The sequence below is a fragment of the Myiozetetes cayanensis genome, unplaced genomic scaffold (assembly GCF_022539395.1).
Source record: "Myiozetetes cayanensis isolate MyiCay16 unplaced genomic scaffold, myiCay2020 scf6-25, whole genome shotgun sequence".
NCBI classification, from domain to species: domain Eukaryota; kingdom Metazoa; phylum Chordata; class Aves; order Passeriformes; family Tyrannidae; genus Myiozetetes; species Myiozetetes cayanensis.
The window spans coordinates 22,416,057-22,488,145 of record NW_026087853.1 but is presented as its reverse complement, the minus strand read 5'-3'; positions in this window follow the sequence as shown (position 1 = coordinate 22,488,145).

The window sequence follows — 72,089 nt, the reverse complement described above, 5'->3', positions numbered from 1 at the left end:
TGTCAAAGGAGGCTGGACTAGGTGACCTCTGGAGGCCTCAATAAATCTATTACTAATAATAATCAGTCCTTGTCCAAACACTGATAAAGACAGAATTTTCACTTTACACAACAGTTAGAGGCCTCAGCCAAGAACACAGCCTGACTCAGATATCTGCTATACATAGAGAGTGACCTCACTAGAAACATCTTGCTGTCTAAGTACTGCAGCACCGGCCCCACAAAACCAAAGTCAGTACAGGCACAACTACAACATGTATTAGACCTCCAAACTTTCAAAACACAGATAAATTGACTAATCTGGTAATTTGCCTTTAGACATCCCATAAGCAAAAGAATTAGAAGTGAAGAATTCTGTTACCCCATCAAATTGCTAAATGTATTAGGAACCCGTTTCAAATTATTTCTGAATTAGCCTCAACTGTAATATAATTTCAAATATCATAACCTTTTAAAATATAGAAATCTGTGAACTGTAAAATATTATTTCATTTTAGCAATATTTCACTTTCACTTTCACTTCGATTGCATGGAAATTTTCATTGACAAAACTTCCATTTTAGGTGCCTTTAATTGGTAAAAAACAGTATCTGTCCCTTTGGGGGAAAAGAAAAGTATTAAAGTAGTTCATACTGTTGTCTCTGTCTTCCTTTAAAGCAATACATACACATATAAAAAGGAAGAGAAAGAAAGCAGAAAAATAAAAGATGCAACATTTTCTCTTCTGCAAATTATCATGTGTAGGTAACCACACTGCTGGAGAAACTTAGATCTATCACAACCTCTCCATGCTGGGCAAGTCTTATCACTCCCAGAAAAAGAAAAACATTCTAAGGTTCCTCTACTACCACCCTGACTGCAAGTGCAAACTGTGCTGTAGTGCCCAACGCTAGAACTCGCCACAAGCACCTTCTACACTTCTACTTTCTCTTTTGCCTGTCCAGATATCCTGGTTGTTCTGAACCTCTGTACTAATTCTCATTACCAAAAATCTCAGTGATTAAGCCCATGACTTTGTCTGGGACAATGTGACTATCCACAGCCTTCCTGTAGATACCCAAAACTAACAAGGCAGCAACTCCTCTCTTCTGTTATGCAGTTTTAATGCCTTGCTGTCCCTTGTCATTGTTAATCCCTTATTTACTCAGCCTTTTGTTGGGGTTTAGTATCTCAGGTGGGCCATAGCTATTACTCCATAGTTAAATATTTCTTTCTATGGGGAATCTTCGTTCTCAAAGCCTAGCCATGACCTTAAAGGCAGTCATTCAGTAAGTTTTCTAGGAGAACTCTGTCACTTCAAAGACAAGTTGCCAGTGATATGAGAACTACCTGTTGAGATTTGGCAGTGAGATTTGTCAGTATCACTCTGGGGTTTCTCACATAATCCCTAAAAATTGGCTTTTGTCATTAGCCAATGAAAATTAGAAAAAGTGTCAAGATCCCCATCCTTTTGCACAAAAAAGGCTTATGGAATAGATATCCAAAACACCAATAGTGCCATTGATCACAGTTTACTAGAGCACTGAACATGTCAGGTAAGCACAACCTCAATGTTACCGTTAGAATATCATTTGACGTAGGGCTTGGAGCCAATGTGATTTGAATGCACAGCCTGAGTGCCCAAAAATGATCTGTCATTGCAGAATCTTGTAGGTTGTCTGTGTGAACGGGAACACAGTTCCCACCATGGCCTCCAAATGATCTATCCCCTAAGCAGAAAAGGGCAGCCATTTCATGACTTTTCTTGAAAGAAAAACATTAAGCCAACTGTGACATCCAGGTTCCCTCTCTAACCTTCTACATTGGTTTACTGACCTGAACATGGCAGGAAGGGTGCATTTTCACATTCTGGGTCAGTTACAGCCAAAATATAAAAGCAACATTTCATTAAATCCTAAAACAAACACTAGAATACATGTACATCTTCCCTACATTTCATTATCATAAAACATTCTTATCTAATGCCTCACAGTATTCGCTCTAAGAAAATGAATGCATTAATTGTAATAGATATAGAATATAGCAATCTGTCCTTGACATTCAAGGTCATTTCTGATGACTTCTATTAAAACAGTTCGTATTCTATTTAATATTTTCATTTCATTTTACTTGCCAAGAAATTAAACTGCCTTCTTTAGAAATATCAGTATGATTTAAAGGAAGTTACTTGGGTAAATAAATTCAGATAGCTATTATTAATTAGAAAATTTACCTTTGCTTCTACAGGCTTTACGTTTAAAGAAATAATTAAGAAGCTGAAAAATTAATTTCTGAACTTAATGAGACAATTATGGATTTAAAAAAAAAAATTCTGTGCATCAGTAATTTCATTCCTAAGAAAGAAATACAGGAGTATAATACTTCTCAGTGGGTATAAGGCAAGATTAAAGAAGGCAGGAGCTCTGGTTTTAGGAGGGCAAAGAGCTTTCCTTTTTTAAACATTTCTGTCTCTTGTTGTCAGCAACACTGATATACAGCATCCTCTCAAAAATCTTTTAATAGCTGTTCAGATATTGAAGTATGACCTTTTTACATTTTAATAACCTGGAAATTGCTTTTTTATCCACAGATTGTATACTATCAGATAACAGTCAAATTCTCCCTGCCAGGCACAATTGTTTAAACAAAAGCTGCTCCCATTACCTAATTTCAGACTGAGGTCATTATTACTTCTTCTTTAAAAGTATCTAAAGGATTGTAGCCAAAATCTATTTGATGAGTAAATGTTGATAAATCTCCACTGCATTATCAGAATTGAATTGTCAGGCTAGCTAAGGATACAAGTATGGTTTTTTTCACTTCAGTTTGTGTCCAATTTTTAAATATGTATCAAAGTACCCAGTAAGACCTACTGAAAGTAAAAGAAATGTATAAGAGCCACACTTCATAATTTACACACACTATTCAGCATAGGTATGGCAAAGGTCCCAGAACACAGTGTGCATTTCTCAAGGCCAAAACAAGAGCTAACCATAATGAGGTAGCAAATAATTTTTTCCTTATGGGATCATGCAAAGATTCTCGAAGGTCAGATGATGGAAACGTTATTAATGCAAATGTGAAATATAAAATATTTTTAATTACAGTCAGTGTTTTGTCAGATCGTATTGCTGACCGCTACAATTCTGCATTCTACTTTGATTCCAGCTTCAGCAACTTGATTTTTATCTGGATATTTTAGGGTTTTTTAACTTTTAATTATATAGTATATTTTCACAGGAGGCCTTGGAGGTGATATTTCTCTAGCAGAACTATTACTTGAAACTGAATCTACAATGCTCACTGTCATTCTGACTACTGCCTATTATTAAAATTGCCTCATTTTTGAATATGATAGCATATGGTAATAGAAGCTTAAGAATTCTGATTCTTTTTATACATCAGTATTAGAGCTTTAGAAGGGCATAGTATTTACCCAGATGTTCCACTGAAATGAATGGCAAAGTGCCCACTGGCTTCAACTGGGTAAAGATCTGCCACCAATGAGGGCTTTCATAAATTCTTCCTTTGAGCATAAGACACAGTGCACATCTGTTGAGTAAGTGCCAGTTGGAGCCTTTTTCTACCTTATTGTATATTCAAGAATGATAAGACATGGTAATGTTATGTGAATTTGAAGCCATAAATCCTCTGAGTGGCAAGTTAGATTTATAAACTAAAGATTCATTCTGCTAATGCTTACAAGCCTAGTTATCTTTACACACATAGGCAAAGCCTGTGACTGAGGGTATGTGTAGGATTGCTTTTAATTTCAGGGTCTGGAGTTTTCTTGAGGGTTTTTTTGTTTGCTTGTTTTACAAGCCAGCAGACAGATATAACATTTGATGTGTCATAGTTCCATGAAAAATGGAATTTTTATCCATTCCATGGATTTGTCCTATTGTCTCAGACTGCTGCAATTATTTTTTGAAACTGGAAGAACTCAAAAGTGTACCCAGAAGGGAATGAAAAAGAAATAAATTCTGAAAGGCTCATATTGTGCTAAGTGGCACAATATAAAACTCTCTACATGAGCAACCAGTTGTGCCATGTTTGTGTGTTATGTCATTAGCTGATGTGATCAATACCTACTCGGCCATTATACATTATTTATTTTAACATCTTTCTCTAAGTTTTGTTTTTTTGCTTTTGTCTTTTGTGAAGCTTTTGCAAGGCTTGAGTGGGATTTTTTCTGTAGAATGTGTTATATTAAGAAAGAAAAATCTTATTTTTACCTTTTTTTAATTATTATTTCTTTTACTGAGTGATAGGAAGTAATATGTCTGGGGTTTACTATCTAAAAATTAGTACACCAGTGTACTAATTGCTCCTCCCAACCACATCTGTGGAAGGGCCATTAGCCTAGCCCATTTTCTCTTGAAGAGTTTAACACACAGCATACTTTCACTCTCACACTCAGCAGTCATGTTACAGTACCTTTGCAATGTCATTTGGTCTGTTATGCTGCTGAAACTGAGAAATATAGGACTAGTAAAGCAAATACTTTATATGACTGTTCATCTTAGCTTTTGTAAATGTAAACTGAGATTTCCTCTGAGAAACCAGAAGTTTTTGTAATTTTATGTACTATATACAAAAGTGTAAAACTGTATAATTATCAATTTGGAGAATAAAGCTGAAAGATTTCAATATGTAGGAAGACTAATCAAATGAATCAAAATCCTTCTGAAGGTGCCTAAGCTTTCAGATAACAATATCGTTGAAGAAGAATTGGTTTCAAGATGTTGCATGAGAAAAAATATGTTCTCATTTTCAATATTTTGAATACATTTGCAGATTTCTTATCAAATAATTTATTAGGGAAATCTATAAACATGTATAAAACACATTAGTCAACTTTGTTCTAATAACTGAACTTCCAAAACTGAATTATATTCTATCTTTTTTCAGTGAGGCTTCTTGGGAAAAATGAACTTTTCCCTAGGCTGTGAAAAACAAATTTCCTAGGCTTAGAAGCAGCATCTCATGCAGTATGGCATACAAATAAACACAAGACATACAGCATTGAAAAACTTACGATTTTAGCTATCTTTAATGTATTTATTTACTCAATAAAAGATAGCCTGGTTCAAGAGATACTAACTACTAATCAGATGTATAGCAATGCTTCCTCAAATTACCTATGCAAATTCCTTATCATTTATAGTTTTCCTTCGTTCTGTACAGCTTAGTGATTTAAAAGCTGCATCATAATATTTGTTTAGAAGGGGAAAAAGCCACTTTTAAATCATACTAAAGAGGAACAGAATAGTTTTAGTATTCTTGATCTCAGCAAAATTCACCTTCTGCCTTTTGGTTTTATGCAAATAATGTGAGTGGCCAGCAATGATTACAGTGGGTATAGTGAGCATCTATGAAATTGTGAGTTCTCAAACATCCCCAGAAGAATCTAAACTCATAAAAGGACCTATGTTTGATTGTTTTACAAATTCTATTTCATCCATCTCCAATGTATGCCCAAGGTATGATGATGCCAGCCTTCTGAGAAAATATTTCTTTGGGATGGCTATCAGTTATTTCTATAAAGAGAGCAAAGAAAATGAGTGCTCCATATACCTTCAGGCCAACATTTTCAAAAGACTTGTCTCCATTCTATGAATGTAACATAGTCTGTTTTTCTGTGCCTGTGCTATCTAGGCAAAGAAAATTTTAAGACTGAAATTGTACCAAACTCTATTATAAGTGAAATCATAAATGTTGTAGAAGTTTTTGCAGCAAGGCTTGTGATCTAGAAAATTATAATACTATTCTCTTCTCAACAGTGTTAAAATCCTTAAAGACTTAAAGATACAAGAAAATACAAATCTGGTGTTCCCTTTTAAGTGCTGTCAAAAGTCCAGCTGAAAACAGAGAACTGATTTTTTTAAAGAATATGAAGGCCAAAATATTACTCAACTTTCTGGTTTATCTTCCAAGGAATAATGCTAAGAGCTTTCAGGAAAATCAAAAATTTCCTATGTAATTTGATGAATCTGTGTGAGGTATTACAAACAGAAAATGGAAGAAAATTAAGGACTGGTTCATGCAAGCAAATCTGCATGAAGTTTACTATTGTAGACAACAAAAGTCATCACTTGTAAGATATATGCAGTGCATACAGTTCAAAAATAAATTACAAAGCAGAAAATCCAACAAAAACAATGTAGGAGAATTTGTGGTTGCAGTTATGTTCTAAAAACAACCTACAGAAGCAGTCACTTGACCAAAAAAACCAAAAAAATTAAAAAGAAAGGAGATTATTACAAAACTGTATTTTACCTCATTTAGTAGGATAATTTTGGCAATCTAAAATAAGTAGTTCTAGCATTGCCATCCTATCTCAGAAACTGTAATAAATATGCAGGGTCAAAGCCCCATGGCAGCTAAGCTCAACCTGCATTTCATTTACACTGTGAAAACCACATCATTGGGAGTCTGATTACCCTTTCCTCCCAGTCTTATACTAGGATCCAGCCTCTCCACTGCTCCCAGGTCTCAGTGGAGGTCAGCAGCTAAGGCAATATTCATCTCAGAGTTTAGATATCTCAGTCACCTGTTGTCATGTAAAAAGGGGCAAAAAAGAAGAATTTTCTGTCCTACCTGTATTAATTTATTTTTTGTCTATCAGTGTGTCCCCCTCAAGAGATCAAAGCCTTTTAATGCCCAAAACAGTCTATTAGTGTCTCATTAAGAGGAGACCCTTCACTTAACAGATTCACTGACACGGACAGGACATTTGATACCGCTATACAGGGACTGCACTTAATAGCAACAGGAAAACCCCTCAGCAAGTTTCTCCTATGAGTCATTTTGCCATCAACAAAACTGTCAGCACCTCAAAAACAGACTCACTCTAACAGTTCACGAAATAACACATTTATTAATACTAATTTGTAACAATTTATGGGCTTTGTTGTGTCTGGAGTAGGGTCTAACTACACAAATTAGCCCTAAATGATCTAGTAATAATAATAAAGCAAGACTTAAGCACACACTCTAAAGCAAAGCACTAAAAACACTATGAAGAAACATAAGCAAAAGACTTTAAAGTAAAGCAATGTGATAAAGAATATTATGAAGCAAAAGTAAGCTCTAGTTATTTAAAAGCAAGTAGTTAGCATGCATAAGATACGTCTCACCTTCCAGGTGTCCCTAGAAGTGGAAGGAGAAAAGGCAGCCCATCATCTTCCTCCACAGAGCTGATGGAACTTCTCCTCAGTTTTTGCTTATGTCCCATCTCTTTTTATACCTTTTACCTAGGCAGTTTGAGTGGCTATAGTCAATAAACTAATTTTGGATGACAGATAGATGAAATGGGCCCAAGGGTTATTCTGTGTTCCCATCTGGCAGGATGCTTTTGAAAAAAGGCAATGTTATCTTCACATCACTCCTTTCTACTGTTTATTCCTCTTATTAATTTCTGTGAATGTCTTCCCAGGTGCCGGGATTTTCCCAGAAAACCATCAGCAGTTTTTTCTCCTTTCGTGTAGCCTTTCTATCTCCTTACACCTATTGATAATATAGTGTTTGCCTTGCCCCAAAAGGCTTTCCCCATCAGGTCTTCATGTGGGGATTTTCAGCTGTGTAACTCAACATGGCATCTGCTCTGTGATCCCTTCTGGAAGACACCTCACACCTACCACGAGTGAATCATAGTCTCTGCATTAATCTCTGCTCACAGAGTATGGACAAAGATTTCTTAAGAAAAAGCCAGTAAAAATGTTGTGTCCCATTCCTACATGGAAGGGAGCACCCAAGCCTCTTAGGTGCCCATGGTCAACAAAGAATGGCAAAAGCCAAAAGGGTCCGAAAAAAAAGTCTCGCATAGTTTATTAGCAAACTACACTCTTGGCATGGAAAAAAAAAAAAAAAAAGAAATAAAACAAACCATATTTAGTGCTTTTTGAGGTTTTTGGTTTTGCTTTTCACTTCTTTTAATCATTACAGAAATGCAGAAAGATACAGAATCACTCAGGTTGGAAGGGACCCCTGGAGGTCATCCAGTCCAATTCCAAGATCAAAGCAGGTCATCTAGAGCAAGTTGCTTTCCAAGAACGTTAGCTCCAGAGCCTCTCTGGACAACCTGTTCCAGTGTTAATTACCCCTACAGTAAAAAAATGTTGTTTCTTCTCTTTGAAGGGAATATGTTCTGGTTTTTTCCCCTTTACCTCTTGTCCTTCAACTGGATAACACTGAGGAGACTCTGTCTCTGTTTACTTTGCTTTCCCCCATCAGGTATTTATATAAATTTATAAGATCCCCTCTGAGTTTCAAGACTAAACAATCCCAGCTCTCTCAGAGAGTTGTAGAATATGTCAAGCTGAAAGGGACCCACAGGGATCATCGATTTCAACTTCTGGCCCTTCACAGGACCATCCCCAAGAGTCACACTATGTGCCTGAGTGTATCGGTGAAAAATCTTTTCCTAATGTCTAACCTAAACCTCCCCTGACAAAATTTCAGGCCATTTCCTTGGGTTCTGTCACTGAACACCACAGAGATTAGTGCCTGCCACTCCTCTTCCTCTCATGAAGAACTTGTAGACTGCAATGAGTTCTCCCCTCAATCTCCTCTTCTCCAGGCTGAACAGACCAAGTGACCTCAGTCACTCCTCATACGGCTTCCCCTCAAGGCCTTCACCATCTTCATTTCCCCTTTGTATGCTCTCTAAGAGCTTAGTATCTTTTTTATATTATGGAGTCCAAAACTGCACACAACATTCAAGGTGAATTCACCAGTGTAGAGCAGAACAGGACAATCCACTCACTTGACCAGCTGGCAATGCTTTGCCTGATGCCCCCATCACACAGTTGGCCCTCCTGGCTTCCAGGGCACTGCTGACTAATATTCAACTTGCTATCAACCTCCCCCTCAAATATGAGATGCTCCAATCTCTTAGTCATCAGGTCAGAAATAATCAAAACAGAAGCAGCTGACATAAGTTTCTGAATTGAGAGTAACAGAGAAATGAGAGCAGGAATCCCTATATTGCCACCCACACCACATAGCACAACCGTTTTGTTTTGTTCCTCAGTGTCAGCTTTGAAGAAAACAAACACAGAGAGCAGCCACAGGACTAGTCATTTTTTGAGTGGCCTTAATATGAATGAACCAGTCTGACAAATTTAGAAACTTCACAGCTAGCAGCATTCTGCCCTAAACTAAAATACATTGTGGAGAAATTAATTTAATGACAGTCAAGTGGAGTTGGAAATCAACAATGCAAGAATGAACGTCAGCTAAGAGTCAGTGGGGACAGAAGTATCTTATGTTTGCTGTGAGAGAGGCACAGTCAGAGAATGGTTGTGACAATCAGAGAATGGTTGTAAATGAGTGATCTGAGCAATAACTTTCTGAGTAGATGGGAGAGAACTAAGTCATATTTGTCAAACCTCGGAAGAGACACTGCAATAATCAGAACATAAATATTTTGGACAAGAATTTTAGGATGGACAGAATAAAAGCTTAAATATCTCTGTTGAACTATCTCAGAGGTAAAAGAATTACACTTCAGGTGAGCAAAGGGACCAAGAAAGGAAACACTCTCAAATAACGCATCTTCATGACAAGTATAGTATTGTTATTAATAGTGAGTGAGGAAGAAGGAAATAGAGAGGGCTTAAGGAAGACATTTGAGAGTTCTGGTTTAGAATATTCTGTGTTTATGGCTACACATCTACAACAGACCTCTGTCTGACAATCAGCCCAGTTTTCTGTTTAATTTGCATTACATTGAATGAGTCTGGAGTAGAGTGGTAGATCTGTTCAAGTAATCAATGTAGAGACTGGCACTAAAACTTCCAAAGCATTTCACAGATAATGGAAGCTGTACCCTACAATCCTTATGTAACCATAATTTTGGTAGGAGTTTTATCCAGTTAAAGACTTCTGGGATCATATATTCGTTTCATATAAGTCTCGATAAAAATACAGAAGTGTCTAGCACTGACAAGTAGCTAAATAAAGAAATCAAAATACCTATTTAAAAAGTAAATTATGTTTCAAGGAAAAACCTAAAATAGGGCTTGTACGTATGTATCTTCTCTGGACATATAATATAACCTGCATTGACACTCCGCACAAGCCAATCCAGGAGGATTCTTCCTGTTCAAGTGTTGCTAAGCAACATCACTACTCAGCAGCAGGGATGCAGTATGAAGCACTGCCTGGTTTTATAATCACTTATCATCTAATCCATAAGTGATTTTCTGAAAAATAAACCAGAATATTTCAATACTATTAAATATTTTTTGCAGATTTTTGGGGTTGCTAGTTGGTTTTGTGGTTTTGCTTTAGAAAGAAACTATCAGATATTATTTGGATTCTCTGTTGGCCAAAGAGCCTCCCTCTTATATAATTTGCTTTTAAAACTGTCTTCTGTTGATCATTTCATAGTAAAGACTTTCAGTATCTTCCATTAAAATTATATATTATACAATTAATTCTCCATTCTATTAAACAAATCCTGTTTGCCTATTTTGTAAGAGGAATGTTGGATAGGAAGTAAATATGGTAAATAAGGTAACTGACCTTTTTCACTAACACAGTACTTTGTACATTTCAGGTGATGTCACACAGAAATTATGAGGACTATAAGACACATGAAGAATCTTAGTCCCAAACAAACTACCTTGCTAAGCTTTGTAATCTATTGCATCCTATTTACTTTCCCAAGTGTGAAAGTATGTTTGCTTCACTGAACTGCATAACTTTTAAGCAAATTAAAATTCCTAAAATAATTCACATAAGGAAAATCAGAGTTGCAGCCTGGGGCAATTTTATTAGACTGGTGCAGAAAGGAACAGAAGGAGATGGACTTCAGTGCCTCAGTTCCAGGAAGATGTGTATGCCAAAAGGTGCACACACTTCGTGTTTCACATACACTCTATACTTACATGGCAAACTGACAAGCAGTGTACTCAGAATAGACCTTCAGTGCCTACTGAACACAAAGAACGTTTTGTGAGGGCAGGTCATCATCACTCAGTCCATTTCATAAGTTCATTCTGTTCCAGATGTACAGCACGTACTCTATTTGATCTGCAGGTGAGCGGCAGCTGCCAGATGTATTCCTGGCATCAGGAACACTGAAAAGAACTATTGTCCTTGTTCTGATCACATGGTTCATGTCTACTTGCTGTGCCTGTGCTGCAGTTTTACATGCAATCATTTCCTGCAGGGCCAGAAGCCACTTGCCTGTCTTTTTTCCTGGAGACCATTTGACTGTATAAGTAGTGCTTCAAATTATATTTATATGTGCATATACATATATATAATTACTAACAATCAGCCTTTTCCCTGAGATAACTTTTTTTTACATTGAAATAAATATTTTTGTTTCTTGTTTTTTGATACTTACAGCCATCATCCAAAAAGAAGATCACATATATTGAAACCAAAACTACTGTATTTTTATCTGAGAGTGAAAAAGATTCTCGCTACATAGCACCATTATGTAAGTGATATCATCCTATGGCTTTTGCTTGGGGCCCTTGTACTGGATACAAAGGTGATCTCTCTATAGGTAAGCCTTGCTTTTCATGATCCCACGTACAAGGATGTGTCATGTGTTGTTCATGCCTCAGTTTCATCCCTATGTGTCCACTCTGCAAGCCACATATATCTCTTGCTTATCTTTGTCTCATCTAAATTTTGACAGAAACAAATTCAGGTATGTCAGTTATTTCAACGTTTTGTGCCAATCAGTGTCTTGGAATTTCAGAACAATAAAGTTTCAAGAAATAGAGCAGGGTTTGTCCCACTACAGTCCAAGATCTTCCAGATGCAGCAGCCCTAAGTTCTCCGTTTCTCTGTTGTTCCCGGCAGTAGCGAGTGCTACCCTGAATACTGTATCTGTTCTGCAGCTCTGATGTATGAAAATGCCCCTCTTTTCCCTAGCATCAGTGTCCTAGGCAACAATATTATACCAGTTCTCTCTCTCAACACGTACCCCACAAGAACAACTTCAGCTTGAGGGCTACTGTGCTGTCTCACAGCTGAACAGCACAACTCGGTTACCCTGCCAAACCAGACTCTGCTCTTTCGATCATTTTTTAGGGGTTTTAAAATCTAATATGTAAAAGCACAGAAGACAGAAACAGTACTGAAGGGGGGGGAGGATGGAGAAAGCAACACAAATTTAGCCAATAAACACAGAGGAAAATACACTACTTCTGTCAATCTACAGAATACATTGCAAATTACACTGAATGTCCAACAAAACAAACAAAAAGGGTAGAACAATTGACTATTTCCCTACCATATGCATTAATGCTATATTACACTATAAAATATGTGAAATAAATAAACAGATGTTATAGGTTTATGTGTGGATGAAAGCAATATACTGGTAGCATTTCTGTAATAACACAGAAATTGTCCCAGGCTACTTCAGCAGTCAACCTTACTGACCAAATGGCTGTGTTAGCAACTTGCCACTTACTGATACCAGACTGAGCCTTGTTCCCAAGAAACAAGATTCTCATTGGTTGCTTACATGTAGCTGCAACCTTTGTTTCATGCTATGAGGATTTCAGGTTTGAGGAATTCTGTACTCAGCATACCTGCACTTATTTTCTATGCAGAGATTGCTTTATTATGCTAAGCATTCAAAGTTAATAGATGTATCAGTTCCATGTTTGCAAATGCTATATCAACACAGAGTTGACATGAAAGAAGAAAGTGGCCATGCAAAAGAGTTTGTCCACATAATTAAAATCTGACTTCAGACAACAGTGATTCAGTAGAAATTCTGTTAGCTATAACTGTTAGGGAAAGATCATATTGCACCAGCATGCCAAATTTAACATTATCATATGTGTTGAGTAATACCAAACTCCTTAGAGACAGATAAAAAATCTTTTTCCCCAAAGGTGGACCCCAGAGAGTTGATGTTCAATTGCTGACAGAGATACTGCTTCAGAGACCATCAATAATAAGCCAGTTTCCCGAGGTGGAAGAGCCTTGTGCAATGTCTATTTTGAAAAGGCCCTGTTCAGATAAAACTTTGACACACATTAGTTCCAGGGTTCCTCCTCCCTTACTGTGTTGTCCATCCCCTTCTCCCCCTTTATGTGTCTGGCAGCACGCTATCCCACCTGGGGAACAGCTTAGTTCTGCAAGCAGACCCACAAAGGAATCCCCAGCCGCCCTTGTTTTTGGGGCATGCCTGGAAGAGCCCTGCTGTTTCTACAAGTGTCAGGAATAAATATGACAGCAAAAACACTAAGTCTTGTGCAGATGACATTTAGGGATTTCCAAAGAGGATTTCTGAACACGTGTTCCCATGTGTGCCACCAGTTGCTTATTTAAGAAGATATGCAGGTGATGGATGCCACAGCCCAGGCCAGTATGGTATCTAGGCACATCTTCAGAGTTGGCAGAATGTATTCTTGAACGTGGCTTAACATGAAGAAGTTGTTACCTCTTACTTCCCAAAGTTACATCAGGACTTTGCTCAGACTACAGCTGGATTTAGCCGTGTTTCACAGAGGTACACAGAACACAGTCAGACAGAATGAGGTACAAGGAAGCTTCACAGATCCCCTAGGTTACCAGGTATAAACCTAGCCATGAGCTACATTCCCACCTGCTATCCATAAATGTCCTGTCTCCATATTTATACAACTGATCAAGGTGTTCTTGATGACAAGTTAAACTTCCAGCTCTGCCTGCCATTTTCTCACAGTCTAGGTCTTAACACTTCAGTGGACCACACTGTAGATGTGGTGTGAAATCTGTGAAGTGTTTCTCAGATTATGTTGTCCAGATTAAGCTGCTCCCATCAGGATGATGGGATAAGTACAGTCACCTTCATATTTGCAGTCAACCTCATAATGGCCATTTTATCGCATGCAGAGCAAGTTCCCGTGCTGCAAACAGAACTGGTTGGAATAGCAGAATGTCACTGCCTGCTGGGCACACAGGAAAAGCTTTTTATCATTACATAAAATGGAGAATATAAGATTATGTCTGCTCACTCTCTCTAACCCACTTCTACTTGTGAAGGAAAGGTTACTTCCCTTGGGGAAGGGTTTTCTTTGAGATGGGAGGCACACTTTTTTTTTTTTTCAGCTTTTTTCCTTTTGAGTACTAACTCAATACTAACTAGCATCAATCAATTAGAGAAAACTTAGCAACAAATTGCAAATCACTTATGGAATCTTTCAGTTGATCCTCACTACTAATAGGCAAGAATCATGCATAATGTAGCAGCTATTGTTAATTGCACAGGTACCTGATTATTTAAATAAGGTTTGCAGATATTTAAAATCTATGACAGGACAGTACAACACGCTGAATATTTATCAACACTCTCTCTAAAGTGAATATGTTATGAGGCACTGCAGATTCTTTTTGGCAATGCATCAAAAAAATTCAGAACCTTATTATATCCATTCTATTTTAAGAATGTATTATATAACATGCCATTTATAATGGATAAAATGGAGAATCTTTTAAAGTGTGATATATAACCCAGAAGAAGTATTATTAGAAAAGATCACAGGAAAAACAAATGGGTTTTTCTTCCCATTTTTTTCTCCTCCAGTTTGTTATCTCTACATTTGACAGTACTGCAGGTGATCAACTTAATTATTTTCTCTTCTGTAGAGAGTCAGTTTGCCAGTTCCCATTCTTGTTTCAAAGGTTATAGCAGCAAAGGAGGGTGGGGGCGAAAGGAAGGAAATTAAATAGGGCAAACCCAAAATCTGGCAGAACTCTCAAAGGCACTTATGAATTTACACCTAGATTCGTATTTCTATTGGCAAACACCCCACAAGTGTCAAGAAATATAAACCAGAATACACTATTTTTTCCTTATTTTGACATGCTGTAATACCATAAGCATATATAAATTAGTAGTAGAAACTAATTATTTTTCAAACCCTATGCTAATGAGGAATGGACCTAGGTGGCAACGTGTTAGTCAAATTACAGGATGAATTAGATCTCACCCTTTATGTTGCATCAAATTCTAGCTGATTCAATAATTCTTTTGAATTTCTTGTCTTGCTTTGGACAAAACAAAGACAAACGCTGAAAGATGAGCTGTTTTCATAGGTTTCTTGGACATTAGGCTCTATTTCATGAGAAGACCATTAAGTCACTACTTGGAGTATATTCAAATAAGAGCATGATCACTTGGTTGGAACCTCACTATAGATGAACCAATTGTCTCATCAATACAGAAAAAGGAAAGTTGTTACAAATAGAACTTAGAAGAGCAAATTACCTAATTCCCATTGAAAAAGTCATTGATGTTTTAGCATTTCAGGCTACTTTCAAGCACCTTTTCAAGAACTTCATTCCTTTTACAGCTCAAAAGAGACCAAGCTTTGGATGGTTCACAGATGTTCATTCTTTAAATTATTGAACGCTTCTATTACATACTCAGGAGACCCATCAAGATAAAGTAAACAAATTCCATCTTTTTAATATTATACATGTGTTGGATGGAAATGTAATGTTGGCTACATATTTATTTGAATGGTACTACATTCAGAACCTTATTCCTTTAAATGAACACGATTATTTGCAGTGAAGACACTGCTACAAAATTAACACAAATCTAACCATCATAACAATAACTATAGACAAATAAAGCATAAAGTGTGACAGCTGACTTCTTGATGGGAAACAGGCAGATGGAGTATTAGTCAAGAATAACTAAATGCACAAAGGTTTAGTGTAATCCCTACAAAAGAAGATAATGAAAAAGAAACTGTAGCATAGTAACTCAAAACAAATAAATGAAACAGGAATAATAGGTAATGAACTTCTAAAGAAAAAAACCCAACAAGTAATACAATTTACCACAATGCACATTTTTCATAAAAATTGTAAGATTTTCTGAATACATTAGAACAAGACACCTGCTCTTTGTGCCTTCATACTCTGAATCAAGGAACATGGGAACACGTATAATTCATTGAGTCAGTGGGCTGGTTTGTGCTGGGAAAAGAATTAATTTTACTCATAGTAGCTGGTATAGGGCTACTTTTTCGATCTGTGCTGAAAAAAGTGTTGATGATACAGAGTTGTTTAGTTAGTGCTGAGCAGTGCTTACACAGAGTCAAGCCCTTTTTACCTTCTCACACCACCTCACCGATGGGCAGACTGGTGGTATCCAAGAAGTTGGACGGGGCATAGCCAAACCAGCTGATCTCAGTTGACCAGTGGGATATTCCATACCACATGGAGATGTGCTCAGCATATAAAGCTGGGTGAAGAAGGAGGAAGAGGTGGTGTTCAGAGTTCTGGACTTTGTCTTCCCAAGTAACCACTACTTGTGATGGAACCCTGCTTTACTGAGGATGACTGAACACATGCATACCCAGGGGAAGTGGTGAATGAATTCTTCGTTTTGTTGTGCTTGCATGTGTGGGTTTTGCTTTACCTATTAAGTTGTCAATCTTCAAATTCTCTCACTTTCACCTTTAGGATTCTCTCTCCCATCCCACTAGGGAGGAAGTGAGCAAGCAGCTGTGTTGTACTTAATTGCCAACTGGAGTTAAACCATGACAGTCAGTTTTCAAAAACAGAATTTTCTGTTCAATATGAAAAAGCAGCTATAAGCATGTCACTTTACATCAGTTTAAGGTTTTTCTAAATGCTGCCAGATACCACAGTCCTGCTGCTAAGGTGCATTCAAATACTTAAAATAATTATAATATCTTATATTTTTATGATAGCCTCCTTACTTTTCTAGGATATTAGCCCTTTTACTGAAAAACAGAGATTTAGCTTCATCTACTAGAGATGAAAAAATTTGTATTTAAAATTCTCATTCTTTAAATTTATTTTTTTCCCCTCAAAATGAATACGGCCCCAGAACACAACCAACCCAACCACATTTTAGCATGACTGAAGATTCCTAAACTACAAAGGGCTTGTTTAGCAGAATTGCTGTGCTTACTGAAGTACTATCTACTGAGATTTGGGAGGACACTTTCTTTCTAGAACACAGGGCTACCTCTGGCTATGGTAAATGAAGGCAATGATCCTTAAACTAATAGTTACTTTACTTTATAGAAGCTGAGGACTTTGAAGACTTTAGGAAGTATACTTCCAAATGACAGGCATTGTACAAGTGTTTCTCAGGACAACACATGATTTTTTCTCTGACGTTCTGTTTATTTCCTTAGTCAAGACGCCTTTTGCATCGCAAAGTACTTAAAGAAAAGGATTGTCACGGATGACTCAGTGTAGCAGAGAAAATTGAGCCAGAAATGCCACATGGAGGTGGTACTGGAAGGCAGGCTTTCATCAAAGCTACAAGCAACTCTCTTCTGCTTACATGAACAACCTCACCTTTATATTAGTCATTTAATGCTTAACGCTATAGTCAATCAGCCAGAATATCATTTTTAACCTAAAAATTGTGTCCTTTTAAAGACAGAAATTATGCAATGTCAGAAAACACAATAGAAACAAGAAAAATATATTCTCATAGTAAATCGTATATGATCAATGCCTAGGTTGTCCGAGCTAGCTTAGGCACTCCCACTGATACAAGCTTACCTAAACAAAAGGCAAGGGACCAAAGACAGTACAGTGGCAACATCACTGAAGTCATGGCAGAGTTACCAGTTTCTTATAACCTCTTTCACAAAGTAATTAAACACCACCTGTAGAAAGAACTATGACTGCATGAGCAAATAATCGTTCTTCCTTCAGCCACAGAAATCTTGACATTGTTTGCCATCTCCAGGCAAGTATGAAACAGTGAAAGATCAGATGCAAAATTAACTCCTCTTGAAAGATGGAAGTTTTAAGGGTTTATCAACTTTATTTCTCAGATACTCTGCCAGCCCTATTTCTGTAAATGCATTATTTTTATTAGTGAGAGGAAAATGGTTAGCACTGGCAAGTTCAATAGCACTTAAGCTGGTCTGGATGTCCCTGTAGCAGTGCAACAGTGTTGACAATAAATCTGCCAAAATAGGCCTAATCAACAACGTTTCCAGAAACCTGTCTGCATAATTTTCAGACCGAAATACTTAATGCAGTTTTCCAATACCATGAAACAGAGAGATTGGATATTATCTAGTTTGGTTTGTGTAAGGAAATAAAGGAGATTAATTGTTTAGTGTAACTTCCATAGCACCAGAAGGTAGATGATGCCTCAGAATGCAAGTTGTGAACTTTCACCTAGATACTCTGAGCTTTTTATTTACTTGAGTAAAAGAAGGCCCTGGAGCCAACTGATCCTGGAAGATAAGGAATCAAAAAAGGCCACTACCCTTGTCAACAAAAGCTGCAGCCTTAGGGGCAAGAGAAGAAACAGCTCATGTAGAGACAACAAAGAAAACCAATGGAGAAAAAGAAGACCCCAGACACTATTATGGCATCAAACTGTCGCATGAAGGGCAGGAAACTTGAATTGTAAGGGCATAATTGCCTAGGGGGTTCTTTTCTGGCGGTCCTTTTCCAGAGTCACACAGCTCACTCTACCACTGTGCCACTCAATTACCTTACTAGACTTAAGGCCTGAGACTCTGGCACAGGTTATCTAGGGTAGAGAAGTGTCATTAACAGTTTACTTGTTTTAAAGATGAAGAGGCTTAGTGCAGTCACAGTCTTGGCATACATGAAGAACAAAAATGGCTTCAAATTAAAATGAAAAGTAATCTGGATAACATTGGTTATGTTTGTTCAAACAAACTCAATCAATTCCTCTTCCATTTTATTCCCTAGCTTATTTATACAAGATATTAAAGACAGGATATCACTTACCATCATCATCATCATGGCTAGGCTTCACAAATAAAGATTTGAGAAGGGCTCTACCCACGCTTGCTACAAGCGCGCTGATGGCTAAAAAGGCCAATGTGAGATAGACAAGTCCGGTTGCAGAAGGCGCAGCAGAAAGACTCCCCAGGTGATACAGACGAGACGCAATTCTTTCTGCGTTGTCTTTTCTCCTCGAGAGTGATCCTGCGTGTGTTCTCAAAAGCAGCAGCAGCATTATAGATGGTGTGTCTCCAGGCCTCCTCTTCAGGGCTCTTCTCTTGCGGCAGCCAGTGGCAGGTTCCCCACAGAGCACGATCTTAGGGAGGCGGTAGTCCTGCATCCTGGAGACGTGCCCTGCCCAGCGCAGCTGTGTTCTCAGCAGCATGGCCTCAATGCTCGTGACTGCTGCCTGTTCAAGGACAGACGTGTTGGTCACATAGTCAGTCCAGTGGATGTTTAGGATTGTACAGAGGCAGAGCTGATGAAAGCGTTCTAAGAGACGCAAGTGGTGCCGGTAAATGACCCATGATTCAGATCCATATAAAAGAGTAGACACACAAAGGCTCTGTAAACGCTGATCTTTGTACTTTTCTTCAGGTGTTTGTTTTACCACACTCTTTTATGGAGTTTACCAAAAGCTCTGTACGCCTTTGCTAACCTGTTGTCTATTTCTGCATCAATCTTACTCTCTGAGGGCATGATGCTTCCCAGGTAATTAAACTGCTGGACTGATTTGAGCTCTGTTTCACCAATGGTGATATGGGGATGATGGAAGACTTCCTGAGGTGCAGGCTGATAGAAAACTTGTTTTCTTCAAGCTGACTTCCAGTCCAAAAAGCTCAGCAGCCTTTGCAAAGCAGGATGTTAGATGCTGCAGAGCTACTTCTGTGTGGGCAACGACGGCGGCATCATCAGCGTAAAGCAGCTCACGGATAAGATGATTTAAGGTCTTAGTGTGGGCCTTCAGTTGCCTTAGGTTGAATAGGCTCCCATCGGTACGATATCGAATGTAGACACCATCGAATGTAGACACCGTTTTCATCATCGAGGTCTGCCGTGGCCCTTCGGAGCATCATGCTGAAGAAGACTGTGAATAAAGTTGGTGCGAGAATGCAGCCTTGCTTCACACCTTTGGCTATTGGAAAGGGCTCAGAAAGTGCGTCGCCATATCTGACTTGACTGCGCTGGTCCTCATGAAGCGAGATGATCATTTTGATGCCCCATATATGCAATGGAAGCATAAACGCTGCTTGCTCAAGTGTTAAGAGAGTCATTCTGGAAGTCCTGAACAGCTAAAACCTGTGTACTTAAGCAATTTAAAAGTGTTGCCACAAGTGTACAGGATAATGGAGGAAAGAAAATAAAGCAATTGCACAGGAGAGTGTTGAGAAGTGAAACTGTTAATTCTTCTTCCATCTTCTTCGCAGTGTTCCTCTTCTGTTCCTTTTTCCAGCTGTCTTTATCTATCCTTTCTCCTCACTTCCTCACTCTATAGTGATTTCATGCTCTTTGCAAGCTTATTTTATTTTGTTTCAGCCAACCATTTAGTGTCCATCTGTGTGAAAAGGAGCAAATGAAAACGTGAACAGCAACCCATTCCACATTCAATGGCAGTACATGTTTTCTGCTAGTGGTCTGGACAGTCTCAATCCAGCTTTGAATTGAGAGATTATCTATCAATTCCCACTCTTCAAGAGTTCCTTGATTCTAATACCACGGCACCACAATCACTATATTTCCTTCCCCAAGGCAGCAATTGGCCTCATGTTTTGACCACAAAACCAGTCCAGAGAGAAAAACAAAGCTGTAGAGCTAGAGTGACCAATTCCACACGTCAGTGAGAGAAATAATACTGAACAGCAGATGCAGCCAATAAACTGTTCACAGAGATTGAGATTTGTTCTTATGATACATCCAATCAATAATTGATAACAAACAAATTAATGAGACCCAAGGTCTATTTGCAAAGCACAAACAAAATGACAAGACTGAAACTGCTCACATTAATTATTTGAAGCTAGGAGTTTCACTACATTTAGCAGTGATTGATTTGAGAAGAGCTTACTACAAATGCACAGATCTCTGCTCCTCCAAGGCTGAAGGAAGTAGAACAACTCCTGAACTACATCTTAAGCAAGTGTCTTAACCACGGACTCGCCCAATATTCAGGGTTGTGTATCTCCAGCTAGCTTTTGTTATGGGAGAAATGTCAAAAGTTTCAACTGAAAAAAGGAAAATTTAAATCACATAAAACAGCAACCTATTTTCAATCAATTTTTTAAAATTATCTTTACAATTCTTTGTACAGTGCTTTGAGATCTGTGGATGAAACATTCCAAGTTAGAGTGAAATATGATTATTAGTACTTCCTGAGGAAAGAGAAGTCTTTTAATAAGTTTTTTTAATGGTGAGTGGAATGACTGTCTTCCCATTCAGACTATAAATTCTAGGTATTTCAACACAGGAGTATTAAATTTTAAAAAATGTTAATTATGTTTTAAATAATACTATATATTATATATAATAGAGCATTCTTTCACTGAGTCTCACTTTCCTACTACTTTCACATTAATATATTGGTAGGAACTTATTAGGAAAAGACCCAGTGATCACAAGAGATTCTCAAGTGTAGGTGCAGTATCAATAGCTCTTGCATCAAAGCCAAAGGGTAGTAATTTCACTGATATATGATATGGTTAGAGTTAGCCATAGAGGACTAAATAAAGTACCCTTCTCTATAGAGAACAGTGATTTCTGATATACAGATACACCATTAAATAACACCTTGAGACAACACAAATTATTTTTTTACCTGAGCTGCATATATAAATAATAAAGAATGCTTAAATGTATCCTTCCTCTTATTTTTCTGTGCTAGCCTAGGTGATATAGACATAGCATCAAACATGTTACATTACAGAGCTCTGGTAGAAGCACTTTATGCTGGTTAAATCCAGAGATGACTCTTATATTCCAGAGATGAGCCATCCTCTTATGTCCTGTAATGTGCAGATTCACCTCACTCACCCCTCTAAATTGCTTAGTTTATTGAGGAAAAATTACTAATATAGCTACTTGAGATGCCTCATAACAAAATCAAGGAGGGCATCACAAAACACCCTTCAATTACAGGCATGCTCTGCCACTCAAATTCACACTCAAATTAGGGGTAGCTCAGCTACAACAGATGGAACAGATTAGCTTAGAGGGCTGTGAAAACAGATCCTAAAAATCCACAGATCCTATAAAGTGTTGTCATAGTTCCTTCACAATACAACTATAATACTCTTGAATCTAGATCACCTCTCTCTAATGACTACTTAATGGGTCAGTAAATGCTGGAAGGAGCTACCTAGGGAGGTGGAATCTGCTCAAGATATGACCACATTGTTCATGCATGAAAGCCATTGACCTTCATATCAGATCAGTACAATTCTGAGTGGTGGAAGCTTGTAGACTGTTGCCTACCCAAAACTACCACCCAGATAAAAGAGATTAAGCATCATCTCAACCCTAAAGACATGAAGTACTGTATAATAAATTACACCTTCAGAAACCACCAGGAACCTTTACTTGGAGGGATAGGTATAAGGCCAGGGAATTCAGTATGACGATGAGGTTAAGCCTTTACATGAAAATATTAAGATGGTGACTGGAAAAATGGAGACTTGTTATAAGCTATCCAGAACTGGCTAATTTGTGATCTAAGCTGTCTGGTTCATTGGTCATGTCTTGTTTAATTGCTTTACTGCACTTGAAGACTGAGAATTTTGCTGAGTCAATATTATGAGAGTTGTGCCAAGTGAAATTGTTAAACTTCATAAACAATGTGCAAGCTATGTTATTATACTTACAAAAAATAATAGGTATACTATTAATAGGAAAATACGTTCAATTAACTTTAGCTTCAGAAGTGTTCCTTGCAGCTCTCTTGGTAGGCTTTCACATTCAAAATTCTATTTTTACCAACAATTATGCTAGGGCTTATATTTTATATTGTCATTTTTCCCTGTTACCATAATGCCAACCTATTAAAATTATTTCAGAGTAGCATGTATCTGTGCAAGGGATAGTCTGTCATCTTCTAGCTTTATATGCACTATGAATCAAAAGCATATAGAAAAGAAAAATTATAAAGAAGAGCAAATACCTTAGGCACAGTGATAAATCTGTCTGTTTCTATGTAAGATAGCTATTAATTTCACTTCAAGCACTAAGATGAATCGTGTAGAACTGTCATCCATTACAGTGCTGGGAAACTCAGAATTTTCAGACCAGCCAGCTTCATGGAAACACACTGTATGTTTTTATGTACGTATATTCAGACACCCTCAATCAATTAGACAAACTAAAACACTAAGTAAAACCAACTAAAACAAGGTCAAATCTAGCAAAAATACTGTGCTTTCAATGAGCTTTGAACCCCAAATATAATTTAACTCAAATTCACCTATCTTGACTCACTCTGTATAGCCTGATCCACACCACAATATATGACTGTAGGCTGGGAATTGTTCTCAGTGAGCTGGAAACCATTATAAAACAAGTCCTGGCTGTGTAAGTTGACAGTGAGGTTAAATTGATCTACTGTGTAAACAAAAATTGGCAGTGATTTTTTCTGTCTTCACTATGGTTACATGATATCAAACACTTTGTATCTAGATTACATACAGAGGTCTAATTACTAGATTAGACAGGACACATAATCTAAACATGAGCATCTCTGAAAATCACACCCTTTCAAAGAGTCTTAAGATAATATCTCTAGTTTAGGATGCTTGAAATCACTAATAATCTTTGAAAATGTTTTTTATTCAACAAGGTTACAGGGAAAGCTTACTACAATGAGAAGCTCAAGTTTAAAATATCCTTCACTGCGTGATTCTAGATATAACAATAACCATATATTTTCAGGTAGCATTAGAATGCTAACAAATCCTGTCCATCACTGTTTGTGAATTGCTAATGCATTCTTAATATCTGATAAACCAGAACCTTAGAGTGCAAGGTTCTATTAAAATGCTAATGCATTTTGTCCTTGCTTGCTTTAGAATTAGAAAGAGTAGGTGTTAGCCAATACAAGACCATTTTTCATTTTTTTAAAGCCATTAACACTGAGAAAAGAGATAGAGATGCTGTCTGCCAATCAACATTTGTTATCAGTTAAGAACTAAATATAACAAAAATACTGCCTGTAAAGCACTACAGAGAAAATTCAAACTACCATGGCACCTAACTAACTGGTTTTAGAAGCCCCATGAATTATTTGTATTCAACATGTGCATCCAGAAATCTGGCAGCTGGCTCTATGTTACATGGCCCAAAGATCTCAATTATTCTGAGATTCTTATAAATTCAGTATGATGAATTTAAAAAAGGAGTAATGGTATATCTCAGTTCCAAATTCAGAACATTCCTTAGCAAATGTTAGTTCACCCACAAAATTTACTTTGAATACAATATCATAGCTCTTCTTCAATTTTCTGGAAGATAAAAAGGACTCTTCTACTCATTTGCAACTGAGTTACTCCCTGAAATGAGTGAAGTTACAGTGGTTCAAAAGCAAGATCTATTCTATATAAAATCAGGCCACTGATGAAGGAGGCAGTTGCTCAGATCCCATGTTTTCAAGTACTTTACTGGGGGAAAAAAGTGTCAACACCTTGCTCCATACACACAAGAGGGAAGGCAAAGGAAGAGTAGCATCAGAAGTCTGCACTGACTTACAGATTTGGCTCAACACCTTTGTGAAGGGAAATAGGGCAACAGCAGCACTCTGCACCAGCTGCCATGTTAATTAAGGGTCATGATACTGTGAGTATTCTCAATGAGCACTGAAAAGCTGTCTGATTTTGGTGATGCAATACAGCAAAGAGGTAATACTTATGGGGCTATTGATGAAATACTTATGGAGCCTTGATGAAAGTATTTTATATATTAAGTAATGATTATAATATTCTCTTCTCATATGACACATCTGTTGTCCTAGTCTTCAATAGAAAACCACTGAAGAATGGTTTGATGGCTTGAGTTATGAATTAGCATATAGCATAAACTAGAAGGACACTTTCAGTCAAATGTACACAAATGCAAAATTCCTTTTAATTTCTGTTTGTGACCCTCTTGTGAACAGTTGCTCAAGAGCAGTTGAGTGCTGTAGTATTATCAGTACTTTTGCCATTCAAATTTTCTTGGCTTCAAAACTAAAATCCAGAAATACCTACTAAACTTATATTTTGCACTTTTTATTTGCAGAATTTTTACCTTTCACAGAACTGTTTAGTTACCTGGGTCATCAAATAAGAGAAACATGCATACAGATACTATGTTCACTTACACTGGTCAAGAATAGACTAGTCATTTAAAAATCCACAGATTGGATAAAATTAACCAGTGAAATCAGTAATAGGCTAGTGGATAATTCATAGACAGAGAAGGTGACATTGAAATCAATTATTCATTGGAAATTATTTGCTTCACTGTACAGCAGTCAAATTTCTACTCAGCTCTAGAATGAAATCATTATGCATTCATTCTTGTTTGCATCCTAATTACTTTTTAAACCTAGTTTAGCAATGCAATATGCCACTACATCGTTTGGTTTGGTGTACCTTAACAGAGGTCTGAAAGACAATTTGACGTCTTGAGATCATGACAAAAGCTGCAATAGTATGATCTTGGTATATATAGAGATAGTGAGCAAAAGAGAACTGGAAATGTACAAGATATAGAGGGAAGAAATACATGTCTCCTTTTAAACAGAAAATAGAATCATAGAATCATAGAATTAACTGGATTGGAGGAGACCTCCGAGATCACCAAGTCCAACCCTTGATCCAACCCCACTGTGATTAGTAGATCATGGCACTCAGTGTCACATCCAGCCTCATCTTAAAATCCTCCAGGGACAGTCAACCTATCACCTCTCTGGGCAGGCCATTCCAATACCTGATCACTCTCTCTGTAAAGAACTTCTTTCTAATATCCAACCTAAACCTCCCCTGGCAGAGCTTAAGCCCATGTCCTCTTGTCCTACTGCTGATCGCCTGGGAGAAGGGACCGATCCCCACCTGGCTACAACCTCCTTTCAGGTAGTTGCAGAGAGTGATGAGGTCAGCCCTGAGCCTCCTCTTCTCTAGGCTAAACAATCCCAGCTCCCTCAGCCTCTCCTCAAAGGACTTGTGCTCGAGTCCCTTCACCAGCCTGGTTGCTCTTCTCTGGACCTGCTCCAGCACCTCAATATCCTTCCTGAACTGAGGGGCCCAGAGCTGAACACAATACTCAAGGCGTGGCCTCACCAGCGCTGAGTACAGGGGAAGGATCACTTCCCTGCTCCTGCTGGCCATGCTGTTCCTGATCCAGGCCAGGATGCCATTGGCCTTCTTGGCCACCTGGGCACACTGCTGGCTCATGTTCAGCTTCCTGTTGATCAGCATCCCCAGATCCCTTTCCACCTGGTTGCTCTCCAGCCACTCTGTCCCCAGCCTGTAGCACTGTAGGGTGTTGTTGTGGCCAAAGTGCAGGACCCAGCACTTGGCCTTGTTGAACTGCATCCCATTGGAATCAACCCAACTCTCCAGTCTATCCAGGTCCCTCTGCAGAGCCCTCCTGCCTTCCAGCAGATCAACACGCCCCCCCCAACTTGGTGTCATCTGCAAATTTGCCAATGATTGACTCAATCCCCTCATCTAAACCATCAATAAAGATGTTAAACAGGACTGGGCCCAGCACTGACCCCTGGGGGACACCACTGCTGGATGCAGCCCCGTTCACCAGCACTCTCTGGGCCCAGCCCTCCAGCTAGTTCTTAACCCAGCAGAGAGTGCCCCTGTCCAAGCCATGGGCTGTCAGCTTTTCCAGGAGTATATTATGGGAGACAGTGTCAAAGGATTTGCTAAAGTCCAGGTAGACACATCTGCAGCCTTCCCTTCATCCACCAGGCAGGTCACCTGATCATAAAAGGAGATCAGGTTGGTCGGACAGGACCTGCCCCTCCTAAAGCCATGCTGGCTGGCTCTGATCCCTTGTCCATCCTGTAAGTGCTGTGTGATTGCACTCAGGATGATGTGCTCTATAACCTTTCCAGGCACTGACATAGATTCTAACACCTGTGATCCAGTCATTGAACCTTATGAGTTCTAAAATTACTAGACAGGGCAATACCTATTCTCAGGTTTGCATTTGCTTCCTCCACAAATAAGCAAGGAGCACAGACTCAAGCACACTTGATCTGTGTTATTAGACAGGGGAAAATTTTCAAGTTATTGTATCATTACAAAGCCTGAAACTTATACATGCGTGTCTTGCATATTCAAGTGAATGAGAGAGTCAACAGCAAAAAACACTATGAATAAAATGTAACAGAATATGTATATTATTTGTAGAGTGGTACATGTTCCTAGCCATTTGTCATACAGTGCAAACTGCATGCCTGACCTTCTGTACAGAGGTTTTCCACTGTTGCTAATTCTTATTGTCTTATTGTGAGTTTCATAGACCTGGCACTTGTCCTGAGAGTCTTAATCACTAGAGATTTGTGATAATGTGGGAGGCTCAAGTGAGAGAAAAATACATATGTTTTGTAGTTGAAGAGAAGAACTTGAAAATAAGTATTTTAAAAAGCTCAGACAACAGCAGGCAAATAATAAAAAAACCAGCATATTGTTTTAAATATCACATTAATATATTTTAAACTAAACGCTTCACCCACAATTGCGCAGACCTGGAAATGCCAGGAGTTTCTAAAGTGTAGTTCCAGGGTTCTGAGATGATGCTAGAGCCCCGTTTCATCCCACTGCCACACCTCTCTTCCATACATCCTACAGAGCAATACTTTATAAGAGCTTCAAGACAGGAAAAAGTTATACATACATGCTGTGCTGCATAACTGCTGTGTCTATAAGTAAAATTACAGCTAATTTTACCAATGGATGATAGCAAAAATATAGTCCATGAAGCACATGTAAGACCAAGTCCTTCAGTCATCAAAATCAGAGACCCAGCCAAGGTCAGCAGTAAATCTCCTATAGGCCCTGGCCTTGGATTTCCTTACATAGAAACGAGGGCAGGAGTGGATGACACCTGCGTCTCACCCCAGCTCAGAATCAAGATGCAAGTGGGGCATCTGCCTGGACAAGGGAAGTTGAGGCTTCTCCGGAAACTCACAGTTTGGAAACATCTTACTGAACCCATAGAATCTTTTGGCTTAATGCTGTGTTAGGGTCTGTGGTGAGGAATCTAAATTTTGACCTTCCCTGTTTTTAATATCTGATTGTACATTGATTGTACACATTGAGGTAGATATACACACATACAAAATCTAAAACAAAACCAACTTTTTCTTGCCTTCTTCATATCCTATATTATCTCCAGATTTCATATGAACCCAAAGCAAAATAAGTATTCTTGCCTGTGGAATGATACTACATTCTCATTTTCTAAATTATTACTGGGTTTCTATGCTTACTCCTTTCTGTTGCTAAACATCTCTCATTTAGATGGGATTTTAAAATTTTCTTGTTTACCTCATTCTTACATGTGAATTTTTTTCAGTAACAATTAAATTGCAGAACATTTTGTGTTTTTGATGAAGATTTAAACACTCATTAGCCTATTTTTTTAATCAAAAGAGTAATTTCAAATAAATTAAGGTACTTTGTTCATTGTTTCATTTTGCAATTAATTTATTTTCATATTATGCATACATCCTGAGGAAAGATCAACAAGCACGTACCATGTATACACTAGGGTAGAGGGTAAACATTTCTCCTTCAAATTAATATACTGAAATATTAATATAAATAAAGCAGGAATGGTTGTAAGACATTTTCAGTAAGGTATTATAATGTTGTCTGAGTGACTCAGAAATCATTGCATAATGCAGGCAGAATATCAGCTCTTAAAATCCAGGGAAGTGGACTGGAAATCTTTCTTACATAAGCAATACAGTTATTTACCTTTTAAGTCCAATTTTGTGATATAGTTTTGTTCAATTTTCCAATACTATTACATTGTTTCTGGTAAAAGATGAAAATCCTTGCATTTTCAAATACTTTCTTTCCAAAACATATTCAGTTGCTGCAGCCATGGTTTCTGTTTTATTCCTTCAATATTCCCTTGTGATATTGATGACACTATCGAAAGATATGATGGTCGAAACTTAAATGTTCTCTAACTTTGCTTTCAGTAACCACAGTAAGGAAGTTGTTTAGAACGGGACACATGAAGCAGAATTTTTTTATCAATTCAGTGGCTTCAGACCCAGTCTTGAAAAAGAAAACTCATAAAAACAGGACTAGAGAAGTCAGATCAGAACTTAAATGCCCATTCATCTTCCAATTATGAACTGAAATAATAGGAAAACATCGGCTGAGTTGTAGCTGTCGTATTCAAGAATACAAGCCAGATCAACTGAACTTCTTAAGTAAGAGCTGATCCTGTCAGCTGTTAGGAGTTACAGGAAGAAGAGAACTGAGCTACAAGATTCCTAGCAATTTTTAATTTTTCCTAATGGTTATAGAGTTTGATGATTGTGTAGTTTATATATTATAAAATACTCTAACTGCATATTCATGCCAAGACTTTGATCACATTCCCATATGTCTTTGAGCTTCTGATCTGAAATGCTGTTCTATGCTTAAAAAGAATACATTTGCAGGAAAGGATCTAATTTAAGTACCATGATTCAGTTTATGGCAAAGAAACCTAAGTATCCTTTTTATTTTATTGAGAGTTTAACTCTCATTAAACTACTATCTTCCAAGGTTTACTGAAAGCTGATTCTGAATTGTCCTCTGTGCCTAATAACACAAACCCTCTGAAGTTTAATTCTCTAGACTCAGGCTTTGATAAAGAAATACCAGACACATTTGCACTGTCATCTGCTAAAGGCATTCATTTTCTCTCCTGTTCTAATTATCCCTGTCAAGGGTGGAGTTCATTCCTATTTCAAGTAATACATTAGCAGTCATAAGGTTAAACACTCTTCACATAAAGATATGTGTTACATCCCCTTCAAAAATAGTTTTCAACAGATGTGAAGGAAAATGGTAAAACCAATTTTTTCTTACTTCCTCTTTCATATATGATATTACTAGAGTTATTACTAGTAGAAGCTGCTTTAAGCCTTCATCATCTCTTGACACTTGTTGTGACAGATCACAACATTCTGAATTCATTTAAGCACAAGCTGGACTAAATGGCCATACCAGATAGGTATAATCAATTTTTTCACATAAGTGTACAGTATACAACATCTAAATAAACTGACAAACAGTAGAAAGAACACTGGAAGCAAAAAGCTTAGGATTTGTTTCGAGCACTTTGAACAAAACCATAAGAATGATGATATACAGGTCACTGGCTTCAGAGGATGCAGGGAATGTTCGTTCTACAATTGCCAAAAGAAGAGCATTTATAGCCACAAATGTCTATGAACTAGATCATAACTTTACACAGAAAGGGCAGTCATTTTCAAAATGTCCAAACCTAAAATATTCATGGACTTTAGTGTCCATTAATAAACTAGGGCAAGATATCTCATATATTTTCAGAACTAAATAATATCTTTTGTTCTTAGATTCTCAGGCTTAAAGGTCTTCCACTGAAAGGCCTAACAATTGTTTTCTGTTTTGGCTCTAGAAAAAAAGAGCAAGTCATACTCTGGATCAGCATAAACTCCATTTCTTGTCAAAGTCAGGTTTCTACTATTTTAAGAGGTATTGTTGGCATGCAGAAAGGACAGAGAGAAATCTGGAGAAGTTTTCTAAATGGAAGCAAGAACAAATACCAGCAAATATAATTTTGCTCATTCTTATATCTCCCACTAATATTTATTTGATCTTTAGTCTATCTCCTCAGGAAATACTATGCACCCAGCCCACAGCCTTTGTCCTCATTTGGGGAAGTAAAATGTAGTTACTGATTTGATATTACTGGTTACTCACTGGTTCAAGCTCATTCAGTGTATCTTGGAGCGAAATGATTTCCATATAGAGTGGTAGGCACTGGACTGGTATGATCAGAGAGAAGGAAGAAGAAATATGTCATACAGGTTACTTTAATACCTGAAAATTAAGGTAACCAGACTGTTTTAAAGTCCTGTGCAATGTTCTTCATTGCTGTGGCTGTGGCTGTGGCTACCTGGAGGGAGAAGTGGATTTCAGAGCTGAAGACAGGAAACTAAGAAAAGCAAAAATTGTCATGACTGATAAAAGTATTCAGGATAAAAATATACAGCTACTGAAAAGAAGCATGCTCTGTCTGTTCAGAGGATTTTAAAACCTCAAGAAGTGATACACCTGTTCACTGCCACAGAAATTATGTCCATGCTCATGGAAGGAAATTATAGTCCCTACGAGTGTTTGAAATACGATTTTTTCCCAATAAAATTTATTTTTAATATGTAATTTTTACAGTACCAAAAAAATTTGTCTTCTTCTATAAACTACTACAAATGATGAGAGCACACTTTATAGTTTTTTTCTGCTGAAGTGCCTGCTTTTTCCCAAGAAAATGTGTTAATCAACTGTAGTGCCTTATCAGGCTTATCAACTGCAGTAACTGAAGCAGAAGTAACCATGCAGCTCAGCATAGTTCATATTTTCTGATATTTGTTCTTTTACAAGGGAATGTTTTTAACTAAAAACCCACAAAACAAAACAAAACAAACAAACAAACACAAAACAGGTTTTTCAAAGTTATTTTCATTTATTTCTACAGTATTTTTCTCTATACAAAACAAGAAATAAGCCAATAGTAGCAGGTAAACAGACGTGATAGGGTATGAAAGGACCAGACAACTCCCAATTAAATAGGGGAAGTTATTATGAAGCACCAAAATACTTTAAGTTTTGTTTCTATTATATATCTCACTTCAAGGGGCTGAAAGGAAGGAGAGAAGAGGAAACTGCTTAGATGATTTCCTATAAAAAGACAGCTGTCCAAGGCTATAGTGTAGATACCATATACACTGACTTTAAGGGGGCCTTTGACATGGGTTTGTATAAGGCAGCAGGGCATAAATGGAATTCCTAGGAGACACATGCAAAGCAATAGTTACCAACAGAGCACTCTCAAATCGGAAAGACTCAAACACACCTGTCTTTTCTGGTTTTAGAAGAAGTCAAGTATTTTGTTAGTAACTAGCTGGATGAAACAAAGTACGTGTTTAGCAGATGACATCAAAAAGAATGCACCTGGAAAAGTCAAGGGCTGTAGTTAAGAGAAACTGTAAAAAACAGAAGAAATTTAGGGAAAAGCAACATACAGTTAAGTATTCTGTGGAACAAGATCTGAGTTATGACTTCATGTTGGAATGCACAAAACAATTATTCTGTCAGTATGTTATGAAAATAATCTTTCCACTCTTCAGGCTCCAGCAAGTAAATTCTGTTGAATTGTTACCACTGCAACCTAGAAAGATGTAAATGACTAGACAGAGGCCAGAAGAATTCAAGGAGACAATGATCAGATCAGGAGATTTAAACTGTAGAAATTTAGGAAACTTAAATCATTAGGAAATATATAAATGGTAGGATAACTTTTCTCGTTCAGAAGAAGCTAAATGGCAATGTGATATGTCCAGGTATGTAAAAGATGCATGGAGACAACTTCTCTAACTAAGGGAGTGAAACGTTCTCTTTATCTGCTCTAGATTAGCAACAAAGAGCAAAATTTTCAGGATTATTTAATTACCAGGATAATCTTTGTGGTAGTAAGAATAACAAAAAAATGCTAGAACAGATTGCTTAGGGGAAGCCGTACAATCTCTGTACTAGAAGACTTTTTAAAGAATAAAAACCTATTCCTTTTCTATGCAGGACCTGGAAACCATCGGTTATATGCACAGTCTTCAGTAATATGCTTGTACAGTCTTACAAAAAGTAGCCTCATTTGCAGAAAAAATTGCAGCTACTCCTTCAATAAAGGTAACACTAATGGATGTCAAGGGTAAAACAAGGCACGTGACTAGGGAGCATGTACAAGCTGAACAGCAGACGTCTCGTGACAGTTTAGTTTAATAAGTGATTTCACATCACTGAGAAATATGAAACCACCTGTGTCTCTCTGGTAATTTACGGATTAAGTGGATGATGTACTTCTCCAATTGCTTAAGGATTACAATAAGAAAAGGCCATTTTGGGGAATTCAGCAACATACATCAGTGAGAGAAAGTAAGATGTCTGTTCTTTTCCTGAGATAACACTCCAGTAAATGAGGAGAGGCTGAGGGAGCTGGGGTTGTTTATCCTAGAGAAGAGGGTGCTCAGGGGTGACCTCATCACTCTCTACAACTACCTGAGAGGAGGTTGTAGCCAGGTGGGGCTCGGTCTCTTCTCCCAGGCAATCAGCAGTAGGACAAGAGGACACAGGCTTAAGCTCTGCCAGGGGAGGCTTAGTTTGGATATTAGAAAGTTCTTTACAGAGAGAGTAATCAGGCATTGGAATGGCCTGCCCAGAGAGGTAGTGGGTTAACTGTCCCTGGAGGTTTTAAGAGGAGGCTGGATGTGGCACTGAGTGAGTCTAGTAATCACATTGGGGTTGGATCAAGGGTTGGACTTGATGATCTTGGAGGTCTCTTCCAACTCATTAATTCTATGGTTCTATGATTCTATGATTCTGTAATAGGCTTGAAATCACTGTTGGTTCTCAGAAAAGAGATGCTTTTAGGGAACAGAGATTTTTCATAAGTCCATCCAGTATAACATTTTTAAACCAGAAGTAAAGTGGTAGGAAAATGCGTAGTCCACTAATCTGCTAGGTAGGTCTCAAAAATTTGAGCTGTTCTCTATCCAATCACTTCTTCTTTCTTCCTCAAAAAAAAGTCTCAAATTTGGGATCTTTCCTACTCACCCCCTTGTCCATTTCCTCATTTACTCCACTAACTGTACAATGCACTGAGTCACTTGAATTGTGGGAAGCTACTTGCACAATATGACATTCAGTTACAATTTGTTTAACTGTATTAGTCATAAAAACCAAGGCAAGTCATGCTTTCAGAAGACATACTAGAGTCAAATGAGAAGATTCTGGGTTGAATGCTAGTATTATTAGGAGAAATATCAAAATCTGCTTCAGAGAAAGAGTCAGATCAATTAATTGTGAAAGTCCCTCCTGGTCTCTCCCTGTTAATTCTTTTGAGCAGCTGTTGCACTCACGACCCCAACTGTTATATCCCAGAAGCAAAATCAGAAGTAGTTGAAATCAGTTTTTTGCTTTATTTCTTTTCACAGCAGTACTGTCTTTTCTACCATCGACCTTTTTATGGAATATGCTAAATGATTTTCTGGGCCATTGACTTCCCATTACACAGGTCAGAGTGGCATGCTGGTAGTTTAATGCCATATGCAAATCTCCTGTTCCATTGTTTCTTCTACTAACCATCATACTAACATGCTATGAAACATCAAAGGGGGTGTCTAGTTTGGAAAACAGCATGGCAGAAAGCAGTAAAATATATAAAGTTTAAAACAAAATGTAATCCAGCTCTACCTCTATACATACAGAAATAACTCTTCTGATTTTTATCCCATTCCCTTGTAGTGTAGAATCACAGAAAGATTTGGGTTGGAAGGGACCTTTCAAGGCTATCAAATCCAATCCCCTGCAGTCAGCAGGGACATCTTCAGCTAGATCAGATTGCTTAAAGCCCCATCCAACCTGACTGAGTGTTTCCAGGGACAGGGTATCTACCATCTCTCTGAGCAACCTGTTCCAGTATTTTACCACCCTCATTGTAAAAAATTTCTTACTTATATCTGGCTGAATCTGTAAAACCAGGATGAATGAGTTTAATGGAAATAAACCTGTCCCAATTTGGCTAATTAAAAGAGAATTATGCCCTTAATAGAAAAGACCATGGTATCTTTTCAGTTTGAGAAATCAGGGTCAATTTGTAGTTGCTAGAAATGAAGCTTGGTCATCCCCTTTTTATTATGCTATTTACTATGACTAAGTAATGCTAATAAACTTTCCATCTCCTGAAAATATTTTCTAGATTTTGAATCTCTATCTTTTGTTACTAATGAATAGAAAAAGATCTTCCTTTCAAGATTCTTATAGCAGAAACTTTGCTTTGCTTCCTGCAAAGGAAGTGAAAGCACTTCATGACACTGAAAGCTATAAGATTATCACAGCTTGCTTACAGATGGTGTTTCACAACTAATTCTATTCTCCCAAAAGGACTTCTATCTGCAGGTATTTTAAAATCCTAAAAGAAAGCCTATAAACCCATTTCTGAAGGCTCTTCTGCTACCTTCTGAAAGTGAAAACACATGAAATGAGGGACCTTCTGAGAGGAAAAAAAGTAGTATAAAAAAGATGAGAAGATAAGTTCCTAATATCACACACAAAATCAATATAAAACTAGTTCACAAGCCAAGCACATTTAGTGGCTTGCATGCTAAGAGATATTAATGAAAAGGTAGTTTATAAAGAAGATAAAGAAGGAATTTAGAGATAGCCAAAGATTACAACACAGATAGTCAGGATGACAAACCTAGATTTCCAAACATACTTAAAAGCTGGAAGTTTTTCATCAAAAGTAGCAGTGAAGGGTCCTCTGAGAGTATCTTTCCTTAAGAAAATTTGAGATATGTTCCTCTGATACAGGGGTGATAAATTTAGAAAGCACTGCAGGGGTTTTATTTTGCAACTGTATAAAAAATCTAATTTGATGGTCAATTGTCTTGGACTGTAGCAGGAGAAGGAAAATAAATAGAAAATCTGTGACTCACTGTAAGGCATTGGATTACTTTTTTCTGAGGTGACAACTTGCAGGCACACAAATGAGTAACTCATAAAAAGGTTAAGGTAGCAAGGGCAAAGTAACAGCATGCACATCTCATTACAAACACAGTAAACCTGAATAGACAATACAACACTTTGGAAAGCTTAAATAGAAACTTAGGTTTGAAAGACCAGCCACCACTCCTCTTTAGGAGTATTTTTAGAGGGCATAGTCTGAGTTTAGATCTCAAAATCCAAGAACTCCCATCCTTAAGGGCACAGATGAAAGAGGAGACATTTTAAACCCTGAACTTTAATAAGAAGTGCAGCTAGTTCTGTGATTTTTCTCTAGCTCTCTTTTCAGCTTCTAAAACTGAAAAGAAACCAGCTATTAAATGAGTGTATCGTAGCAACCAATTATTGGTTGTTAAAGACAGAACACACCTTTCTTCCCTGGTCTGTTGTCTTTCTACAAGATATTTGACTAACTAAAGGCTACAGGCTTGTTCTAACCAGAGTTATAATTTAAAAATATTTAAGAGTTGAAAGTCCCATTTTTAAAAAAGGAAACACAAACTTTCACGAAGTCACTAATCTTCCTTTACAAACATTTTAGCACGGTAGGAAAAGGACATTTAAACAACATAAATGATATTTTGATAGCTGAGCAAAGTCAATATTATCGCTCAATTTCCTTACTTTAAACAAAAATTGACTGTGGAGCTAATGAAAGCACTTGTGTTGTGCAGGTGAGTTCAACAGGAGTTTTATGCTGATTAAAATCCTTTCATTCCCTTCTTTATGTCAACTGCTCTTTGACCAAGAACTGAAAAAGGCAAGAATCTAGCACTAAATTGAACAATTATTATTATATGTTATTTTATTTGTGAAAAAAAGAATGTTAAGAGTAAACTAATGGATTCTAGTGCACTCAATTCTGATGACCTTTGTAATATACTTTTGGTTCTGAAGAACTAGTATATTTTAGCTGTTGTGACCATTTCTTATTTATCTAATTGCCTTTAGTTATTGTTGTTTCAGGGCTCTTTACCAGAGAAAGTTTTTTGCTAATGGTTAAAATATATTTATAATTATTAGCAGTATTGATCCAGTAGATCAGAGAGTTCCTGCTTCCACACATTTGAAAGAATAAAAAAAGGCTATATAAGCTCAGAAAAGTGGTTATTCTCACAACTGCTCTGTCAAATTATCCATAACTCAGAGAGGCTGCAGACTTTGCTGCATACATAACTTTTAATGAACTCTCTTATACCTGTACTGGTTCCTGTTTGGTAAATAAAAAGTCATATAGAAGCCAGGAGTGTTCACAGGGGAAGGTGAGGTTTAAGAAAGGAGTTAGACAACTTCTGTTAACTCTGCACAGTCAAATCAATTTCTAGAAGAAAGCTGTAAGAAAAAGGGGAGACTTTCCATGCATTTCATCAGAGGCTGGGCATCAGCCTGATTAAAAACAGATCTAAAGAGCCTCTCTTTTAGGCTCAGATGTGAGGAACTGGAATTTTTTAATTGCCTTAAAACATTGCTACTGTAATAAGCTGCCCAAAGAAGCCATTACCAGGAGATTGAAGATGAGGCTGAGGGGAAGAGGCCATAGCCCACAAGCTATTAGATTTGTGAAGTGCTAGGAGTAAAGCCTTGGGTGTATGGTGCTTCTTTAGATGTGTGATATTTATTTACAGGAGGCCAGTGGCACTGTCTAGGCATGTGATGCTTATCCCCTGTAAGCCAGGCTGTGTCAAAAGTGGCCCCATATGCACACGCCCATCACTACCCTGGAGAAGGCCCCTTAGCAGGTGGCACACCTCCCCAAGCATAAATGACTTTGCATAAACCAGTGCTTCCAGCTTCCTCAAAAACAGCCCCCCCCCCAACACACACACACACCCAGAAGGGTTTCTAAGGGCATGGAAACCCACCAAACTTCATGTTTCACAGGTGTCTCACCTCCACCACTCCTCAACAGGCCAATGACGACAACAGCCAAGTTCATCAAAGACCTCTAAAAGTGGTGACTGTAAACACTTTTTCTCCCTCTTTCCTTCTCTCTTTTTTCCTTTAACTTTCTCTCTCTTTCTCTTTCCCCTCACACATTTTCTTGGCTGGCTATATTAAAACCAAAATGGCTAAATACCTGTTTTCCTTTATGCCTTTATATTGCCATGTTACTATAGATAATAACAATCAAAACAGCTACATGCCTGTTTTCCTTTGCAACCAAATTGTTCTAAAATAAATCCTACCTGCAAACGCTGATCATTTAGCATTGATTTATTTTCATTCACTCCAAAGGATTTAATAATAAAACAAAGTTATTCCTGCCTGGTAGGGTGGGTATTAACTCTTAGGAAACAAGGGCGTGCTATTAAGCATGATCTCCTGTAGTAGCCCTGCTGGTGGCCCTATTCCAGGTTAAATCACAATAGGGAGTATATTAACTCTTTTCTTTCTATGGATAGAGAAGTTGTATTATCTTTCAGAGAGCAGAAAAATATCCAACACATTTCCTCTTAGAAATCTCAAGAATTGTCTAATAAACACTTGAGAGCAGTCATTAAGAAAAATACAACCACATTTGACTTTCTTTTTGTGCCGAGAGACATCTTGTTTGTAACAACTGAAACCAACCTCTTCTGCTTAATTCATGAAATAGCTTAAACAGCATCTGCCATCTGGACTGAAATTGGATCCCTATGGAAATGGCACATTATAATCTTAAATCATTATTTCTGTGCTATTTAAGGAGAATGTTGCCATACTTTTTGCCTGTAGTAACATTACTAGGATCATTAGAGTAGGTACAAAGGCAACTTAAAAGTTTCTAAAGGACAATCACTGTACAAGCAAGACAAAATACGAGTAGAATGTCTTCTTGTATACCAGCAAAGTTTTAAAGGATAGAATTTCACTGACAGTCAAAGAAATGAAATTGTATTTTTACCAACTGTAAAGTTTCAGCTAAGGAATTTCTATTAATATGTTAAGTCGGGAACTCAAAGTAGATTCTGTTTGAGATGGCTGCTTACTTTTTTTTTCTTTCTTTTTTTTTCTCTGACTTTGTAGTACAGATCTTGTAAGGTAATATCAAACACTGGCCTTGTCTCACTGAGCTCTATTCTCCATTCAGCATGCATTTTCTCATAGTAAAATAACTCAGACAAAACTCACACTAGAGTCCATGATCTGCTCTTGTTCAGAGGAATATCACAGTTTACTGGAGAATTGACTTACTAATAAGTGTCTGTACATGTCTGTATTGCCAGTGGCAAATAAAAATAGTATGGCTGTATATAAACACAGGTGTAAACAAAGCATGAAAATAATCCATCCTTGCTTATACATTCAAATTTATTATACCATACATATGCTGTATTTACAGATGCATTACTGTAAATATTCCCATTACATGCCTCTAGATATTGTTTCATTTGTTAGAAAATAGAAATGTTAAACAATTTCCTTTGTTAGAAAATAGAAACGGTAAACAATTCAGTAAGTTCTGAAATTAATAATTCAGAGAAAGAAGGAAAGAAGGAAAGAAAGAAGGAAAGAAGGAAAGAAACAAAGAAATAAAGAAAAATAATCCTTCATAAATGCTTATTCATTTCACTTACACTCAATCCTTGCACTTGCAGTTTCTCTGAGTGATGCAAGATAGGAGCAGAAACCAAGGTAAACACACCCAATCCTATTCAGGCACAATTGACATAGTGAGGAGAGGTGAGCTAGTGGGAGAATTGTAGAGATTGTGTTGTTTAGGTTAGTGAGTAATATTGCCATCTCATTTATTGTTAAAGCAGAATGAAAGCTAATCTTTACCACAGCAAACAGGATTTTTACAGTTTAAGGTAGTACCAACACATCTAAAACGTCTCCCAAATCAAGTGCCTTAGGAAAAAGATTAGATATTATAAGGCTTTAATAGCAAGTGCAGAGGTCATAAGGAGAGTTCAAAAATCCTTGCCAGTCTTTTCTGTAAAAGATGAAAATATCTGGCATAAATAAAAAGGACAAACTCAGAGAATCTGACACAGAAGAAACATGATGGATCAAGTTGCAGAAAGATGCAAAAAGGGTTGAAAGTATCTTTCTGTCAAATTGCATGTGAAAAAGGACAATGTAGTAGACTTACCAGAGAGGGTTTGCAGAAACGTTGGGCATGAACACAGAGAAATAACTTCTTTATCTCCCAGCTCATAAAAGATAGCCTAGGAATTATTCAGATACAAATGGTTTTTTGACCTTGCAATGGAGTTCTGAAAATACTAGAGTCTAATTGGAAACCTGGTGTAGAAGTGGTATAACAGAAAGGAAGGACTGAGTGATCGAACACAAGATAATATAAAGCATGTACTTTCTGTAATGCCTTGTTTCATAATACAAACTTCCAAACTCCTTCCCAAACTCCATGACAGCTCACCTTCTGGATTAAGCACTGTCTTATTCTTGCTCCAAAATTCACACCTGATATTCATAAAGATTTAAAAGTTATATGATACCTTTTCACCACCTTTTCAGTGATGGATGGAAGTATCTCCATTTCAGCAGCCTAAAACGTTACATAACTGCGTATTTAGGTTACAATGAAAACAGCTACTTTCTATCTTTATAACAACCTGCTTACTGAAATTACTTTAGATATTCAGTGTCCTGTCCCTTTCCTGAAGAAATTGGACAACAAATGACAAGACAGAAAAACTTAATGTAATATTTAAATTTTATCATTTTAATGCAATAAAAAATAAGTGACTATAAAAAAACCCACACAACCCTTTGAAACACTATGAAAAAAATCATATAAGGAATTGAGTTTTTCCCCTCTGCTGACCATATGTAGAGAGGATTACTGTGGAGCTACTTTCAGCCTCTGGGTCTTCAGCAAAGCTTTTCATCCAAGGCCTTAAAATAGAAAGCATTTTGACTTGCTGTGGGATATAAACATTGAATTCTCAGTATGACATACTTACATACTTAATTTCAGTATAAGGCTTAATACATCAGTGTTTTTCACATTATGTTTTCTTCCTCTAGAAGAAATTGCTCCTATTTTGGGATTAGGTGAAACTCAGTGAAAACCTACTTAAGACAGCCATTTTTCACTTACCAAAGACATAAGCAGCAGTTTTTGATTTTAGTAGGAACAACTGATTATAACACAAACACCACACAAATTGTACGTAAGGACAGGTATCTCTGGTGCAGATTACGAATGCAGGTGCATGGGTGTTTGTTTCTGTGGCAAGGGAATTACTGAAAATGGGGACAGGAAGAAAGCCATTAGAAGGTTTTGGCCGCTGTGCTAAATGACAAAAGGTTTAGACCTGCAAGTAAAAAAACTGACTACAGATGCATTCATAGAATCATAAAATCATAGAATCAGATGGGTTGGAAAGGACCTCTGAGATCATCAAGTCAAACCCTTGATCCACTACCACCACAGTTACTAGGCCATGGCACTTAGTGCCACATCCAGTCTCTTCTTAAATACCTCCAGGGACAGAGAATCCATCACCTTCCTTACACTTGTCTATGAAAATCACAGGCAATAATTGCAGAGTAGGAGAAGCTGTTCATGACCAATTATTTCCGTGTAAAAGTAAAAAAAAAAAAAAGAAAAACCACTGAAGACTTCAATTGGCCACTGATTTCTCTTAGGTAACAAGATATACAGAATATGAAGCAAGGAGTGATTATGAACATCCAGCACCTGCAAGCAAAGCAATGCCAGAAATAAAAGAAAGTAGGTATAAGAATCCAATGGTAAAACACAGAAGAGCTGTACAATCTTTCTGCTCTCCACAATCCATAGATTTTCATTTCTTCACCCCTTTCTAACCAACATTTTCCTCACTTTAGGTAGGAACCTACCTTAATTATTAAAAGAGAGTTTTCTAAGAGTGAGACTGGAAAAAAGGACCATCTGTGTCAAACACAGAGCATGCAGAAAGTCCCTCTCCCACAACATAAATATGTTCACTTTCACACAAATGTAGTGTGCTTTCATTTAAAAACTGGGAATGTTGAGAAAAACATTGTGAAAACCACTCTTCCAACTATGGCAATGCATAAATGTGTCATGGAAAAATGTGTGCGTGTACAATAAATTTTGTATGTGTGATATGTTTAATATGCATTCCTCATTTAGTAGGTAAACAATACTGCATTTTAAGTCCTTCTTATCACAAAAGTACATGATTAGCATATATCAACTAAAAATAAATATAAACTGTATCAGAGTATTGATTATGATTTCCATGTTTTAGAATTCTTATTCATTTTTGCAATGATTTTCTTTCTTGGTACATCAGCATAATCAACTGTTGCCCAGAGATTTTTACTAATCTGTTAAGTTTATTTAACAAGCCCTCATAAAGCTTTCTAAATTAATAAATTAAAAGCAGATCTATGCTAATACCTAACTGAAGCATTTTAAGAATTTTAGCAAATCTGAACTTGTGTGCCTTAGTATTCTGTATCATTTATTTAATAGATCTAAATAAAGGGGAAATAGAAAATAACGGGAATTAAGTTTCTACCTTGAATATCAATAATTTAAAAACTCACCTGGCTTATTGTCGCTGAATAGCCTATCTGAAGACTGGATATTTTTTATTCACAATAAGATGAAAGAACATTAAATCTTTCATTAACATCCTTTTCTATCAGCTCTTCTTCAAGAAGTTCAGCCAAACTACAAAGTAAGCAATTTTATCACATACATTTTAACAATCTAAAACAAACAAAAAAAAAACAACCACAAGCTTAGTTCTATTGCAGCTGATATCAGAATTATTAATACATTCATTTTCCCTGGCTGTCTCCAGAATCATCCTTGAAAACAGTGTATTTCAGACCTACATTTATTTTCATATGTAAGTGAACTTCATGGTAAGTTTAGTTCTCTTATTTCATGACTCTACACCTCTACATGTCATTGTGTTTAATTCTATTGATCATTAACAGAAAGATTGAAGGAAATATCTACTTCTCAGGCTATTTCTTCAGAACCAAAAAAGAATTCAAGGACCTTCTCTGAGGACTGCAGAAACCTTTGGAAAAGCGATTTTTAAAGCAATAATATTTTTAAGGCAGTATGGGAAAATCAATTTCTAAAATGATAATATTTCTCTTAAGGAAAGAATACAAAATTAGTAAACTGGTGTTGCCTCAGAAAGTGGGCTCAAAACACTTTTAGGATTTTCACTCCTTACATTTATTAATCTTATGAAGTTAATGTGTTTGCACTGAGACTTCTACAGAACCTGAATTTAATTCACTTTGAATCAATGTATTTTATTTGATGCAAATTAACTCATTAAAATGTTCTCCTTTTAATGTTTAAGAAATCTGTTCTCCCCCAGTTTCCAACAGCCATGCCAATGGTAAAGAAACATCATGAATAGGCCAGCACTGACAATAAGCACAGAAACAAGTTAAATGACATTAGTTACTTTTTCCACTCTGCCACCAGGCCTGCTTATGACACAAACAGTGGTATATTGATGTCAGTAAACTAACCATGATGGGTGAATAAGGTGGAGTCACATATGTTTGGTTAGACAGGCTCTCATCTGTGTCATCATTTGAAAATCTGCTGTTAAAGTCAGTCCAACAATCAACTCTAATGGTAGCCCACACCTTCCTTTTTCTGCCTTAGTATAATTCTTATTTAGAGTGATTCCCTCCTTTGGAGAATCTGCCATTTCACTCCAGTGACATCCTTTATACAGTATATATATTTATGCCTCATTCTTTGATATTACACAAGTTTAGGATGAGGTTGAATCCCCTCTACAGAAACTCAAGGTATGACATCCGACTGGTCACAAATTATATATGTAACAAAACTGACAAAACAGTAAGGCAAAACTATTTACAGTTGTATTAAAAATGCAAATACATTTCCTAGATGTAGGTTGTTTCCAAGTATGTTGCTTCTCAACATACTTGGAGCCACATGGGCTTTGAGTTTATCTCAGCCCAGGGTTGGATTAAGCCAATTTGTATGATTTTAACAAGCTGAAATTAACTGCAGAGAAAAAAAATCTTGGCCTATAACTAGAGACTGTGGAACTTATGTTTTAATTATATTTTTAATGAAGTTTCTAGAGACTGCATTGGCAGAATTTATTAATTCAAATGCACCTAAAATCATCATAATGGCAGATTGAGTCTGAAGAAGCCTGGATCATCGATCAGAAATTTTTAAATTGTTGGTTGCCTTAGCTCTGTTCAGTCTAAGTGATGACAGCTATAACACCACCACCTTAATGCCACCAGAGACCATTCACCAAATAACAGGCAAGAGGGGAAGCAGCATATCACTTTGTCATTTTGAAAGGTTTAGTTATAGCTGGAACATACGGAAAAATACCAGTACACTGCATACACTCTGACCTCTGTGCAGAATGGACCTGAATTCACTGTAATTTTCAGAACTAAGTACTGTTAGCACAATATTTTACACCAGATATCACTGCAATATAAGTATCTTCATTTCTGGAATAGACTCTTTCTAAAGAAAATTAGTTCATCTTCTTTTAGAAGGTATTTGGTATACTCCAAACTCAGATTATAGTATGGTCATTCCAGCATTTCAGTAGGATTTTCTATTACCTCCATTTTGCTCTAATATTTGGGGTTATCAATGCCACATGAGGCAAAAAGTCCAGGAAATTATTCAAAAAATCAAATAAGACAGAATAGAAATCATCAGCACACAATAATATTCCTTAAACTTTTGGCAAGAAAGAAAAGTTCTGTTCACAAGAAAAATTTGGACAGTAATACGTTTCATAAGGAATGTTCATAAACTTCTCTGAAACCTCAAGAGACAGAACTAACCTAATATTCACCTTCTGCAGAGAGTTTGGCAGTGACAGCCCTATTAGCAAACTAATCAGCAATCCATTATACATGGCTAAATTAATTTTCATGGCTTAATTATAAACCCTTTATGAACCTAAAACTTTCAGATGCTCCATTTTTAATAAGACAGGTTACATTATAACTCATCACTATGAACCACTAATTTAAATGACTAGAGTGATACTTTAAAATATATTAACTATCATATTATCATATTCCTTTTAAATAATAAAATACCAACTAAATGCATCTTCACTGCTTTTATGTTACAGTAAAAATACAACTATATTTTAATACAGGTATGCAATTAAATTTTTGTGAGTACACATTGATCTGGAATCTGCTTGCAATAAGATATGACTGGATTGTCAGGATATTGCTTTCAGTGGTGTGAACATATTGTTCATTTGGCACAGTCTCATGAGGGATATGTCCAGCTAGAAAATAATACAGACAAGTCACTGTGGAACTGTAACGCCAAATAGTTAAGGATCAGGATTTAATGTCCATACTATATTCATTCCAGTGTTGGGGGAGAGGGGGTTGCTTTTTTAACTTTGGGCTAACTCCAGCCTTACGTGACTGAATGACAATTTACATCTTAAGCTGCCTCTGGAGCACATCTCCCAGCTCAGTTTCATCCAAAAGAAAGCCAAAAAGTGTTGGAGGTATCCAGGACGAGGAAGAGGATTTTAGAAGGTGGAAAGAGACAACTTCTGGTGATATGGGCCAGACGGCATAAAGAAAAACAGACTTTGTCTGTTAGATTGTAAGCTCTCTCTCAAAGGGGAGAGCAGGTTTCTTCTGATTGGCCAATGTCCAGTCGGAGACAGTTAGCTTTTCCAATTAAGTACTTAGTAGTTATCTAAAGATTCATGTATCTCCCCTCTTTATGAATGTCAATCCCAAATCGTAACCAATGCCTTGTCCAAGTTTATGCATACCTTTCCCCTTTTTCCAGAATCTTCCTTATCTGCCTATAAAAACCTTCCATTTTGTAAAATAAATTAGGTCAGCTCTTAGCCCCCAAAAGCTGCTGTCTCTGTGCTAATTGTCTCCTGAGCTCGGCCGATACCTAACATCTGGATGAGACAAAATATGATCCTACCAGGCACTCTAATATCAACTGCAGCTCAGCTGAAGGACCCGCTGGTCTGATGTGACCCCGACATCCCAAACCGTGATAAAAAAGGATACTGAAAGGGTCAATTGAAACTGCTCCAAAATGAGAACCAAAGCAGAAATAGGGAATAAGTAGATTCACCTCAAACCAAGCTCACATACCCCTGAGATCAACAACTTGACATTTTGTCCAGAGACTTTTTGTTGAAATCTGATAATAAAATGGAAATTTCACAACTGTTACTGCTGAAACCAAAATCTCTGAGCATACCAATTGCTCTGTAGAGTTAAACAATCTAATCATTCTGATCCATAACATTTCATCTGGAGAAGAAAATTGTTTGACTTTAAATGAGGGGGGAAAAAAACCCAACAGACAGACCCCTCAACCACTTATAGGTTCTTAAAACCAAGAAGTAAGAATAGGCTCCCTCCCAAGACAAATTCCAATAGTATGGGAAATATCCACTGGAATTTCCTCTTGTATATCACTACCATCATCTGAGAAAAAATTTTCTCTATTATGGTCTTCCCTACTCCACTCTAAGAGAACATGGACCTTCATAATTGGCAGTGGAGAATTTAGATGGTAAGGCATAGGTCATACTGTCTGGAAGAAGGAAGCAAGAAGATGCACTGAAATAACACCATGAAATCACAAAAGGCACAAGAAAGTGAAAAGAAAATAGATCGTGAAACACTTTGGTAGTTGTCCAATTGGTCAAAGATAAAGACAGATTTTACCTTGGTGCTGGTCCAGTCCTTCCTTCAGTATTCCACATTGATTCAACAATAATAGTCCTGAAATTTTCCATTTCTCTTACTACCAGCTTGGAACCAGATCCTCTTCCTTGGACCACCTCTCACAGTCAAAACAGGGGGCTCTATCTACAGCGTCTTCTGGGCTGTCTGCACCTTCCCTCTGGGAGGCCAACTGGGTTCTTCCAAAAGAACTCATATCAATGCTGAGAGACTATTTCATTCTTACAGACAATATGGTTAGAACATTGGCAAATTTGATAGCCACCACCACAGAGTTCTTCACTGTTAAACCAATAAGCCTGATTCCCTAAAAGTCTTTGGAAAACTTGGGGAGTTGTATCTTTCAAAGGCTCTTTCAGCATTTCCTTCCCTGAAGCTGTTGGCTAGACTGCCAACACAGTTCAGAAGACCCAGCCAGGTAAGAGTCATTGTTTCCCTACATGTGTCTAGGAACGTATTGAGAAAGACATTGTCCCATACTCTTAAAGGAAATATATAAATGCAATAGGTCCCCCTTTCTCAGCTCAAATAACAGCTTGATACTGGCTGAAGGGTACTTCCTTAGGGCAACCAGCTGTTGTCACCAGTGCAGAGTAAGACATGCTCTCGTAGCAAGCCCAGGCATTCACAGACAACCACATGTGTGTATATCCCATTCCTCACCCCAAACAGCACAATACAGTTGTCCACTCTTAGATCAGGACAGCATTCCTCTGCCCCACTCAGAACCATCATCCCCTTTCAGTGAGCCTATTTTACAGTCACTGGAAGAAAAGGTTTTTTCTTCCTTCTATTTCTAAGCTGAAAAAATGGCCAGTTGTTTGCAGGTACATAGAGAAAAAAATTGCTTACAAATTTCAGTTGATAATCGCATGAAATCAGCAAAAGAGTTTGAAGATGTCAAAACCTGCTGCCTGTGAACTATGTGTAAGAAAAATTTGATTTTGTAATCTCAGTCCTCAAAAGTTGTGTGTTGGAAAAATGAGCATAGAGTACAACTCTTCTTTCTCACTCGAAAAATACAGATTTTCCTTCTTTCAGTCAGCTTCTTCAGTCAGAAATCAGCTAAACATGAATTTGCACATATGAATGTTTCAAGATTAATGTTTCTCTTTTGGTTTTCCACCTCCTAATTTATAACTTAGAGAAAGCTAGAATTATGGAGTTACTTACTAATTTCTTACCAGTACAATGTTTCAATCAGTTTTACATTATTTAGCAGCCAATAAAAATGCAAAATAGTTTACTGTGCCTGAAAGGTAACTTTCATATTTCAGATAGTTAGATTTACATTTTAGTAAACTATAATTATTCACATACCTTGAAAATCTTGACAAAATGGATCTTTGCAAATGGATATAGGCTTTCTTATTGAGTGACCTCTAGATTTCTCTCTCACTGGGTTAAGACAAGTGAGAGAAGTCAGTGACATGCATATTGATGAGCCTGAAATGCAAAGTTAAGAGATAGATTTAAACTCTGTCCCAACCAAGTTTTCCCACATTGTTGTGAAGAACATGGAAGAAGTTTTAATAGAGACCAGTAAAAAAGCAGAAATGTCAATAATAAAATTAACTTTGACACAAATTTGTATCCTTGCTATTTTTCATCATGTTGCAATATATAAAAGTTTAAAACTTTCTAGACAAAAACTGAAAAACTGATCTGAAAATACTGGCAGAGTCTTAAGGCTGCTATGAATACATGGCTGTGGCAATGGTGTGGCAATTTCTTTCCTGATGAACAAGCAATATAAATATATCTGTTATTTACAAGTATGTTATTTCATCCATCAAGGCTGCACTGAACAGACTGCACTTAGTAGGTAAGTGAAGCGTGGCAGAAAGTGATAAAAACGAAAAATTACTCCCACTTCAGCTATGCTAATTCTGAGCCATGTTTACAATGTTTACAGCCCCTTTTAAGGTAATGCCTCCAAGAATACAGCTTTAATAAAATTGCTTCAGAATGTTCAAATTAAAGTATTCCTTTTCGGCTTATTTGAATCAAATAAAAAGAATTCAAAAGCCAAACTCAAGAAAAAAAAAGGATTTTAAAAACTCAAAGGATTTCAGAAGTCCAACAGTAATGTAAAGTACTAATTTATCTGAGAGAAAAAGGCTTACATGATTACAAAACTCTATTTCTGTGACACTAATTGTATAATGAGAATGGCTCTTTGAAGTCAGTACTACAAGTGAAAGTCGTTTCATAAATACCCAACAATGAGGTGCAGTAAGTTTCACTGTTTCCTCATATTTAACTCCTTCAGCTCCCTGTATAGAAGAGGTGGATTCCTCTGAAGGGCAATTTCAAACAGGTAACTGATTTGAATGCTTTGAAAAATTCCCTGAAAGCTTAGACATCTCCCTTTACAATCAGAACAATAGTATGACATCTTTCATGCCAGGGTTTGGCAGCATGGATAACCCCAGACTTCCCCTAGGTATACTTTTGTGTTAATTGTTGATAGGTGGAAGCAGCTGCCATCTTAAACATCCTTGATTTAACTGAGGAAGTAGAAACCAAGATTTGTGCCGAAAACAAAGCTTTCAGGGCAGTAAAATATGTTCTGTCCTGACATTTTATGATTCTATAAGGGGATATTGAAATATATTAAAAACTAGCCATCACAGCAAGGCTTCACTGCAAGCACTGACCTGTGGTTGCAACAGATTAAGTGACTACAGAAACAGATTACTTCTTGGTCTTTGGTAGGTTTTCCCTTCAACAAGAAGGCCTCTGTCTGCCTCCACTCCTGTCCTGGGGTTAATGTGTGGCTGCAGCTTCACACAGGGGGGAAGAACAGATCCAAAGAGCCCAGTGTGGTCCCCTTCTGCCAAAGATGAGGGCAACAGGAAAGCTGAGGGACCTCTGCTCAAGCTGTCCCTTTCTGCTACCATGCTACACACTCAGAAATGAGTCTGTGCTCTGGAATGATACCTTTACATGGAAATTCAGTATCAACCCTATTTTCCCATGCTGTAATGACAAATATTTGCCTCTTGGCCTTATCATGAGAGAGACTGAGAAAAACTTCCTTCAGACCTGGTGACATGAGATACATAGTCTACTGCCCCTTGGTCCGAGAGAGAAGGGTTTGCTCTACAGAGAAGGATAGGAATCCGAGGGAGTGCTTTCTGTGGATGTGCATACTCTGCTACTGTAATTTTCCCTAACTTTATGATTTTGTCCCATTCATGTTAAGAAAATGTTTCATTACTCTTATTTGGTGGAGATTTTCTGACTTGTAAGGAAATCCTGCCAGGCTGTACCAACTTTTCCACACTTATCATAAGAGGTTTAAGCTTATTTCATTATTCTTTTGTGCAATCTAGAAATATTGGATTCATACAGGTTTTCCAAACCCAGTAGATGAGTAACATTTTGGAGAAACAAAATGTGAATTGAACATAGAAGATTTTAAGGAAGGGAAGGGTACTTGAAGGAGGAAGAAATGTTACATCCATTTTAAGATTTTTTTTATTCATACTCTTTTGTAAGTAAAAATATGTACATTTTATTGTTTCCTTACAATCTAGGGAGGGAGTAGACTTTACAAATAGCAAAGCCTTGTGGAGTAATCCAAATTCCATTGTAATTTGGGGTGTAGCATGTAGCTTATTTTTCAAAGCATATAGGTTATCTTTCAAAGCTGTTGACATTTTGACTGAGTTCTCCATAAGTTTACTCATCCAAGGAATTAGGCCTTGTGCTTTTACCATTTCTGAGTTCTCTTATTAAATCAGTCCCTAGGATTCAGTGCATGCTGCCACAACTTTGTCTCCTCTATCCAAAACATAAAAAGTGATAGGCAAGAAAAATGTTATTTTTATACAATAACTTATTATTATTTTAACTTTCTTTTAAAATCAAATATAAGAGAAAAATATTTTATAAACAACTCTCTGTGTATGGTTCTCTTATCTAAAACATGTTAGTGGAGATGAAGTCTCTGTAAGTAACTCCAGAAAGATTAGTATCTCGGCCAGGTGTCGACTGAAAGAGTGGCCTTTTCTTTAAGCCTGTCACAGTTCTTTTTCTGTTATTGGCTTTGATCTTTCTAGTTAGACCAGATCTGTGGAGGAGATCTAGACAAAATCAGCAGTTCTTATTGTCCTTACACTGATGACTGTTTTGGGCAATAGTTCAGAAGACAAAAAGTACTCAACGTAGTTGCTTAACTACTATGCTCAGGTATCAGTAGATATTTCATAGGGTCTTGAGCCTTTCCTTCACTATACAACTGTTTCAACTCAATCTCAATATCCACTTTGTATTAAGCAGAGGACTCCAATAAAGAATAAAAATTATTCCACAGGAAAAAAACAAACCAGGCACTGAAGAAAAAGACTTGTATGAGTTGTTTTGAAGATATTTAATATAGATTATATTTTTCATGCCTATGCAATCTGTAATTATTTGTTAGATCTATTAAGTTTAGTAAATTCAGTGAATTTGTTACTACAAAGATGATTTCTTTTGGAACATCCTATCCAAACCAATAAAATTTATTAGAAATGGGTAAGTCACTCTGCCTAGACAATTTTTCAGATTCAGCCATTAGAGTTTTTGCTTCAATTACATAAAAACCCAAGATAACCTTATGGGTTATGTCATTGTTTACTTCGTAAATCAATGAGACGTTAAGCACACTACAGTGGTTAGGGTCATGAAAGCATTGGTGTGCTGTCAAACATTCCCATTCTTGAGACACCTGTACAGACAATGCTTTAAAAAACTGTTGTCCATACCCAGTGTCAACAGTATCTCACAGTGAGGTGTCAGTAACGTTTGGTCGCCCTCACTTGATTTCGCAGGCTGACAACAGCAGGTGACTGATTGGCAAGTGGGACCTTGGATGAGACTCTATGCAGAGGTCACAAACAGTGAACATAAGCACCTCAGCTGTCTAAGTGAATTTAAAAACTTCAAACATGCATCTGCTTGTTATGGTTACCATGCAAAAAATAACAAATCCTTTTAATGTACTCTTAACACAATCCCTCCTATGATACATATATTGTTTTCCACTTTGTGACTCTTGTAGCCTTCAGGAGCAATTATACACAGTTACCTTCACATAATTTTAGTTGAAGACAATCAAACAATACAAATCATATTTTGCAAACGTGAGATAAAAACTTTTTAGGCATAATTAAAAATTATGTTTAGTCTGTTACTTCAAAATATGAACAGGATTTATGGCACAGAACTGAAATTTCCATCTCAGTCTGTCTCAGGTCTCCAGCTCGTGTTTCTTCTAGCAAAAACATTTACAAATTACTAAATTAAACATATTCCATAGTTGAATTAACAATCTGAAACTGGTTTAGTTAAATAATACAGATGATAATTTTTTAATCCAAATGGCATTGCAGCAGGCATGATGTAATTGCTATCAGAATCGCACAATATACAAGGAGGAGTTAATCATTGGACCAGAACTTTGTGGATATCTAAGAATCAGGAATAACAACGTGATTTAAATTTCATAACAGAAGACAGATCCCCATCCCAATGCCAACTATGTTCTTTAATAAGGCTAATTTTCTAAATCCGAACATCATTAATTTGAAGTAAAATAATCAAGCAAAGATGGGACTATATGTAAGTAGCTGCTTAAGAGAGGTTTAATGAGGGTAGAAACTTTAAAAATATTTCAAATTATATATATATTTTGATATATCAAATGAAAAAGGAGTAAAATGTTTAGGGAATTTATCTCTGGGAAAATTCATAGCTAGTAAAGGTAAAGTAAATAGGAATTAAAGCTTTTTACAGTATACTTTAGCAAAATATAATAATGGTGTAACCTCACCATTAAACAGACTTTCAATATTCACAATAGTGTGTAAGTGTTCAAAGTGTTTGTTAAACTTTGTGATATGTGTTTTAAAAGGAAGCAGAACGAGGTATTCAAAAGACGATCCTGGATGTACCTACAGACCGTGAAATGAGAGGCTGGAGAGCAACGTAATGGAAAGCGACCTGGGGGTCCTGGTTGATGGCAAGTTGAATATGAGTCTACAGTGCCTGGGCAGCCAAGAGGGCCAACCTGGGGACATCAGGCAAAACATCACCAGCCAGTCAAGGGAAGGGCTGCTCTGCTCTGCACTCGTGAGGCCTCAGCTTGAATATTGTGTGCAGTTTTGGGTGCCACAGTGTAAGAAGGATATTAAGCTATTAGAGAGCATCCAAAGTTGGGCAACAAAGATGGTGAAGGGCCTTGAGGTGAAGCTATGTAAGAAGAGGCTGAGATCACTTGGCCTGTTCAGCATGGAGAAGAGGAGACCTCATCATAGTCTTCAACATCCTCATGAAGGGAAGTAGAGGGGTAGTCACTGATCTCTGCCGTAACCAGTGACAAGACCAGAGGGAACGGCATGAGGCTGTGTCAGGGGAGGTTTGGGTTAGACATCAGAGGAAAGGTTTTTCACCTAGAGGGTGTCTGGGCACTGGAACAGGCTCCACAGGGAAGCAGTCACAACACCAAAACTGACAGAGTTCAAAAAGCATTTGAACAGTGTTCTCGGACACATGGTGTTATTCTTGGGGTTGTTCTGAGCAGGGCCAGGAGTTGGACTTCAGTGATCCTTGTGGGTCCCTTCCAGCTCAGAATATTCTGTGATTCTGTGAAGTGATTTGCAGTTTGATTTACAAATCACTAGTAATGGGAAATCTCAAACAGCCTTGTGAACTTTTTAAATTATGCCTTTAGTAATTTACACCTCAAAACTTCTGGATGAGCATATTTCTGGTTTCAGAATTGCAGGGACATTCAAGAAGCCTGGAATAATGCTAGTGCTCTGCAGATACTCAGCAAGGGTAGTGGTAGGTAATGATAGGCTTGGTAGCCTGCCAATAAACCAAGTTAAAAAATAAAGAAATGTTGATATGAGATTCAATTAATAAATATGGAATAATAATTTACAACAGCCAAAGGAATTTTACAGAAGGTAGGTCTCATCAAATTAATAAATTTTGTATGAGACTATAAGAATCATAAAGAGGCAATAGTCTGGAGAGATATTTGAACCTCCATTAATTGTCAATGATCTCTTTTAAGAATTAGCACTGTAAAAGATCAATCTGTCTTACATGAAATAAACTGAGAACTATTCAGTAGTTAAGAAAGCCGTTGCTTTTGTCCTTTGTCTTATAACTCAGGATGTTAGTAGCATTCTTCAGGGTTTAATTTCAGACTTGATTTTATTCAAAAGAATAATTAATATTCCAATGCAGATATACAACTACTTATAATAAAAGTGTATCTGCCCCAGTGTTTGGTAAACCACTAAATAACAATAACATCAATGTCATCAAACTTGCTTACTATTCAAGCACTCGCAAAACAAAGGCTTGATATGTTTAGGAAACAGTTATGTCAGAAAATCTCATAGAAATAGCAACCATGCTCAGGGATACTAAAGTGACATTTCCAAAATAACAGGGTCAGGAACATCTCACCAGGAGTCTATAGTGTGAACTTCACAGTCTCACAAGCAATAGAATAATGATCAGTCAAATTTCTTTAGAAATCAGGAAACAAGACAGAATTAAATGTTCAGTTTTCCTAATTAAAGTAGTCATTAATGACATCTTACAGGGACCTGTACTGAGCCCATTTTTCTCTGTTATATATGCAGAAAATACCTGGAAAAGAAGACAAAGCCTCATGTGAGACAGTTTGCTGATGAAACGTATAATCCAGGCTATGAAAGACGAGGGCTGGCTGCCAAGACCTTACAGTAACAAACATATGGCCCAATGAAATGTAATATAGATAAACATGAAGCAAGGTTCCAAAGTAGTTAAACCAAACAACATCAAACCAAGCAGACAACAGGAGCTTTCAACATCAGCAATATTATCTATTTTTAATTCTTACATCTTGAAAAATTAATTATTTTTTTCTGTGTAAGAAAGCTCTGAGTAAAAACATTTCAAAATTGATGCTGATACAAAAAAGAAGTCTTGAAAAGTTTCAGCCAGAGGGCTTATTCTGTGCTAGAAGTGCAAACAACTGAAAATGGGGAGCATATGAGGAAGTGTTGAATAATATGAAAAGAATTTTCTGGTATTATCTCTGTTCTGTTGAATGTTAGTGGTGTCTTGCCCATCATACCAGGATTTCTTGAAGATTGTCTTTATCTACCGGGTCAGAGTGTCCGAACAGTTTAACAAAGTGAGCTCTAGTTTTTCCAGCAATCTCACTCATTTTATTGCATCCTTTACATCCTTTAATGGCTGATTCAAACTTTTTAGAGGTTTGTCTTTATAATTCCCATGCCAATTCAGACCTGCTACTCTTTGAAGACAGGTTAACTTTCTTTTAAAACCTAGCATAGCAATATGAAGTGACAAACATCACTATTTTGAACTCCACTTACTACATTCTGAATCTCCTAGTCACAAAACTGAATCAAATTAACTTCATAATGGATACAGTCAGAAGGAGTGACAAGATGGATGAAGCAGTAAACTGATGCTGAGCATTCATCTTGAAGTGTTGGGAGGTACCCATGGCTCTGGGAAAACTGATAATTTTACTAATGTTGGTAAGCAAAACGAAACAGATCAGAATGTAACTCACAATCATAGGTCCACTAAAACAGAAGAGTAACTGCAAATGCTTTGGATGCTAAAATGAGACAGACAATTTGCAATATGAGTCACCTTAGGCAGAACATTAGAGCAACTACAAGACCTACAGCATGAAGCAAAGCTATTGAATGGTTGTCACATGAAAAATAATGTTTGGCAAGAGTTACCATGAACAGCATATTAAACTGAGTTGGCATTATAACATGGTAACACAAATGACAAGCAGAGTTGCATAGGAAACATGGACAAGGCAAGTAATTTATTTTTTCAATATGGGCATGTGAACATTAGGAAAATTGACAACCCATTAAACCCACAGACTAATTTCTTACCACTCACTCACAGAGGTTGGGCAATAAAAGCTTCTGTCACACAAGCAAGCTAAAGATGCTGTTACACGGGCATTAACAAGACTTCTCATCAGAAATCTGTGCAAATATTGCAGCTGACAAGCCAGTGAAGTTGTCAGCACAGGCTTGTAGGGTAGACAGAACTCCAGTCAGATATCTCAGTATGTTAAATTCATGGAAGAGGTGCAGCCAGAGCAGAAACAAGTGGGAGGAAATTAATGATGAATTCTAAGCTAATATGAATAGTCATGTAGCTACAAAACAAATTGAGTAAACACTAATTTGGATTTCTCTGCTTCACTTTTTACTTATTTGTATGAGCTCAACCTTGTGAAGTTGTCAGTCAGCCAAGAAAAAGTATCAGGGACATGTGGAAGGACTGATGCAAGTGGAAGGAGACAACTATTCTCCCCTATTGAGCAGGAACCCCAGATTAATTCCACTTTCCCAACCTTTCACAGCCAGCTAAATCAAAATTAAAATCTTGAGGAAAAGCAACAAAAAAGACTGCACCAACAATTTATGAGGCTGAGGCCCTTTCTCCATAGAGAAGTAGAATCACTAGAATTGTTCAGTCTAAGAGAGATTTAGTATTATCTTCATCACCATCTGCTTAGGGAAGAAGAATGGTTTGCAGGTTTTCTCCCTATAGATATCCACAGAGTGTGAAAGTCAGGTGACAGGAGGAAAAGGAGACCCTTCTGAACATCCTTGGTACTTGAAAAATAAATGGGACAAGGGGAAGAAGAATTGAAGATTTTGTGGAAAGTTAAGGTTGCCTCCTGAAGCTAAATAATACTGTAATGTTCTGGAAATACTGAAACATTAGAAACTGCAGTTTCATAAAAGCAGGCACAGGGTCTGCTGCTTTTCCTCACTTACCAAATTTTGCTACATTTGTTTTCCAAGTAAAAATGAATTCTAATTAACATGCCCCCATACAACTCAAGGCAGAAGAGATGGGAAGGAACAGAAAATATTGAACAGAGCTAGTATTGGTACACACGTCTAAGGGCATCTCTATAGCTCTGTTGTTCTCTTTTCTTGTACCTCTCACTGACTCCTCTCTATGCAGGCATCTGTCTGCACAGGTAGCTCTTGCTAATTTAGTTTTTAGCTGCAAATAGATAATATTGCGGGACAAACACATAAAAAGCAACCCGGCGTTGGCTCTGTGTTTAAAAATGAAAACATCAATTATAATAAGATACTTAATTCTTGAAAAAGTGTGATACCATCTTTTGTGTGGAGATCAGGCATATTTGGTGTTACTGCAGCCTGTGTGACAAGGGATTGTGTTGCAAGTTGCTAGGCTGCTAGGCAATTTCAGTTTTCCCTGTCTTTGATGCTGGAAAAGAGGCTCAGCACCGACAAGGAAGCTCTTGGAACTTTGCAAAGATTGAGGTAGAGTGAGAACATTAGGAGGTACTTTGATTTCTAACATTTTAGGTCTGACTCATCGAGACTTGACATTTACAGCCTTATTCAAATATGAACATCTTCAAGAGTAATAAAAAGGGAACCAATCTAAAAGAGCTTTTTATATCAAAGAAAAAAGAAGTAACTTTGTGTTGACTGTCTTAAAAAAGTGTGACAAAGCCTAATTACATTTATTCAAAGTCTAGCCCAAATAAAATGTCAAGATGATGGCTCTCTTTCAAATTTAGAGCTCTGTAAGAAACATACAGGGAAACAGACTGTAATGGATATAAACAAATTCAAGTCTGGACTAAGTGAAAAGCTGCTAGAAAAAGAAAGCAGTTTTCATAAAAACAGCACCATGACAAATCAGAGGAAAGTCAATCTTCCAAAATGTGTAATGTAGTTTGCCTTTAAGAGGACATTTTAATTCAGTTTCACAGAATGAAGAGGAGTATGGAGACATGGGGAGGTGGGGGTGAGGTGGTGGGAAGAATTTCGTAGAAATTACTACACTTCTTAAGTAGCATGGGTTTAAATGGCAGCAGAAGCACATTAACCTGGGATTTCAGTCAAATTCAGATGCTCAGGTTCACTCTCAGGATCCCCTGCAGAACTGAGCTCAAGCTGTTACCTGAAGTAAAAAAAGCCAAATCTTTTTCTCTTCACTGAAAGAAATGTATATTGCCCAAATTATTTCCAATAGTGAAGCAAAGAAACACAAGGGCAAATGAATGAAAAGGGCCCATCAGAAAGTGTTCAGGACAGAAACCCTGAGTGAAAAGGGAGAGTCATAGCTATAGAAAAAGGAAGAAATGAAGAACAACTCCTTAACAGTTTCTCTAGTCTCTCTTACATATACCTTCTCCTTGCTTCCTCTCATACCATCTAACTTCATATTACAATCAATTTCTGCCTGTCCTTTTTTCTCTCCCCTCTTTTATCCTTTGGCAACTAGGTTCAATTTCATAGTTCATATGACTGGCAGTCCCCAAATGCTTTACAGTTTACCCTTTAGAGGCTCTAAAACATTTTATGTACCACAAATGAACACAGTACCTCTTCGGGGATTAATCCTGCTATCCTTCTGCTGAGAACTCTCCCAGGGGAAGAGTCATATTTCCTGTTTATCCAGAGAAAGATTATAGAAATAGTGAGGCTATAACACCAACTAAAATAACTCCAGTATCAACATTAAAACCTGCTCTAATTAGGACTGAAAGAAGTAAATCAAAAGTTATTATAAAGCTGCTTCTTTCTACATACTCCAGGTGAGTCATCAAAAACATATAAGCATGTTGGATACACCGGTATTCAGATAGTATCTCTGCAACATCACAAAGCACGGGGAAGCTTTATTAAAACAAGGAACTTGAGATTTCTGTCCAATTCCAATTACAAGCTCAGTTCTGTAACTGCCAGCTGTCAAGTCAGAGCTGCCAAAGTGAAGAGGAGCAGATGGCACAAACCCATTTAAGGCTTGGAGTTTTGAGAATGGGTTTGGGGGATTGCACAGAGGGTTTTTTTCTTCTGCCAAATAAAGTACTAGGGGATTTTTCAGCACCTATAAGAAAATATAATTTTAGGACAAATAAAAGACAATCCAAAGTCTCAAGCAAAATTAGCAGATACTTAAACTCCAATAAATTTTCTCTCTAGTGGGAATTTTTATAGTAAATCCTCCTTTCTGAACCATTTCTCAATTTTAATATAAAAAAATCTGCAAAACCTCCATGAAATCTCTTCACTCATACAAAAAGAAAAAGCATATAAAGTGCTAAGACTGCAAATAAATCTTGGCTCTGAGTGCAGCTGAGAAATGTCAGACTGCAAATTAAAGACGTTAAATTAACAGAAATAATTTTATTTTCCAAATATCTGTGGTAATGTTTACATGGAAATCTTACAAGTGGACTTCTATTAGAAGGTTAAAGGATTTTGATCATGAGCAAAGTAGCAAAATAAAACTATTCATTACTGATTCAAGTCCAAAGCAGATCAAGTTTTAAATATCTGCCCTCTGAAATCACCAAACTCTTTGCTGAGAACAAAATTCAGAGTGATGCTGAGGATTTGATTCTTCTGTTTTAAAGGGAACTGCAGATGGCCAACACATCTTAAGAGTGTATTGTAAGGCACTGTTGCAGATCTCTTCATACTCTAATTCATAAGTAACAAGCGTTAAGGATGGGTTTTGATACGTGAACAACTTCAGTCCAAGAAACTGCTGTATTAGGTTTGTGTGGCAAGATTCTGGTAGTGGGAGAGCAGGAAGGATACAGGGGTGGTTTCTTTGAGAAGCTACTGGAAGTTTTCCACATGTCTGATGGAGACCAATGCCAGCTGGCTCCAAGACAGACCTGATGCTGTCCAAGACCGTGCCCATCAGCAGTGGTAGTAAGGCTTCTGTGATAACACATTTGTGAGAGAAAAAAAAAATGATTGCGTGGAGGTAATTGTGCTCACAGGAGAGAGGAGCAAACATACATGAGAGGAACAGCCCTGCAGACATCAAGGTCGGTGAAGAAAGAGAGGGAGGAGCCAGAGCAGAGATTCCTCCACTGCCTGTGGTGAAGACCATGGTGAGGCAGGCTCTCCCCCTGCAGCCCATGGGAGTACACAGGGGAGCAGAGAGCTACAGCCTGTGGAGGGGACCCACACTAAAGCAGGTGGATGCTCAGAAGGAGGTTATGACCCTGTGGAAAGCCTACAATGGAGCAGACTCCTGGCAGGACCTGAAGACCCATGGGAAACCCATGCTGGAGCAGTTTGTGAAGAAGTGTAGCCCATGGGAAGGAGAAGCTCATAGAGGACTTCTCCTGTGGGAGGTACCCCATTCTTGAGCAGGGAATATCTCTCTGCCTGAGGGAACTTCTCTCCTTGTGGAGGAAGAAGCAGCAGAAAGAACACACATTCCTACCCCCCAGCACCACTGAGGGAGAAGGCAGGGAACAAGGTGGAGAATTGGGAATAAAGTTAAGCCCGAAAGGAGGGAGAGGTGGGAGAAAGGTGTTTTTTAAGATTCATTTTAATTCTCATTATCCTACTCTGATTTTTCTTGGTAACAAGTTCAGTTAATTTCCCAAAGTTGACTCTGTTTTGCTCCTGACAGTAACCAGTTTGTGATATCTCTGTGCCCTTATCTCAACTCATGAGTCTTTGGTTATTTCTCTCCCCTGTTCATTGAGGAGGGGAATGATAGAGCAGCTGTGGTGGGTACCTGGCATCCAGCCAGAGCTGAAACCACCACTACTATGAGAGCAGAAGGCCCTTTATGTGCCAGTATAGTGCTGTTCTAGATAGTTCCTGCTCAAAACATGGTAGCCAACAAGATCATAGCGTTGTTCCCTAAACAGACTCAGTTCTTTCCATTTGAAACTTGCTTCCCTTGAGACCCTTTCCACCTCTGCATGTCTGTATTATTGCTGTACTGCAGTACTTAACCCCTTAGCCATTTTCCCAGAACAGTGCTTAAAAATGGCTGTTTTCCCTTAATGCATCTGTGCAACATCAAGTTGTTGCAAACTGCACAGCAAAGCAGGGGCAGATGACAAGAAACATACTCCTAAGTGTACTGATGAATAGGTCAGTAAGCTCATATAATCCACTATGAAAGAATTTAGAGGAAGGATGCACTAATGTACTGAAAATAAAACTGTCCAAGTTTCTTTTTAAAACTCCAGGCCTAGCTTTCTCCTGCTCAGCTTTCAGTATTTCACTTGGAAACCTGCCTGCCCTATACCCTAAAACTACATTTTACAACCATTAAATCCCTCTGCATAATCCAGTGTAGTTCAGAGAACAAGAAACCATAGAAAGGAAATCCTTCTTCCCAACAGGGATTTTAATCCCTTCTTGCAAAAAAAGGTATCTACACCCCTCTCACATTCTGGGCAAATTCTTCAGCTCTTGTATTTACATGCACTCATTGTTTAACAACACAATTAAAAAGCTTCAAACATACCCTCCTTTTTCATTGCCCAACTTCAGTATAACTGTGAGAGAAAGGAACAAGCTCTAGATTAGGAATATAAAAGAATGGGTTAGATCACAAGAAAAATGTGGAGAATTATGCTATACAATAAAAGCAGAGAAAATATTTTATTATTATTGCCTTTACCAGGGAAATAAGGCATTGAGCCAGGCTGAGGAGTTCCTCAAGCAATCAGCCTCCACTCATGGTTTCCTGCTCTAATCAGTGAAATAGGTTTAGGACCAAAATCATAAGTCCACTAATTTATATACCCTCTGTTATTCTTTTAGACCTTGCATAATTTGGCCCTAAAACAGAAAAGCTTTCCTTTAAAAACGGGGGCAGGGGGCCGAAGGTGGTGATTAATGATGATATATCAAAGGAATGAAACACAGAGATTAAACTTGGAAAATACAACCTCTAGGAAAAAGATGAAGGTAGAAGAGGTGAATAAATGAGCTAAACTAGCCATCTGTAAAGGCAGATCTTTTTGCAAAGCAGCTAAGTTTTCTGGTATTTTATTTACTGAACTATCAGGCTCAAAAACTATCACACAATTATCAGCTATATCCATCTCAATAACGCATTTCCTTCTCACTGAGGTTTTGAATTAAAAATCAGCCTTTAAATTATTTTTTCCTTTGATGCCTAAAAATTATTATTTTTAAACACATAAAGCAACTCAAACAAAATACTTTTATCTCTAAAGAAATACTGTTTATGGCAATGTGGAGATTTCAGATAAGTCACCAGTGAAATACTGTTGGAACTGAAACTCAAGACCAACTTTCAGTCTGTGCATAATGAAGAAACCAAATATATCAGTCAGACACCCAGAGGGAAAAATAAAAAAAAGAGGAAGATGCACAGTAATGCAGTGGGGGAGTAAGGGTACTTCATTAAGGTCTAAAGATACTTCTTCACATCTTTTTTCTATCCTACCAATAAATGGGGTTCCAGGAGAAGGAAAAAGTTATTTGTCTCATGCTCCTTCCCACACCATAAGGCAACTAAGTCTTTTTCTCAGTGGGTGCTCAGTACCTTCCACACACACTGGACCAGATTTGCCATGTTTCTGAGCTTTAAATAACCAACTGCACTTATATCATGCCAGCATAAAAAACATGAAGTCAGTAAGAGGAAAGCCAGTTGCTCTGCACTGGTGCCCACAAGATGATAAAATCTTTTTCTGTTTCTTTCAGTTCTGGCAAGGCTCGTTTACTCCATGTCTTTTCCCATCTGGTACAACCTCACTGTACCTTATTACCTCATTTTCCTGTCTTCTCTCCAAGTCTTATTTGCAAATGCACTTTGTTCTTTGCCTTTCTCTTCTCCAGTTTCTCCCCTGAATCTTTCAAAGATTTGGATTTGTAGAGTACTCTGCAGCAGAGTGGAGATTTTGCAGGAAGGATGAATAGTATCCAGCAGACTGTTCGGCAGGAGTGCTTAGGATCTATTACTGTTTTTTCCCTGAGTTCTTCTCAGAGTAGTGTATTTAAATGCTGTCTCATTCTCAGACCACACATCTGAAGTCTCAGTCTAGCCCTAGACTGAATCTCACAAGAGGTAATAAGAGGTAATAAGAATCATCTTGAACATCTCATCTGCCTTAACCATTAAAAATGAAGTTACCAGTAAATAATCAAAAAAATATTTCATTCTTAAAACCTCTCAGATCTCCAGGAGATTTGGTCAGAATTATGGCTCTCCTACAACAAAGAAAAAAAAAAAAGTGTCTCAAGGCAAATCATGTGATTTTAAAATAAAGTTAGCATGAGGTTTCTGTTTGTTGGAGATTTTTTTCTAAAATAAAAGACATTATGAGGTCCCAAGTAGTTCTTTCCAATTATCTGTCTTGAAGATAACTAAGATGTTCCTCATCCAGAAATATGAATCCCTGTACATGAATGAATTCATTAAAGGTAATAGTTCTGTATTTCTAAAGTCACTCTTACATTCAAGTGCTTATAAAATCATAGCCAAAACCTGGAGCAACTAGATCCATAAACAGGAAAATCAGTAAATAGCTTTATATTTTACAGATTCTAAAGTTGTCAATAAAGTTTCTCCAAATAAAAATGTTTGCTGAAGTCTAGGATGAATACAGCAATATAATGCAAGGTAGTTTAACAAAATCTGTCATTTGTATTCCTGGTCTCTCACTCAGTTATTCCTTCTGCTGCCAGAATAGTGAAACTGTGGAAAACCCTATTTAACACAAAATTTACAGTCTGCAACCAGAAAATTGATCATATTTTGGTTTGACAATTTACAGGGCTCCAGTAATTGAATATTATGGTGCTTTTTCTTTTTCAGTCAAATTAGATTTTTTTCATGAGATCAATAGTCAATTGTTCTAATTTTGTCAAAAACACAGCAGGAATGATTAAATAAGAGAAAAAATCATACAGAAGTGAAAGTATTAAAAAATGTATAAAAATTGCTGAAGAGTAATCATTAAGAAACGCACTCTCTGATTTTCTAAACTCCAGTGCATTTGAAATTAACATTTTCCCTTGAAACTAGATATAACATGTATGTTTTTCTGCATGGAGCTAGAAGTTGTTGTTCACCTTAAATTATGACACAAAGGCATTTTCTGCCAAAAAGGAAATGTGACCTTTTTCAGTTTTACTGATTGTCTTTGAAGAGAAATAAAATGTCACTGCGTCTCATGAAGTCTGCTGGTAACTCATGTGAATCAGAAAAATATTTCTTTCTCTCAGTGGGAGATTAAGGTCTAAGCAACCTTTAGTAGACCGTACTAGTAAAAAAGAAAAAAAAAAAAAAAGAAAAAAATCCTTTGTTTTAGTTATACAACAAAGTTGTTTGGACACTGGGTATAAAAAAGGTGCACAAGAGTTGGTTTTGAATGCCTTCCTAATACTCAAAAAAAAAAAAAAAAAAAAAAAAAAAACCAAACCAAAACCAACTTACAGTTAACTCCCACAAGTTACAGATTCCTTAGTGCATGTATTAGGGATAAATTCTGCCCCATATCTACCTGAGTGTTAGGTCCTTATTCCAACATCTCTTACTGAGGACTTAATTTGACTCCTGCTTGTTAAAACCTAGAATTAAGCAGACCAAAGCACAACAGTAACCAGCATCTCAAGGTAGGTTTTAATCAGGAAACTTAAACAGATTTGTATATATAAAAGCCTGTCACTTTTCATAAACAAATTCTTTGCTGTGTTTGCAATGGAAATTTCTGATACCATTGTATTCTTAATATAGATTTTACTCTGTGCAAAAATGCCACTGAACAAATAATATATGACAGCAGGTACCATCAATTGACTCTTCACAGCTTTTATTCCTTCATTATTTCCACTAGGTACTCCAAGAAACGGAAGATCGAGGTATCAATGACCTCCTGTAACACAAAAATGGAATTCAAGACTAAAAGCAGAACCATGATCTTAACAGTATGATCCTTAAAGGTTGGATCTGATGAAAAAAACCTCAAAATATTTCTATCCCTTTCCTTCCCCCAGGAAACTTTGATTCAACTATCTTAACTAGTTACAGGGAAATTGTAAAGCTACAGCATTCAATTTACTTATAATTAAAATTTTCATCTGGATTCCATTTTCAGAAGCAGAAAATTTTCTATTTCCAAGTTAGATTTTTTTTTTCCACCAAACAGTGGAGTATTTTATTCTGTTCAGTGGAGTGTACTGAGCAGTTCCATTCTACTACATTGGCATTATTGTCAAAGATTAAAAACTGTAGAGGTAAAAAAAGAAGACAAAGAAAAACAAGAGAAAATGTGATGATTCTGGATTTTTTTCTATTTAATTTGGTGAGGAAGAAAAAAAGCAGAATTAATTTAAAACTACAAATAAAGCTTACTCTTTTTTGCCCTCAGAAGGAGTTTCAGGGAGGAAGGCACAAACTCCGTTTAGAAAATGTGATAAGCTCTGAACAGAAGGTTTAGATCCCATCTCTGGAGTGCGCTGAGCAAATATTTCTGTGTTCCACTTCTGATCCAACAGTCTTCCTTGCTGATGTTTCCATTTTAGTTTCCAGGTAGAGGGTGCCTAAAGAGGTAGATTAGTTCTTTCAGATTTTGTTCTTCAGCAATCTTGTTACTCTTTTGCTGACCTATGTCAACACAGTATCACATCGAAAACGCTGGAAAACTCCAGTCTTGCCCAGAGAGGCCATATGCCTAATGGCAGAGCACAGACCATGTGAGTCATGAGTCGTGAGTTCAACTTCATTAGCACCCCCTTTCACTGGGGCCAAGGTCAACACACCATGTCTGGTTACAAGCCTCTCTTGTTCAGATTGAAAGCACACTGCGTCCCTATGTGCAGAAACATTATGCTCTATCTAAGGCTTTACTATGAAGTTCCTACTACTGCATATGGATTCTGGCATGGGAAAAGTATAGCAGACATGGTGAGCCCATACTTGAAATTGAATTCCTTGCACCTCACTTTGCATAGCTCCATGGACTGCCTAACCAATAAATGTTAAAGGTTTACAGCACTGAGGACACTGAACTACAGCTGGATGACTGAACCTCTGTCCCTTGGCCTCTCTTGTATGAGGGTTTATTTAAAAATTTCAGTGGGGCAAAAGAAAAATCAAAGGGATTTGCCAGTCCTTTTTATCTGATTTTTTTTTCACAGCTATGTATTAAATGGTAAGGGCAGTTCCTACTGTTGTAAAAACATGTGTACCATGCTAGTTTATATTACTAGTAAAAGTAACTTTTTCCAATTCAGCTTCTACTTGTTCTAGAAAGGTGGGCAATGAGTACACCAGCAAATCCTGACAGACTATCTCAACAAACTATGATCCAGGGCAGTTCTAACCACAGTCTATACTTACAGATTTGTGAGCCTTTCTAGAGAATTAGCGATAAAATAAACAGCATAAATCTTAAACTAACAGTTTACCTACATTGCATGCTAACATATAACTCAAGATTTTCCGAACAAACTCTGAATAAACTAGTTTGGTCAGTATAAGATACAGCCTAAGAAGAGCAAATTAGCCCCCATGAGCTCTGTGATTTCACTTAGCATGAGCTTGAGTATGTAGACGTAACCCTAGTTCAACACTAGTGCTTACCATTTGTACCTGTTTTTTTAAAGGATAATAAATTTTAAGTGTAGGCTTTGCCTTTCTTTAAGATCATGTATATAGCCAAAATAGCAAACAAAAGAGGTTTTAAATTCATCACACATTTTACCACTGCTGAAGGTCACATTGCCAATGACTAAAAGACAGGAAAAACATCATAAAGTTATGTGTGGTCACGTTACTCTTCTGTCAACTTTGATCTGTTTGCAGGAATGATTTATAAAACTTCAGGAGCTGCATACATTAACCAAACTATGCCATTATAAGCTTTCATAATGCTAACTAATTATCACTAGTGGTAGCAACACTGTTAATGAGCAAATCATGATTAAGTGTCAATATGTCACCAGACAATATTAATTCAAGCCAATCACTTGCTCTTAAGCATTTGCCATTCAGAAACAACATAACTGGAAGCACACTGGTTGGTGTCATTGTGTTGACCCTTTTCTTCAGTTAAAAGTCTTTGTGCAAGTATTCTATTTTTCCTGTTACTCTGTAATATATTTGGGCATCAAAAGCTTTTCTTATATTACCAATTATATTTGTTATGATAATTTTTTTTCCCAGTAGAAATGCTTTTATTCTATATAATTTAGAAAACCCATCCCAAACCATCTGCAATGAAAAAGATAACGGACTAAATTAAAGGCAGCTGTAATCTTTAAACATAGCAAAGAATGTCTGAGCCCCTCTGCCAGAATTTCAACCCCTTTTTATCTAATTGTTCTTCTCACATTTGTCCCTTCAGCATAACAATTAAATGCTGTGTTCTAGGCAGTCTGATCAAGCATTGATTGTGTTCAGATACTTTAGTTGGGAGAGAAAAGAAGGGAATATACCTTGAGAAATTGTTGGTTTAATTTATTCACAGAGGATTGCATTAGGAAACAGTATGGATCAATTGTCTTCAATAACAATGCCCTTTCAAGCACTGGTGTGAATCATTACCAGGAGATCAGAAATTGTCGCCCTTTAGCTGCACCTCACCCCCCTCCTTTTTGTTTCCGAAACTGCAACTAGTCAGTTGGGATCAGATCATCCCTTGTCTTAAGGTAGTAGTTTGAATTTCAGAAATATCCCTCTAATATTAGGAATGGACCCTACTATCTTGCCATTTCCTCAAGCACATTCCTGGATTAATTTTAATATTTAGCATGATCCACTGTTTAGCCCTGATACACACACCCACCATACACCTTTCTAAAATAGACAGAAGTCCTATTGGAAAACAGTACTCTTCTACTGTACCAAGTGGAAAGAGCAGCAGACCCACAGGTGAATGGCTTCTCAGAACCAGACCTACAAGTGAAAGAAGACCTTATTACTTTACAGTTAATGGACATTTTTCCTTAGCTTTCAAGACCTTAAATCTCAAGAATGCACAATTTTTGCTTTGGAATACTCAGGTTATCTGCTTAATACTACTGCCTGAACCTTCTCTAACTGCAGACAGTCTGCATCAGAAAGGAAGCAAAGGCTATAAGATTTATACTACAAATGGGTACTTCACATTTATAGCCTTTGCTTAAGGGACCTGTGCATTATGCTGTGGAAATATACTTTAATGTTTTATCTGCCACTCTGGTTGTCTTCTTTCCAACAAAATCAGTTAAATGAGTAAGTATACAAGTCAAAGAAATGGGAAAATGAGACAAATGTTATCCCCAACATTTAAAATTGCAAGATTAGTCCATAATGCCTTTCATTTAGAAGGTATAAAGAGGAAAAGAACTGTAGCATGTATTTGAAGCTCTCTGTTGTAAGTTGTGCTTTACAGGCATATCTGTAACAGCTGTATAATTATATTGCCTGAATAATTAAATTCCTTCCTGGCACATTTCCCAAACAAGAAATTTTGCGTTAACATTTGGTGAATCAGTATATGCTGACTCCATACACACTCTTAGAATAAGGTGTTGTGTTTCTGCTAGAAAGAAGTAAAAGGCAGTTCCCTAGAACACTTACCAGCTATAGGCAGTAGTGTGAGAACATTAACTCTGTTTCAGACCCAAAGCAAAAACCTCCGTTTAAATCACCTTCAGCATTTTCCCTGGTCCCCCAATTTCACAAATACAAGTCAGGCAGTGGCATGTTTGATCTTCACAGCCATACTGCCTGAATCACCTGAGTCCTGCTACTCGTGCCCTTTGCTACATCTCACCTTCTGCCCTTCAGTAGCTGGCACAGTAGGAGCAAGAATAGCACACACCTCTCTCTGCTAGTTAACACAATTACCTTTATCTTGGTTTAACATCTACTGAAGTTTGGAAAAGGTGAAACAAAACCATCAAGGTCCTATTTAACTTTGGCATCAAATTGGCAGTGCTTCTATATAAACGAGCATATGGGATCTGAAATTTATGTTGAACTACTGATAATGAAACAACCTCAAGACAGGGATACAGCAGTATTCCAAAGTAGGTAACAAATGAGAAAAACAGAAACAAGCAGAGTGTTAACACTTGCACAACACCTGAAATCTGTGTTTCTATTGGACAGTTAATATAGGTACTTTTGCAGCCAGATATATTATGGCTTCTCTTGGATCTGATCCATACAAATTCAGACCTTTAAGGTGTATGTTGGCCTGAGAGTTGCTCTTTCTAGGTTTATTTGGTTGTTAATCTTTATTAATCTATTTTTATTTTTCACTTGAGTGACTGTAAATAAACATATCTTCAGGGGCATCTGGTGTTGTGACTTGCATCTGACAAGATCAGAACACATAAAATGCTGACTTCAAAGTGCATTTCTTTTTATTTGGATAAGAATTACAAAGAGGGATGGGCAAGAGCAAGTTTTTTACTTCAAATTTCTAGTTTTGGTCTTCTAGATTATTCCCAAACCTGCCAGCAAGAGCTGTCGTGATAAATCACAATGAGGAGAGATGGTCCTCAACCTGTGAATGTATTCCTTTTAAAGACTATGACTGCGTTTGGCCAAAAGGATGGACACTCTGAAAGCAGTCCTTGGTCTGCTACTGCTTTTTCATACTTTTTTTATACTGAAAAGGAGGTAGAAAAATTAATAAGTCCTCCTTTTATTATCAATTAGATATTTAGAAAGCATCTATTCTCTTTGCCCATACAGAGACACAGTCAGCACATCTGTATGCCAGAAAGGTCATAAGAAGCTGTGAGTACCCACATTTGCTCTACACTATCCTAAAACTGAGCCAGCCCAAAGACTAATGAATTTGGGATATTTCAAGACAGTACACTTCAGGAGGATGCTGCTGTGGAAGAGCACTGAGGTCTATTATAGTTTTTACCTCTGTCATCTAACAGAGGTAAATAAAGAAAAGGTAAATAAAGCAAAATCTTTGTGTCTTTGATTCTAAGACACAAAGATTTTGCTTTATTTAGTCTTTAAGTGAATTAATACAGATATAGTGAGGCTTTATTATTTTTGAATAGGAACATCTACACAGGAATTAAAGGTGATTTTAGTTAGCCTATTTTGAATTAACTTATTTATTTATTCCAAAATAATTTCTATAAATACCCTGTTTCATAAAAGCCTCTAGATACATGCTTGATGCTGACTGATTTCATCTGGACTCCAGCTGCTCTGGTGAAACTCTCTTAATCATTGACACATTTATCACTGGCAACAACCAAGGAAGGGAACGCAGATTCTCAAGTACAGCAGAGGCATGTGAGCAAAGGATGTAACAAGAGTAACAGAGCAGCTCGCCTTATAAGAGATGCTACAACTTGTATCATAAAAAAGGAGTCTCACTACACAAACAGGTTTTGTGCATTCATGGTTTGGCTTGCCCATCCCCTTTACAGCATTGCCATTCTCCTCCCTGAAAGGCACAGAACCATCACCATAACAAGACCCATTCACTCCTAATCAGTAACGTATTTGACATTTTTCACTACAGAAATCAGGCTGAATGGATTCTCCTGGTGGTTTTCACTTTAGTAAAGCCAGGAGAACAGAGCTACAGCCTTCTCTTTTTCAGAGATCACATCAGGAAGAATTGAACTGCAAATAACACACCTTCTTCCCTGAGTAAAATGGATAATAAAGGCACAAACTCATTTTATTTGACTTGCATTCAGTGAACCAATTTAACTATCTTGGTGTAAGTTTGAGTTGAATGTTTTATTCAGTGCCATGCACATTCCAACAGATAGGCAGAAAAGTAAGTACATTTGAAAAAAAAAAGTTCAAGACAAGATATGCCTCACAATAGCTGTAGTCCCTAGCAGCTATTTTGGTTTTACAAAATAAATCAGACAGGTTATTCTATATTCATAGGACTTACAACATCACTACATGGATATGCCAGTTTTATCCCAGTTACGTTATACTCTTTTTGCCTCGTGTGACAAAAGAGTCAGTAGCACTATATTATACCTTATCATTGCCTTCTAACACAGTCTGAGCACCTCAAAAGTCATGTCTGAGGTAGGACAACCTTGAAGTAGCTGGACAACAAGGAATATAGAAAGGTCGAAAGTTCTTTACAAAACAGTAAAAGTCAATCATCTTTGGACAGAAAGTCAATTGCCCTTGGGCAACACAAGAGAAAACTAGAAAGAATGTGCTTGGCTTGTTATTCCTCTTCACTGAGCATCACAGTCGTACTATTACAGAACTGCAGAGTCAAGTTCAAATGAAATTTAAAATTATTAAAAAAAACCCCAACAGTAAAACACCAAACCCACTCAGTTTTCTTGACAGTAACTTTCAATTATATTTACAGCAAAAACAATAAAAAAGAAGTAGACAGGTGAAAAAAAGTACTTCTGCTACTGAACATAACAGATTTTTTTTATTTTCATAAAATCATAGAATCGTTTAGATTGGAAAAGACCTCTAACATCATTAAATCCAACTGTAATCCTAACACTGCCAAGTCCACCACTGAACCATGTCCCAAGGGCCACATCTACATGTTTTTAAGTATCTCTAGGATTGTTGATTCAGTCACTTCCCTGGGCAGCCTTGCATCAATGCTTTACAACACTTTCTGTGAAGAAATTTTTTCCTAATATCCAATCTAAACCTCCCCTGGTGCAACTTGATACCATTACCTCTCTAGCTCTCATTCCTAAGCACTTTCACCTAGTTTATATTCTCAGCCATTATTGACACCAGTAGCATTGTTTAAAAGCAGTTTAAAAATTCAGATATCGAGGTTCCTTAAAAAAATTCAGACACTTTTTCTTCTCTCCTACCCCCAAGTCAGATGCAGTAATGTAATAGATTTCAATATTTATGTTACAATAGGTATTACACAAAGGTAAACAGCTGTGCTGAAACTATGCATTTTGACATGTTCTAGATATTTTTCATTCAAATTAAGCAACCAGAAAGATATAACTATTGTAGGTAATTTATAGGTAGGAGAATTTATAAATTTATATTTATTTTTGTAGGTAATTTATAAGTAGGAGTGTCAGTGAGCAAGCTGAAGATCATTAAAGACAAGATCCTATTAGAACAATGATTATACAGGTCTCTCTAACTGTTCCCTGCTGTTACAAGTGGAAAGTGTGATAGCCAGAATGTGGTGTACTAGTCGTGTTTGAGTATTTGCAGTTACTGCAACTTCCAGAGACAATACCTTTTAAAAGATGGGTTTCTCTTTAAGCTTCCTTTTTTTTTTTACAAATCTTTAGCTAAAATCAGGGGGAAATTATGTAAGAGGAGTTTTCAAAAAGTTTCAGCTCCTGTCTCTTGTTCACCTTCTGGCTTTGTTGTTCAAGTCTGTTTGTATAATCCTTGGGCACACTGCGTGTGATAGACATCAATCTTGAAAATTCAATCCTTCTCATAACAGCAAGTAATAACAGCCTAATTGACCTGTCACTCCCACAGGCTTCTTTGTTCGCTGAAGCTGTATTATATATTCTACCATGTTTAAATTTAACAGTGTAATAATGTATTATTGCTGTTTGGTTTTTGTCTAGGTTGATGAAAACAAAATAAATTGTTCAGTCAGTAAAAATCATATGGAATTGTAAAACCTTCTCCATGACTTCTAATACAACTTATTGAATGATTGTGGAGTTCTAATAACAGCTATGAAAGTGGAAATTTGTGCTTTGTTTACAATACTTATCTCTTACATAATATGAGCCAGAACTCGTTAATCATTAACCTGTCTATTAAATGACCTCTTTATACTGGGAAAGTGACTGTTTTCCCTCAGAAAAACAAACAAACAAACAAAACCAAACCAAAACAGCCTAGCTATTGCTGTGATTAGCCAGAATTAAGTTATTGTCAGATGGAAAAGATTGTACAGTGTATCCCTCTATGTAATTCAAGGAGAAACTCTCCAGTCTAACTCAATCCAAAGACAAGGATGACATAAATATTGTGCTTGAGATAAGAGCTCACTTTTCTCACACAGGAAAAGCCCGACACATCTAAACAAGGAATAAAGACATGGGAAATGCCCCACAGAAAGCCA